The sequence below is a fragment of the Pseudophryne corroboree genome, chromosome 12, assembly GCF_028390025.1.
Source record: "Pseudophryne corroboree isolate aPseCor3 chromosome 12, aPseCor3.hap2, whole genome shotgun sequence".
NCBI classification, from domain to species: Eukaryota; Metazoa; Chordata; class Amphibia; order Anura; family Myobatrachidae; genus Pseudophryne; species Pseudophryne corroboree.
This window is the reverse complement of record NC_086455.1, coordinates 171,719,534-171,791,622: the sequence shown is the minus strand read 5'-3', so window position 1 is coordinate 171,791,622 and position 72,089 is coordinate 171,719,534. Positions and strand designations below refer to the sequence as shown.

The 72,089-nt window shown below is 49.0% G+C and overlaps 1 protein-coding gene across 2 annotated transcripts; it reads left to right on the top strand.

Moving 5' to 3' along the window:
- Positions 1-25,966: 25,966 nt before the first annotated feature.
- On the top strand, positions 25,967-62,615 carry SPATA7 (spermatogenesis associated 7). Of its 2 annotated transcripts, XM_063948554.1 has the most exons (11): positions 25,968-26,496; positions 29,982-30,056; positions 39,275-39,367; positions 41,953-42,000; positions 44,596-44,726; positions 56,828-57,255; positions 57,521-57,608; positions 59,006-59,097; positions 59,997-60,074; positions 60,169-60,226; positions 61,715-62,615. In XM_063948554.1, exons 1-11 carry the CDS (start codon positions 26,439-26,441, stop codon positions 62,534-62,536), a joined length of 1,971 nt encoding a protein of 656 aa, XP_063804624.1. In that variant the 5' UTR covers positions 25,968-26,438; the 3' UTR covers positions 62,537-62,615. The 2 variants fall into 2 exon arrangements, with proteins under 2 accessions (XP_063804625.1, XP_063804624.1); XM_063948555.1 differs by lacking the exon at positions 29,982-30,056 and having other exon boundaries at positions 25,967-26,496.
- The last annotated feature ends 9,474 nt before the right edge of the window (positions 62,616-72,089 follow it).

Genomic DNA, 72,089 nt, shown 5'->3' with positions numbered 1-72,089 from the left:
CACTGACGGGAGCATGCAGTAGATGACAGTATTAGTAGGGATGCCAAAGCACGTGAAGAAAGAAGTCCTACATTATTGGAGCTTGCACGTGTATCCCTGACGGGGATTGAATGCATATTTTGAACCCATTATAGGGTACGTATTCCATCTGGAGTGAAAGTTGGGTGTTAGGCACTTTTCCCTTTATGAGAATTGATCTTTTCCACTGGGAGAAGGGTACCAGCACCATCTAGTGGCTCAAGTGTGAAACACACGGTGGATAAATTACTGCTGAACATGCCTTCTCATTTTTCCCCGTTTTCTCTAGCGTCCTAAGTGGATGCTGGGAACTCCGTAAGGACCATGGGGAATAGCGGCTCCGCAGGAGACTGGGCACAACTAAAGAAAGCTTTAGGACTACCTGGTGTGCACTGGCTCCTCCCTCTATGACCCTCCTCCAGACCTCAGTTAGAATTTTGTGCCCGGCCGAGCTGGATGCACACTAGGGGCTCTCCTGAGCTCTTAGAAAGAAAGTAATATTTAGGTTTTTTATTTTCAGTGAGATCTGCTGGCAACAGACTCACTGCTACGAGGGACCTAGGGGAGAGAAGCGAACCTACCTGCTTGCAGCTAGCTTGGGCTTCTAGGCTACTGGACACCATTAGCTCCAGAGGGATCGAACACAGGCCCAGCCTCGGTCGTCCGGTCCCGGAGCCGCGCCGCCGTCCCCCTAGCAGAGCCAGAAGCAAGAAGACGTTCCTGGAAATCGGCGGCAGAAGACTTCGGTCTTCATTAAGGTAGCACACAGCACTGCAGCTGTGCGCCATTGCTCCCCAGGCACACCACATACTCCGGTCACTGATGGGGGCAGGGCGCTGGGGAGGGGGGCGCCCTGGTCTGCAATATAAGTACCTTACTTGGCAAATTAACACATAATATAGCCTTTAAGACTATATATGTGTAAAATCCCCTGCCATAACTGTATAAAAAAAGCAGGAGAAGCCTGCCGGAAAAGGGGCGGGGCTATCTCCCTCAGCACACTGGCGCCATTTTCCCTCACAGCTCCGCTGGAAGGATCGCTCCCCAGGCTCTCCCCTGCAGTTCCAGACTACATAGGGTAAAAAAGAGAGGGGGGGCACTAAATTTAGGCGCAATCTGTGATATATAAGCAGCTATAAGGGGTAAAATCACTGTGTAGTGTGTATCCCTGTTTTATATAGCGCTCTGGTGTGTGCTGGCATACTCTCTCTCTGTCTCCCCAAAGGGCTTTGTGGGGTCCTGTCCTCAGTCAGAGCATTCCCTGTGTGTGTGCGGTGTGTCGGTACGGCTGTGTCGACATGTTTGATGAGGAGGCTTATGTTGAGGCGGAGCAGGTGCCGATAAATGTGATGTCACCCCCTGCGGGGTCGACACCTGAGTGGATGGATATGTGGAAGGAATTACGCGACAGTGTCAACTCCTTACATAAAAGGTTTGACGACATATCAGATGTGGGACAGCCGGCTTCTCAGCCCGTGCCTGCCCAGACGTCTCAAAAGCCATCAGGGGCTCTAAAACGCCCGCTACCTCAGATGGCAGACACAGATGTCGACACAGATACTGACTCCAGTGTCGAAGATGATGAGACTAGTGTACATTCCAATAGAGCCACACGTTACATGATTACGGCAATGAAAAATGTGTTGCACATTTCTGATATTACCCCAGGTACCACAAAAAAGGGTATTATGTTTGGGGAGAAAAAACTACCAGTGGTTTTTCCCCCTTCTGATGAATTAAATGAAGTGTGTGAAGAAGCGTGGGCTTCCCCCGATAAGAAACTAGTAATTTCTAAAAAGTTACTAATGGCGTACCCTTTCCCGCCAGAGGATAGGTCACGTTGGGAGACATCCCCTAGGGTAGATAAAGCGCTCACACGCCTGTCAAAGAAGGTGGCACTACCGTCTCCGGACACGGCCGCCCTAAAGGAGCCTGCTGATAGGAAGCAGGAGGCTATCCTGAAGTCTGTTTATACACACTCAGGTATTATACTGAGACCAGCTATTGCTTCAGCATGGATGTGCAGTGCTGCAGCTGCGTGGTCAGATTCCCTGTCAGAAAATATTGATACCTTAGACAGGGACACTATATTGCTAACCAAGACGCAGTCTTATACATGAGAGATGCACAGAGGGATATTTGCCGGCTGGCATCTAAAATAAGTGCAATGTCCATTTCTGCCAGGAGGGGTTTATGGACTCGGCAGTGGACAGGGGATGCAGATTCTAAAAGGCACATGGAAGTTTTGCCTTACAAGGGTGAGGAGTTGTTTGGGGATGGTCTCTCGGACCTCGTTTCCACAGCGACAGCTGGGAAGTCAGCATTTTTACCCCATGTTCCCTCACAGCCAAAGAAAGCACCGTATTATCAGGTACAGTCCTTTCGGCCCCAGAAAGGCAAGCGGGTAAAAGGCGCGTCCTTTCTGCCCAGAGGCAGAGGTAGAGGAAAAAAGCTGCAGCATACGGCCAGTTCACAGGAACAAAAGCCCTCCCCCGCTTCCTCTAAGTCCACCGCATGACGCTGGGGCTCCACAGGCGGAGCCAGGTACGGTGGGGGCCCGTCTCAAGAACTTCAGCGACCAGTGGGCTCGCTCACGGGTGGATCCCTGGATTCTACAAGTAGTATCTCAGGGGTACAAGCTGGAATTCGAGACGTCTCCCCCTCGCCGTTTCCTCAAATCTGCCTTGCCAACAGCTCCCCCGGACAGGGAGGCAGTGCTGGAGGCGATTCACAAGCTGTATTCGCAGCAGGTGATAGTCAAGGTACCCCTCCTTCAACAAGGAAGGGGTTACTATTCCACAATGTTTGTGGTACCGAAACCGGACGGTTCGGTGAGACCCATTTTAAATTTGAAATCCATGAACACCTATATAAAAAGGTTCAAGTTCAAGATGGAATCGCTCAGGGCGGTTATTTCAAACCTGGAGGAAGGGGATTACATGGTATCACTGGACATCAAGGATGCTTACCTACATGTCCCCACTTACCTTCCTCACCAGGAGTACCTCAGATTTGTGGTACAGGACTGTCATTACCAATTCCAGACGTTGCCGTTTGGTCTGTCCACGGCACCGAGGGTATTTACCAAGGTAATGGCCGAAATGATGATACTCCTTCGAAAAAAGGGAGTTTTTAATTATCCCATACTTGGACGATCTCCTTATAAAGGCGAGGTCCAGGGAGCAGTTGTTGGTCGGGGTAGCACTATCTCGGGAGGTGCTACAACAGTACGGTTGGATTCTGAATATTCCAAAGTCACAGCTGGTTCCTACGACACGTCTACTGTTTCTGGGGATGGCTCTGGACACAGACCAGAAAAGGGTGTTTCTCCCGGAGGAGAAAGCCAAGGAGTTGTCGTCTCTAGTCAGAGATCTCCTGAAACCAAAACAGGTCTCGGTGCATCACTGCACACGAGTCCTGGGAAAAATGGTAGCTTCCTACGAAGCAATTCCATTCAGCAGGTTCCATGCAAGAATCTTTCAGTGGGATCTGTTGGACAAGTGGTCCGGATCCCATCTTCAGATGCATCGGCTGATAACCCTGTCTCCAAGGACCAGGGTGTCTCTGCTGTGGTGGCTGCAGAGTGCTCATCTTTTGGAGGGCCGCAGATTCGGCATACAGGACTGGGTCCTGGTGACCACGGATGCCAGCCTTCGAGGCTGGGGGGCAGTCACACAGGGAAGAAACTTCCAAGGACAATGGTCAAGCCAGGAGATTTCCCTACACATAAATATTCTGGAACTAAGGGCCATCTACAATGCCCTAAGTCAGGCAAGACCCCTGCTTCAAAACCAGCCGGTACTGATCCAGTCAGACAACATCACGGCGGTCACCCATGTAAACTGACAGGGCGGCACGAGAAGCAGGACGGCGATGGCAGAAGCCACAAGGATTCTCCGATGGGCGGAAAATCACGTGTTAGCACTGTCAGCAGTGTTCATTCCGGGAGTGGACAACTGGGAAGCAGACTTCCTCAGCAGGCACGACCTCCACCCGGGAGAGTGGGGACTTCATCCAGAAGTCTTTCAGCTGATTGTAAATCGCTGGGAACGGCCACAGGTGGACATGATGGCGTCCCGCCTCAACAAAAAGCTAGAAAGATATTGCGCCAGGTCGAGAGACCCTCAGGCAAAAGTCGGTTTATGTGTTCCCTCCTCTTCCTCTCATACCCAAGGTACTAAGGATAATAAGGCGAAGAGGAGTAAGAACTATACTCATTGTTCCGGATTGGCCAAGAAGAGCTTGGTACCCAGAACTTCAAGAAATGATCTCAGAGGACCCATGGCCTCTGCCGCTCAGACAGGACCTGCTGCAGCAGGGGCCCTGTCTGTTCCAAGACTTACCGCGGCTGCGTTTGACGGCATGGCGGTTGAACGCCGGATCCTGAAGGAAAAGGGCATTCCGGAGGAAGTCATCCCTACGCTGATTAAAGCTAGGAAAGAAGTGACCACAAACCATTATCACCGCATATGGCGAAAATATGTTGCGTGGTGTGAGGCCAGGAAGGCCCCAACGGAGGAATTTCAGCTGGGCCGTTTTCTGCACTTCCTACAGTCAGGGGTGACTATGGGCCTAAAATTGGGTTCCATTAAGGTCCAGATTTCGGCTCTATCGATTTTCTTCCAGAAAGAACTGGCTTCACTACCTGAAGTTCAGACATTTGTTAAGGGAGTGCTGCATATTCAGCCCCCTTTTGTGCCCCCAGTGGCACCTTGGGATCTCAACGTGGTGTTGAATTTCCTAAAGTCACATTGGTTTGAACCACTTAAAACCGTGGATTTAAAATATCTCACGTGGAAAGTGGTCATGCTGTTGGCCTCGGCTTCGGCCAGGCGTGTGTCAGAATTGGCAGCTTTATCATGTAAAAGCCCTTATCTGATTTTCCATATGGATAGGGCGGAATTGAGGACTCGTCCCCAATTTCTCCCAAAGGTGGTTTCAGCTTTTCATTTGAATCAGCCTATTGTGGTGCCTGCGGCTACTCGTGACTTGGAGGATTCCAAGTTGCTGGACGTAGTCAGGGCCCTAAAAATCTATGTTTCCAGGACAGCTGAAGTCAGAAAGACTGACTCGCTATTTATCCTGCATGCACCCAACAAGTTGTGTGCGCCTGCTTCAAAGCAGACTATTGCTCGCTGGATCTGTAGCACGATTCAACTTGCACATTCTGCGGCTGGACTGCCGCATCCTAAATCTGTAAAAGCCCATTCCACGAGGAAGGTGGGCTCTTCTTGGGCGGCTGCCCGAGGGGTCTCGGCTTTACAACTTTGCCGAGCAGCTACTTGGTCGGGGTCAAACACATTTGCTAAATTCTACAAGTTTGATACCCTGGCTGAGGAGGACCTAGAGTTCGCTCATTCGGTGCTGCAGAGTCATCCGCACTCTCCCGCCCGTTTGGGAGCTTTGGTATAATCCCCATGGTCCTTACGGAGTTCCCAGCATCCACTTAGGACATTAGAGAAAATAAGATTTTACTCACCGGTAAATCTATTTCTCGTAGTCCGTAGTGGATGCTGGGCGCCCGTCCCAAGTGCGGATTGTCTGCAATACTTGTATATAGTTATTGGTTAACTAAAGGGTAATTGTTGAGCCATCTGTTGAGAGGCTCAGTTATATTTCATACTGTTAACTGGGTATAGTGTCACGAGTTATACGGTGTGATTGGTGTGGCTGGTATGAGTCTTACCCGGGATTCCAAATCCTTTCCTTATTGTGTCAGCTCTTCCGGGCACAGTATCCTAACTGAGGTCTGGAGGAGGGTCATAGAGGGAGGAGCCAGTGCACACCAGGTAGTCCTAAAGCTTTCTTTAGTTGTGCCCAGTCTCCTGCGGAGCCGCTATTCCCCATGGTCCTTACGGAGTTCCCAGGATCCACTACGGACTACGAGAAATAGATTTACCGGTGAGTAAAATCTTATTTTCGTGTGCCATGTTATTGAATATCAACATCATATACAAGAGGGATCGCCTGGTCAGGAATCACTTTCCAACTTTAGAAATTCTCTTACAGAAGGATGTTGAAAGGTACTTGATTTCCTGAGGCTTGAACTATCTTATTGTTTGTGCTTATTGATCTTACGCTAATATTTATTGTACTACATGTCCCAGCAAGCTGCCAGGGAATGATGGCATTTGGCGAACTAACCAATCACGTATGAAGCCAGGGTTTTCATTTGCCCAGCCATCCCTACTTTCTTAACGTTCCATTACTCTGCAGTGCTTGAGTTTAGGTGCAGGGTAAAGTGTATAGAATAGTGTTAGAGGTGGAGGTGTTGCCCATAGCAACCAGCGTCTAGTTACGTTATAGAATGTACTAGATAAATGATGATTGGTTGCTATAGACAACGCCTTCACATCTCCTGTTTAGGTTTCATAAACCTCCCCCCAGTGTTTTTGTGGACCTATCCCGGCAAAAACTGGACAAAATAACACCCACCCATTTTCAAATCCGCCGCGATGTACATTGGATTTGAAGCCCATCATTCGCGGCACATCAGCTGTCAATCTTCGCTGCGTACTCGGTGTAAAAATAGGTTAAAACAAAAACAAAGTGGCTCCCATAATAATAGCCAGCACCAGGCCTCTAAGCCTAGTCTGGTATTGAACAATAGGGGGACAAACGGCACGAGGCCCCCCATAATTTTCAGTAACTAGCACTAGGCTAAACCAGCCTGCCTGATGGACACTAGGGGGGATTTATCATAACATTTTCAGTGCGATCTGGGCACGATATTAGCATCCAGAATCACACTAATTATGTAACGATGTACCCCTGCGGGGACGGGCTCTGAAAGGAGCAAATCCCTGCAGTGTGTTCAGTGTAGTTGCGGGACTCCAGTGCATGCACTGTCCACTGACCACGCATGCACGGCATCACTACCTGAGAGGGTTCCAGAGGACTGGCTAAGTTTGCGAAGTGTAGCCCATAGGCTACCACAGGCAGCTTCAGATGGCAGAAGCTGCGGGGTCCAAGTTTGGGAATGCTTTGCATTCCGGAGCTTGGCAAATCAGACATCATCACATCACCCACAGACACCTATAGGGGCTACGGCTTCTGTTCTGTTTGGATTAGATGGGACTATTCATGTAGAAATCGAAATCAGGATTTTGGTACTTACCGATAAATGCCTTTCTCCGATTCCACAGGGGACACTGGAGAGCAGTTACAATGGGGATATAGTAGGCAGTAACTGGGAGCTGGCACTTTAAAACTTTAACAATGTGGCTAGCTCCTTCCCTACTATGTCCACCCTCCAAGCCAGTCTTCCTAAAACTGTGCCCGAGGAAAGCTGTAAGAGAACAACGTTAAAATAGAGAAGGTTAACGAAGCCATGGAAAACAGGATAACACCAAGTAAACCCGGAAACCTATAACTGTAGAGAAAGGTTAACCTGAACAAAACAAGCAGTCACTCAGTGACATGCAAACCGTGAAGTGAAGAAGGAGGAAACAGCGCTGGGTGGGCGTCCAGTGTCCCCTGTGGAATCGGAGAAAGGGATTTATCGGTAAGTACCAAAATCCTGATTTCTCCTTCATCCACTAGGGGACACTGGAGAGCAGTTACAACGGGGACGTCCCAGAGCTTCCAAGACGGGAGGGAGAGCGCTGAGAGTCCTGTAAAACCGCCCGGCCAAACTGACGCAGAGGCCGCAAAAGTGTCAAACCTGTAAAACTTGACAAACGTATGTTGGCCCGCCCAAGTGGCAGCGCGACATAAAGTAGTCATGGAAACCCCGCGGGCGGCCGCCCACGAGGAACCCACAGAGCGCATAGACTGCGCTGAAATGGAAGACGGAGGCTCTAGAGAAGCCACCAAATAAGCTTGTCTGATGGTCAGCCGAATCCATCGGGATAACGTCTGCTTAGAAGCCGGCCATCCACGCCAGGCAGCATCGTACAGAACAAATAAGGAGTCAGACTTCCGAATAGCCGAAGTCCTATCCACATAGATTCTGAGCGCCCTGACAACATCCAAAGATCTCGAATCTGGTGAATCCGCTGAGAGGGCCGGAACCACAAGTGGCTGATTGATGTGAAAATTGGACACCACCTTCGGGAGAAAAGACATGCGAGTACGAAGCTCAGCCCTATCCTCATGAAATACCAGGTAAGGAGGTCGACAAGAGAGCTCCAAGTTCCGACACCCGTCTGGCCAGAGCCAGGAGAAGGACCACCTTCCAGGTGAGAAATTTCATCTCCACCGACTGCCGAGGCTCAAATAACGGAGACTGCAGAAAAGAGAGGACCAGGTTGAGGTCCCATGGTGCTGTCGGAGGGCGAAAGGGAAGTTGTATTCGGAGAACCCCCTGAAAGAAGGTTCGAACTTCCGGCAGCAAGGCTAATTTCCTTTGGAAGAAAACCGAAAGAGCGAGACCTGTACCTTTAGTGAACCTAGTCTTAGCCCTGACGATAAACCTGCCTGCAGAAAACGGAGAGTGAAAAACTCTCAACGTTCACACCAGGCCACATAAGCCTTCCAAATGCGGTAGTAGTGAGACAATGTGACTGACTTCCGAGCCTGGAGCATAGTAGGTATAACCGTACGAGGAATCCCCTTCCTTCTCAAGATGGCCTTCTCAACAGCCATGCCGTCAAACGAAGCCTGCGTAAGTCTGGATAAAGAAAAGGACCCTGGTGTATTAGATCGTCCCGTAGTGGCAGGGGCCAAGGCTCCGCTACCGACAGCAGCTGTGGGGCGGAGTACCAAGTCCTGCGCAGCCAATCTGGAGCCACCAGGACGATCAGCACATCTTCTCTCTTGATGCGTTGCAGAACCCGAGGCAGCAACGGGAAAGGAGGAAAGAGGTAAACGAATCTGAAGTTCCAAGGAGCCGTGAGGGCATCCACGGCCGCCGCCGGGTCCCGCGTGCGAGAGTAGTAAAGAGGCAGTTGATGGTTCAGGCAGGATGCCATGAGGTCGATCTGTGGTCTTCCCCACCGGCGGACCAGCTGACAAAACACCTGGTGAATAAGTGACCACTCACCCGGGTGCATGTACTGGTGGCTGAGATAATCGGCTTCCCAATTGTCACTCCTGGAATGAATATTGCCTACAAGGACAGAGCATTTTCCTCTGCCCAGAGGAGGATGTTGGTGACCTCCCTCATCGCCGCAAGGGCTGCGAGTGCCGCCCTGACGGTTGATGTACGCTATCGTCGTGGCGTTGTCGTACTGAACTCTGACTGCCCGACCGCGAATCAGGTGATGTGCCTGAAGTAGGGCGTTGTACACTGCCCGCAGCTCGAGAATGTTTATGGGGAGAGCGGACTTGTGCATCGACCAGCGTCCCTGAAACCGACGTTCCAGGGTCAATGCCTCGCAGACTTGCGTCTGTGGTGAGGAGAGTCCAATCCCAAACGCCGAACCGCCTTCCTTCCAACAGATGAGTTGAATTGAGCCACCAGAGGAGAGACGACCGTGCTTTTGGAGACAGCATCACCCGCTGATGAAGAAATAGATAAGACCCTGACCACTGATGTAGAAGGCACATTTGGAAGGGTCGAGAGTGGAACCGTCCGTATGGAAGAGCTTTCGAACGCCGCTACCATCTTCCCCAGAAGGCGAATACACAGATAATAAGAATTTACTTACCGATAATTCTATTTCTCATAGTCCGTAGTGGATGCTGGGGACTCCGTAAGGACCATGGGGAATAGCGGCTCCGCAGGAGACTGGGCACATCTAAAGAAAGCTTTAGGACTAACTGGTGTGCACTGGTTCCTCCCCCTATGACCCTCCTCCAAGCCTCAGTTAGGATACTGTGCCCGGACGAGCGTACACAATAAGGAAGGATTTTGAATCCCGGGTAAGACTCATACCAGCCACACCAATCACACCGTATAACCTGTGATCTGAACCCAGTTAACAGCATGATAACAGAGGAGCCTCTGAAAGATGGCTCACAACAATAATAACCCGATTTTTGTAACAATAACTATGTACAAGTATTGCAGACAATCCGCACTTGGGATGGGCGCCCAGCATCCACTACGGACTATGAGAAATAGAATTATCGGTAAGTAAATTCTTATTTTCTCTAACGTCCTAAGTGGATGCTGGGGACTCCGTAAGGACCATGGGGATTATACCAAAGCTCCCAAACGGGCGGGAGAGTGCGGATGACTCTGCAGCACCAAATGAGAGAACTCCAGGTCCTCCTCAGCCAGGATATCAATTTTGTAGAATTTTACAAACGTATTTGCTCCTGACCAAGTAGCTGCTCGGCAAAGTTGTAAAGCCGAGACCCCTCGGGCAGCCGCCCAAGATGAGCCCACCTTCCTTGTGGAGTGGGCATTTACAGATTTTTGGCTGTGGCAGGCCTGCCACAGAATGTGCAAGCTGAATTGTACTACAAATCCAACGAGCAATAGTCTGCTTAGAAGCAGGAGCACCCAGCTTGTTGGGTGCACACAGGATAAACAGCGAGTCAGATTTCCTGACTCCAGCCGTCCTGGAAACATATTTTCAGGGCACTGACAACGTCTAGCAACTTGGAGGCCTCCAAGTCCCTAGTAGCCGCAGGCACCACCAATAGGTTGGTTCAGGTGAGACGCTGAAACCACCTTGGGGAGAAACTGAGGACGAGTCCTCAATTCCGCCCTGTCCGAATGGAACATCAGATAAGGGCTTTTTTAGGATAAAGCCGCCAATTCTGACACGCGCCTGGCCCAGGCCAGGGCCAACAGCATGACCACTTTCCATGTGAGATATTTTAACTCCACAGATTTAAGTGGTTCAAACCAATGTGACTTTTGGAACCCAAAACTACATTGAGATCCCAAAGTGCCACTGGAGGCACAAAAGGAGGCTGTATATGCAGTACCCCTTTTACAAACGTCTGAACTTCAGGGACTGAAGCTAGTTCTTTTTGGAAGAAAATTGACAGGGCCGAAATTTGAACCTTAATGGACCCCAATTTCAGGCCCATAGACACTCCTGTTTGCAGGAAATGTAGGAATCGACCCAGTTGAATTTCCTCCGTCGGGCCTTACTGGCCTCGCACCACGCAACATATTTTCTCCAATTGCGGTGATTTGCGGTTACATCCTTCCTGGCTTTGATCAGGATAGGGATGACTTCATCCGGAATGCCTTTTTTCCTTCAGGATCCGGCGTTCAACCGCCATGCCGTCAAACGCAGCCGCGGTAAGTCTTGGAACAGACAGGGTCCTTGCTGGAGCAGGTCCCTTCTTAGAGGTAGAGGCCACGGATCCTCCGTGAGCATCTCTTGAAGTTCCGGTTACCAAGTCCTTCTTGGCCAATCCGGAGCCACGAATATAGTGCTTTCTCCTCTCCATCTTATCAATCTCAGTACCTTGGGTATGAGAGGCAGAGGAGGGAACACATACACTGACTGGTACACCCACGGTGTTACCAGAGCGTCTACAACTATTGCCTGAGGGTCTCTTGACCTGGCGCAATACCTGTCGAGTTTTTTAATCATGTGGACGACTTCTGGGTGAAGTCCCCACTCTCCCGGGTGGAGGACGTGCTGAGGAAGTCTGCTTCCCAGTTGTCCACTCCCGGAATGAATACTGTTGACAGTGCTATCACATGATTTTCCGCCCAGCGAAGAATCCCTGCAGCTTCTGCCATTGCCCTCCTGCTTCTTGTGCCACCCTGTCTGTTTACGTGGGTGACTGCCATGATGTTGTCCGACTGGATCAACACCGGCTGACCTTGAAGCAGAGGTCTTGCTAAGCTTAGAGCATTGTAAATGGCCCTTAGCTTCAGGATATTTATGTGAAGTGATGTATCCAGGCTTGACCCTAAGCCCTGGATATTCCTTCCCTGTGTGACTGCTCCCCAGCCTCGCAGGCTGGCATCCGTGGTCACCAGGCCCCAGTCCTGAATGCCGAATCTGCGGCCCTCTAGAAGATGAGCACTCTGCAACCACCACATGATGGATACCCTTGTCCTTGGTGACAGGGTTATCCGCTGATGCATCTGAAAATGCGACCCGGACCATTTGTCCAGTAGGTTCCACTGGAAAGTTCTTGCGTGGAATCTAACGAATGGGATTGCTTCGTAGGAAGCCACCATTTTTACCCAGAACCCTTGTGCATTGATGCACTGAGACTTGGTTCGGTTTTAGGAGGTTCCTGACTAGCTCGGATAACTCCCTGGCTTTCTCTTCCGGGAGAAACACCTTTTTTTTGGACTGTGTCCAGGAACATCCCTAGGAAACAGAAGACAAGTCGTCGGAACCAGCTGCGATTTTGGAATATTGAGAATCCAATCGTGCTGCCGCAACACTACCTGAGATAGTGCTACACCGACTTCCAACCGTTCCCTGGATCTTACCCTTATCAGGGAATCGTCCAAGTAAGGGATAACTAAAATTCCCTTCCTTCGAAGGGATATCATTTCGGCCATTACCTTGGTAAAGACCCGGGGTGCCGTGGACCATCCCTACGGCAGCGTCTGAACTGATAGTGACAGTTCTGTACCATAACCTGAGGTACCCTTGGTGAGAAGGGTAAATTTTGACATGAAGGTAAGCATCCTTGATGTCCCGAGACATCATGTAGTCCCCTTCTTCCAGGTTCGCAATCACTGCTCTGAGTGACTCAATCTTGAATTTTAACCTCTGTATGTAAGTGTTCAAAGATTTTAGATTTAGAATCGGTCTCACCGAGCCGTCTGGCTTCGGTACCACAATAGTGTGGAATAATACCCCGTTCCCTGTTGCAGGAGGGGTACCTTGATTATCACCTGCTGGGAATACAGCTTGTGAATGGCTTCCAAAACTGCCTCCCTGTCAGAGGGAGACGTCGGTAAAGCCGACTTTTGGAAACGGCGAGGGGGAGACGTCTCGAATTTCAATATGTACCCTTGAGATATTACCTGAAGGATCCAGGGGTCTACTTGCGAGTGAGCCCACTGCGCACTGAAATTCATTGAGAACGGGCCCCCACCGTGCCTGAGCTTGTAAGGCCCTAGCGTCATACTGAGGGCTTTGCAGAGGCGGGAAAGGATTTCTGTTCCTGGGAACTGGGTAATCTCTTCAGCCTTTTTCCTTTCCCTCTGTCACGAGCAGAAAAGAGGAACCTTTTGTCCGCTTGCCAACAAAGGACTGCGCCTGATAATACGGCGTCTTATTTTGAGAGGCGACCTGGGGTACAAACGTGGATTTCCCAGTTGTTGCCGTGGCCACCAGGTCTAAAAGACCGACCCCAAATGTCCCCTTTTCAAAGGCAATACTTCCAAATGGCGTTTGGAATCCGCATCACCTGACCATTTTACTGGTAGAATTGGACAACGCACTTATACTTGATGCCAGTCGGCAAATATTCCGCTGTGCATCATGCATATATAGAAATGCATCTTTTAAATGCTCTATAGGCAATAATATACTATCCTTATCTAGGATATCAATATTTCCAGTCAGGGAATCCGACCATGCCAACCCAGCACTGCACCTCCAGGCTGAGGCGATTGCTGGTTGCAGTATAACACCAGTATGTGTGTGAATACATTTTTGGATACCCTCCTGCTTTCTATCAGCAGGATCCTTAAGGGCGGCCATCTCATGAGAGGGTAGAGCCCTTGTTCTTACAAGCGTGTGAGCGCCTTATCCCCCCTAGGGGGTGTTTCCCAACGCACCCTAACCTCTGGCGGGAAAGGGTATACAGCCAATACTTTTTAAGAAATTATCAATTGTTATCGGGGGGAAACCCACGCATCATCACACACCTCATTTTATTTCTCAGATTCAGGAAAACTACAGGTAGTTTTTCCCTCACCGAACATAATACCCCTTTTTGGTGGTACTCGTATTATCAGAAATGTATAAAACATTTTCCATTGTCTCAATCATGTAACGTGTGGCCCTACTGGAAATCACGGTTGTCTCTTCACCGTCGACACAGGAGTCAGTATCCGTGTCGGCGTCTGTATCTGCCATCTGAGGTAACGGGCGCTTTAGAGCCCCTGACGGCCTATGAGACGTCTGGACAGGCACAAGCTGAGTAGCCGGCTGTCTCATGTCAACCACTGTTTTTTTATACAGAGCTGACACTGTCACGTAATTTTCAACAGTACATCCACTCAGGTGTCGACCCCCTAGGTGGTGACATCACTGTTACAGACACTCTGCTCCGTCTCCACATCATTTTTCTCCTCATACATGTCGACACAAACGTACCGACACACAACACACACACAGGGAATGCTCTGATAGAGGACAGGACCCCACTAGCCCTTTGGGGAGACAGAGGGAGAGTATGCCAGCACACACCAGAGCGCTATATATATATACAGGGATAACCTTATATAAGTGTTTTTCCCCTTATAGCTGCTGTATGTTTTAATACTGCGCCTAATTAGTGCCCCCCTCTCTTTTTTTAACCCTTTCTGTAGTGTAGTGACTGCAGGGAAGAGCCAGGGAGCTTCCCTCCAACTGAGCTGTGAGGGAAAATGGCGCCAGTGTGCTGAGGAGATAGGCTCCGCCCCCTTTTCGTCGGCCTTATCTCCCGTTTTTCTGTATATTCTGGCAGGGGTTAAATGCATCCATATAGCCCAGGAGCTATATGTGATGCATTTTTTGCCATGTAAGGTATTTTTATCGTGTTTTATTGCGTCTCAGGGCGCCCCCCCCAGCGCCCTGCACCCTCAGTGACCGGAGTATGAAGTGTGCTGAGAGCAATGGCGCACAGCTGCAGTGCTGTGCGCTACCTTATTGAAGACAGGAACGTCTTCTGCCGCCGATTTTTCCGGACCTCTTCGCTCTTCTGGCTCTGTAAGGGGGCCGGCGGCGCGGCTCCGGGACCCATCCAAGCTGAGCCTGTGATCGTCCCTCTGGAGCTAATGTCCAGTAGCCAAGAAGCCCAATCCACTCTGCACTCAGGTGAGTTCGCTTCTTCTCCCCTTAGTCCCTCGATGCAGTGAGCCTGTTGCCATTAGGTCTCACTGAAAATAACAAACCTAAACTAAAACTTTCACTAAGAAGCTCAGGAGAGCCCCTAGTGTGCACCCTTCTCGTCGGGCACAGAAATTTAACTGAGGCTTGGAGGAGGGTCATAGGGGGAGGAGACAGTGCACACCAGTTAGTCCTAAAGCTTTCTTTAGATGTGCCCAGTCTCCTGCGGAGCCGCTATTCCCCATGGTCCTTACGGAGTCCCCAGCATCCACTTAGGACGTTAGAGAAATACTGATACCCGATGGTGTGGAAGTACCGACCTCACCAACGTCTGAAGAGAGAGGCGCTTATTACAGCTATTCGCTCAGGAAGAAAAACCTTCTGACCGACCGTGTCGAGAATCATCCCCAAGAACAGGAACCGTTGTGAGGGGCATAATTGAAACTTCGGGAAGTTCAGGATCCACCCGTGCCGAATTAGAAGGTCCTGGGTTATCCGGATATTCTGAAGCAACAGGTCTGCAGAGTGCGCCTTCAGCAGCAGATCATCCAGATTGGGGACAATCATCACTCTCTGCTTCTGAAGTAGGGCCATCATGACTGCCATGACCTTTGTGAACACTCTGGGAGCAGAAGAGAGACCGAACGGAAGGGCCTGGAACTGGAAATGAGTGGCCTGTATCGCAAACCGGAGAAAAGCCTGATGAGGAGGCCAAATGGGAACATGTAAGTATGCATCTTTGATGTCCAAGGACGCCATAAACTCATTTTGCTCCAACCCAGCAATAACAGACTGAAGGGACTCCATCTTGAACTTGAATATCCTCAAAAACGGATTGAGACCCTTTAAGTTCAAAGTGGCCTGACCGAGACGTAAAGCTTTGGTACAAGAAACAGGCTTGAGTAATAGCCCTGTTTCCAATGATGATAGGGAACAGGGATCATTACCTTCGCGGACAGAAGCTTATGGAACGCCGCCTGCATGGCAACTCTTCTGTCGTCAGAAACTGGCAAACCCGTGGTGAAGAAACGCTGAGGCGGTCGGGTTAAAAAATCAAGCTTGTAACCACAAGTGATGAGATCCCTGACCCAAGCATCTGGACAGGAGTGAACCCAGGCTTCCCTGAAATCCCACAGACGAGCTCCCACCCTGTGATCTCCCAGGTGGGAGTGAAGCCCGTCATGCGGTGGGAGTGGTGGAGGACTTAACCTCTGGCTGGGTTGAGGCTGTGGAACCTCTGCCTCTGCCCCTACCTCTATGGCCACGTGAGACGGAAGCTCCGCCACTGGCCTTGAAACCTGGAATGGGCACGAAAGTACCGAAAGGAAGGACCCGTATAGGACCTCCGCGAGGCTGGAGCAGCAGAGGGAAGATAAGTTGACTTACCTCCAGTGGCCTGAGAAATCCAGGCATCCAGATCCTTTCCAAATATGACCTCTCCCGTAAAAGGCAACGCTTCTGCTGCCCTCTTGGATTCAGCATCCGCCTGCCACTGTCATAGCCAGAGAGCTCTGCGGGCCGAAATTGCCAAAGCGTAAATCCTGGCTCAGAGGATACAGACGTCCTTGGAAGCCTCACAAAGATAAAGGGCTGATTCTCGAATGTGCTCTGCCAATGGTATCAGCTGATCCGAAGGTAAATCGTCACGTCATGAGGACAATTGTTCCGCCCAAGCTTCCATAGCCTTGTTGACCCAACAACCTACCTGCGCCTGGCGATGTAAAAGCCTCACCACCGAGTAAATCGTCTTCAAGATGGTTTCCAACTTTCAGACGCTTCCTTCAGCGAAGTAGCTCCAGGAACCAGCAGAACCGTCTTCTTGGACAGACAAGACACCGAAGGTATCCACAATCGGAGAGGTCTCATAACGCTTCCTGCTTTCTGCGGGAAAAGGATAGGAAGACAAAAATTTTATTTGATACCTGAAATTTTGCATCCGGATGTTTCCAAGCTGCCGTCATGAGCGCATCCAGCTCCTCCGAAACTGGAAAGTTCACTGGCAGTTTTTGGGTGGTGCCAAACCTTGAAGGACGTAAGGTATCCTGTTCCGTCTCCTCCACCTGTAAAAATGAGCGAATAGCTGTAATAAGCGCCTCAATACCCTCAGCCACTGGTTCAGAGTCCTCATAAACCTGATCGTCATCAGTATCCTGTACATCTACCACCGCCTCATCCAATAGAGGCATTTCATCGTCAGAGTCGTGTAACACTGAGGATAGCAACCTCTTTTTTGAAACCTGGGGAGGGGAGGTTAAGGACGGTGCCTGGGAAGGGAGCACTGCCTTAGAGAGCCCTTCAACTGATTTTGCCAGGGACCGAGCCCATGCTGGTTCCGGCTCAGGCATCGGGACAAGCTGTTGGAACCAGGCCGCCTCTCTATCTTCCCGAGAAGCCTTCAGTTCCCTAGTTAACAGTGACATAACTTCCTTAAGCTGTGTTGTCCAAACAGGAGTGCTTTGCGGCTGTGAAGAGGACTGAGCAGATGGCTCCGACCCACAATCCTCACATAACAGGGAATTCTCAGACTATCCCTGAGTGAACTTTGCAGAACATTACTGACAGAAAAACTTTTTGTGCAGCCTTGGAACCTTTTTGAGCCCTTGCAGCCCCTGACACACACACACAAAACACCCCACTGCAACTGCTCACTGTGTCCAGGTAAAGCTGCTGAACCTCCGTGCAGCGGTATGAAAATGGCCGCCAGCGCGCGCTGAGCCGCCGGGGCTGTTGGGAGCTGAGAGCCCATAGCGGGATTAAGCTCCGCCCCCCATTATGGCGCCCAATTCAAACTGCAAAGGCGCCAGCGGTAATCGTAGCGGGGGGGGGGGAGCCCTGCATCCTCTGCCGGCAATGTGCTTACCTCTGCCGGTCCTGTGTGCTGACGGAGTGGCCCCGACACGCACCGCACGCAGCGGTGTTCGGCCAGCTCCAGAGAGCCAGCGCCTCTTCAGCCGTTGAACCAGCCCAAGCCGTACGCAGCTGCGATGGGACCCCGCCGGCAGCTCCCGCGGTGCAGACTGGCAGAGGCAGAGCTGCCAGTCTGTGAAGAAAAAAAAATTATTAAAATAAAAAAATCTTCAGGAGTAATCCCAAGAGTGACAAGCTTCCTTGGGCACAAAATATAGACTGGCTTGGGGGGGGGGGACATAGTAGGGGAGGAGCTAGCCGCATTGTTGAAGTTTTAAAGTGCCAGCTGCCTACTATATCCCCATTGTAACTGCTCTCCAGTGTCTCCTAGTGGATGAAGGAGAAAAGTGAGTTGTTACTTAGCACTCTACATCACGTCAATTCAATGCGATATACACTTACCCTTCCGGGGATGCAATCCTGTATCCGGGGCTCCAGCGGTGCCCCTCTGCACATACACCATTGGCTGAGGTTCCGGGAGGCTGCTGGGTGGTCAGGGGGCGGAGCTAGCTGCGGGTGCATGGCAGAGGGCAGGGAAGCATTGAGCGAGATGGCAAGTTGGAACTCCCTGCAGAAGCGGAGCTTTTCGTCCTTTCACGAATCAGGCACGGAGCGGGGGAACTGGTCACAGTCTCCCTGGTGCCGATCTCCCTGCCGTGACCTGTTCCCGGTCACCAAGCCATAACATGGTCCAGAGGTGTCTTGAGAGAGGAGGGGGCCGTATGCAGACTCCAGGTGGGCCCCCTTCTCTCCACAGAGCCGTAGGCTCCGGCATTTTGCTGGAGTCTACTGCGCATGCACAGGTCTCCAGAAAGAGGTCGCCCGCCATGTTGCAGAGACAAAATTTGTACTGCGCATGCGTTGCGGCCATTTTCCGACGCTGGACTCCGGAGTGGTATTAAAAAATGGGTGCAATTGTGCGTCCCTTTCTGCACCCAGGGGCCTGTGTGCACTGCACACATTGCACCTATGATAGAAATGCCAATGTCTCCTTGGTTCCCATTTCCCTGCCGTGACCTGGTCCTGGTCTCCGTGCCGTGACCTGTTGCTGGTCACCTTGCCATGATCTGGTGCCAGTTTAGTCTCCCTGCCGTGATCTGATACCAGCCTCCCTGGTGCCGGTCCCTCTGGCGTGATCTGGTGCCGGTCTCCCTGGTGCCGGTCCCCCTGCCGTGATCTGGTGCTGGTCTCCCTGGTGCCGGTCCCCCTGCCCTGATCTGGTGCTGGTCTCCCTGGTGCCGGTCCCCCTGCCGTGATCTGGTGCTGGTCTCCCTGGTGCCGGACCCCCTGGCGTGATCTGGTGCTGGTCTCCCTGGTGCCGGTCCCCCTGCCGTGATCTGGTGCTGGTCTCCCTGGTGCCGGTCCCCCTGCCGTGATCTGGTGCTGGTCTCCCTGGTGCCGGACCCCCTGGCGTGATCTGGTGCTGGTCTCCCTGGTGCCGGTCCCCCTGCCGTGATCTGGTGCTGGGTTAACTCTTCTGTGCTTTGTTAACTGTTAACTCTTTGTTAACAGTTAACTTTGTTAACTGTTAACTCTTCTGTGCTTTGTAAATATTACTTTTTATATGATCAATTTCCTTATAATAGTTACAGTGTAAAAGTGAATATTTCTATTTCCCTAGTGAAGGGTTAAAACATGCTATATGAACTCTTATGTGTTTGCATGGATGCGTGCTGCCCTGTGCTAGGTGCCTTTGTCTCTCATACAGATACCAGGCCTGTGTGGGTCTGGCATCCAAGGTCAGATGAAACTTGTTCTTTCTACCCAAATATACTGTGTTACAAAAACCTTGTTAAATGTTTGAGAAACTTGTAGAAAACCCATATATGGACATCCGCCTTTTCTGTTCTGCCTGGTAACTATTAACGAGCCAATGGGAGTGTAACGACATGTCAGTTACACCCATATGCATTGCCTTATATACTTTTGTTAACCTCATAATAAAACAGTGTGAATTTCTACTGCTTGTGTTGTGCATGTACCTTGTGGCTAAAAGTTCACACTCCAGACGTCTAAGAGGCCATCACATCGAGGGTTAAGAATATAAGGTCATATCCTTTCAGCTGGGGGCTATGTCCGGAATTCAGTGATCGTCCCTGAATGGTAAAAATAGAGAATTTATTGTCTGTCTTTGCCATACAGGATTGCGGTCATACACTGAAGCTGAATCCGTGTCAGTGTTCCGGGAACACGTGACAAGGTAATATTTAAGTCCGGGACTTAATATTACGAAGTTTTATGTAAAAGCATAAAACAGGTATCAGGGATACCATAGAATCTTTAATGTCTGGGACTTAAAGAATACGTCTGAGAAAGGACCCGGGGTCCAAGCGCAATTCTCCAAAGACGTCAGTATCTGGGATACTTAAAAAAACATAGACCTGGGGTCTATACGTAACGTAGAGAATACCCCGATTTGATCGCCTATATATTCTTGTATGTTTGTAGTGAGATAAGTTCTTATATTTGGTCCAGACGGCTGGTAAGTTTTCGTCTGCCAGATATCTTTACTCAAACACTTTTCTTGCTTCCTGTTTAAAACGCTGTATTTTTCTGACATCTTGTACGAAGGTAAGCGTACCCGTCAAAAGATTTCATGTTCTCATTATACAGATAATATTGTGATATTGTCAATGACTAATTAACTGGTTAAGCTGATGCATGTACAAGTAAGTAGAGTGTTGTATATTTTAGATAATTTTCTTTTAAAAGTTGTATTGTTGATTTATATTACTGTCTGACAATGGGCTCTAGTCAGAGTAAAAAACTGCATATCCCCCGCCCCTCCCTGGTGAGACATGCAAGATGTATGTTGCCCGTAACTCTACCTCAGAGTATTACTTAGTTAACCCATGGGTGGATAATTTAGCGGGATGGACAGAGAAAGCAGGACAGGACCCATTCCTACGGGAAGGCAGTAATTACCTTTTCTATATGGAGATTTAAGAAAAAATGTCAGTTTAGCACAGAAGCGAAACTGCAGAGAACTGTAAATCTTTAAAAACCCTCTCCCTCCCCCCTTTGCATTCCAATGTATCCTGCGCTCAGAGACACAAATCTCTTGGCAGCAGTAACCCTTTCACACTAGATGGGATTGCCTCCAGCTCCACTGCTGGAGGGTGCGTCCACTAGCTCTATCCCTAGCACCAATAACCCAGAGTTTAGATAATAGTAAAACACTGTCCCAAGCCCACTATTACCCTCGATGGCTGTATATCTTATTTGCGCAAAGCTTGCAAAGGACGCAGCTATACACATATGAAGGAAGTCTTTAAAGCCTGTGCTTTTTGCCTGTCGCTGTAGCTTGTAAACAGAAACCTTCATAGTCTGTTACTGCGTTTTGGAAAAGGTTTAAGGACTGCTGGACAGATGACGCTGGCTTACCTTTGCTTAACTCAGAAAGCTTACTCACTTCCCCACTCACTCATAACTATCAGAACTCCAGACGCTTTGACAGACAGAACCAACCCCGCAGTCAGGGAAGATTCCAAAGACCCCGCGCACTGACGGGGCCCGGAGGAGGGCATCCCAGCCTTTATTCAACTCTCCCGTCATAGTAAAGATTCACCTCTGCTGCCACTTATTATAAATGGAAGTAAAATTCCCTTTTTAGTGGACAGCGGTGCAACAACCAGTGTTTTGTGTTCTGACCTATGCAGTGTCCCCTCTCACCAGAAAAGATAGAAGGTCTCCGCCCCATGATACAGCAATTCTTACAACAGGGTATTCTCAGACATATTGTATCACCATACTGTACTCCTGTGAACCCTGTTGCCAAAGCTGATGGCAGTATAAGATTTGTACAGAATCTCAGAGCGATCAATCAGTTAATTGTCCCAATTGCACCAATTGTTCCAGATGTAAACTCACTCATTTCTGCAATCCCTGCAGATGCTGCGTTCTTCTCTGTATTTGATTTGAAGAATGCCTTTTTTTTCAGCATGCCTGTAGATTCACAGACACAATTACTTTTGCCTTTTCTTTTGAGGGTAAACAACTTACCTGGTGCAGATTATTGACGCACCTGTTGTCTCCAGGCCACATTGGGGCCCTGGCAACCTCACCATGGTTCAGTCCTGCTACAGTATGCAGATGATCTGCTGCTCTGTAGTAAAACTGAGGAGGCCTGCCGAGAGGATGGTGTTTCATTACTAAACTGGCTTTGTGAATGTGGACACAAGGTGTCCAAAATAAAAATGCAATGGTGTAAAAAGCATGTTGATTACTTAGGTTTTGTGCTCACTCAGGGAGAGAGGAAAGTCAGTCCACAACGCATACAGTCTGTATTGGGCCTGGTCACCCCAACTACCCAGAAGGAACTATTGTCCTTCCTGGGTATGGTAAATTACTGCAGACAGTGGATATCTGATTGCTCTTATTATGATAACATTTTGAGACAAGCCACACTGAAGGACAAACCTAAAACTGTACAATGGTCACAAGAAATGTTAACTGCATATGAAAGTTTAAAATGTATGTTGATGAAAAGTCCGGCACTTGGCCTCCCCAATTATGTGCTACCTTTCCATCTATATGCAAGGGACAATTGTAAAACCATGGCGGGGGTGCTCACACAGTTTCATGGAGGGAAGTTGCGCCCCGTGGCATTTTTTTCCAAAGTCATGCCAGTGTCTGTGCAAGGTATGCCTGCCTGCCTCAGGGCTTTGGCAGCCTGTGCAATGGTTGCAGAAATGGCCACTACCCTCACTTTAGGCCACATCACAGTACTCCACACCACACATGATGTCCTGGCAATACTTAAAGGCTTACACACAGCACATGTCAGCACAACGCCTTAGTGGATATGAAGTACTCCTTTTGAGTAACCCTACCCTTACCATCAAGTACACTGCTAGTTCTTCTGGCCCTGCACCCATTCTCAATGCCCTTTTAGGCTTGAAAGGTCCCGAGGATGAATCACCCGACCTACATGACTGTGCTGCTTCCATTGAAGCTGAAACTTCTCCCAGACTTGCCATGTCTCCCGTTCCCATACCAGGCGCAGACATAGTTTTTGTTGACAGCTCCTGTAGTAGGCTCAATGACAATACATACCAGGCTGGCTATGCCATTGTCACCCTCCCTGATACTGTGTTGGAAACCCTACCAATACCTTATCAGTCCGCGCAAGCTGCAGAACTCATTGCACTCATTAGAGCATGTCCCTCCCTTGACAACGTCCATCTGCTCACTCAACTTCAAGCTGCTGCGACTAATACTGATCTCTCCGACTGGACTTACCCAATTCTGCAGAAAAAATCCTAAATCAGGATTAATCTGCAAAGAGGGGAAACCCTGTATACCCCAGTCCAGTGCCCCTTTGCTCGTTGCCCAGTGCCGTGGTGTTGGTCACCGTGGTGAAGCCACAACACTCCTCCTACTAACCAATGATTTTTATGTTACTAATGCCAAATCACTTGTGGACCAGTATGTTAGCAGATGCATCACTTGCCTCAGGAACAACCCTAATAAAGCTAAACACCAGCATCTTGAATACCCCACAGAAAACTCTAGGATACTCACCCTTTGAAATACTAATGGGTAGACCCTTTTCCTACACCCTGGGCTAAGAAACCACTAGTAATACAGGAAGGAGATCTAGAACTCATCAGAAAAGAGTATGTCAGGTCCCTGATAACAAAACTGAATGAAATTGAACATGAGGTTGTTTGTAAAAACCCTTTTGAATCCACAGGAACCTACACACCCCTTTAAAGTCAGAGACAGAGTCGTGGTGAAGGTGCTCCCCAGGAACAAGAGCCCAGGAGACTTCACCTATGGTCCAGAGACAGAGGTCGTAGCAGTTACCCGAACAGCAGTCCTGACAGAGGAAAGTCCTACCTGGATCCATGCATCCCGAGTAAAAAAGGTTCCTAGACCAGACCTAGAGAGGGAAGCAAGTGATTCCAGTGAGGTACGAACCGGGGCAGACAGCCCTGACCTCCCACCTAGCGAAGAAAGAAGAACAGAAGAAGATGAGGAACCTGTCCCCTATCTTTATCCTGGGGACTATCTCGATAGCCCTACTGGCCCTCATTCACCTCACAATATGTGAAGTCGACATCACACAAACAGATGGGGTCCCCACCTTGTGGTACAATTCCTCCAATACACACGTAGCCACATACATCCTTGATTATTTCATGTTCCCTAAACTTGCTGACAACAAACATTTCATACAGCAGAAAAGGAAATCAGGAATGTCTGAGACAGTATATATTTGTGTTACTGACGAATGGTACTATGACATTAGATATTATGGATCTAATTGTAATTCCTGGGAAGCTGTGGGGTGGAATACAGGAGCAGATTGGAAATATGGCCCATCATTTGCAAAAAATAGATATAGCAAATATCCCCAAAACAAACCTTTAAAGCCCCATATTGCCACTTCTAAAGATATGGTGGCTATTACTAACCCTACCTTTGAAGACACCCTAGCTATTGAAACTGGTTTCTCTGACATTAATTTTGGTTGGAATGGATGAAGTATAGTGCTAACAAACACAATAAAAGCAACTGTTATGTCTGTGGCAAATCTAGGCCCCACCTAGGTACAGTGCCCCTTAATATACCCCTAGAACAGGAAAATTGTTTTTTTTTCAGCCTTTTTAATGACACCAAAACAAATGACAGTCAGTGCGAAATGTGGAAAAGGGAATATCCCATATTGTCAAAAAATCCCAACCCAGGAAGCACCATAACCATATATCCTGGAAACTATACCTGTTATACATCTAACACCACCACAGGGAGAAATTTAAAAGGAGCCTCACTCAAGAATCATGTCATATAATAATCATGATTCTAAGAGGGGATTGAAGGGTTAACTCTTCTGTGCTTTGTAAATATTACTTTTTATATGATCAATTTCCTTATAATAGTTACAGTGTAAAAGTGAATATTTCTATTTCCCTAGTGAAGGGTTAAAACATGCTATATGAACTCTTATGTGTTTGCATGGATGCGTGCTGCCCTGTGCTAGGTGCCTTTGTCTCTCATACAGATACCAGGCCTGTGTGGGTCTGGCATCCAAGGTCAGATGAAACTTGTTCTTTCTACCCAAATATACTGTGTTACAAAAACCTTGTTAAATGTTTGAGAAACTTGTAGAAAACCCATATATGGACATCCGCCTTTTCTGTTCTGCCTGGTAACTATTAACGAGCCAATGGGAGTGTAACGACATGTCAGTTACACCCATATGCATTGCCTTATATACTTTTGTTAACCTCATAATAAAACAGTGTGAATTTCTACTGCTTGTGTTGTGCATGTACCTTGTGGCTAAAAGTTCACACTCCAGACGTCTAAGAGGCCATCACATCGAGGGTTAAGAATATAAGGTCATATCCTTTCAGTCTCCCTGGTGCCGGTCCCCCTGCCGTGATCTGGTGCTGGTCTCCCTGGTGCCGGTCCCCCTGGCGTGATCTGGTGCTGGTCTCCCTGCCCTGTCCTGGTGGCGGTCCAGTCTCCCAGCTGTGATCTAGTGCAGGGTCCGGTCTCCCCGCTGTGACCAGGTGCAGGGTCCCGTCTCCCCGCTGGGACCAGGTGCAGGGTCCCGTCTCCCCGCTGGGACCAGGTGCAGGGTCCCGTCTCCCCGCTGGGACCAGGTGCAGGGTCCCGTCTCCCCGCTAGGACCAGGTGCAGGGTCCCGTCTCCCCGCTAGGACCAGGTGCAGGGTCCCGTCTCCCCGCTGTGTCCTGGTGCAGGGGGCGGTCTCCCCGCTAGGACCAGGTGCAGGGTCCGGTCTCCCCGCTAGGACCAGGTGCAGGGTCCCGTCTCCCCGCTAGGACCAGGTGCAGGGTCCCGTCTCCCCGCTAGGACCAGGTGCAGGGTCCCGTCTCCCCGCTGTGTCCTGGTGCAGGGGCCGGTCTCCCCGCTAGGATCAGGTGCAGGGTCCGGTCTCCCCGCTGTGTCCTGGTGCAGGGTCCGGTCTCCCCACTAGGACCAGGTGCAGGGTCCGGTCTCCCCGCTAGGACCAGGTGCAGGGTCCGGTCTATACACACATATATACACAGTACACACACACAGTATACACAATATGACACACACACACATACAGTATATACACAGTACACACACACATATACACAGTACACACAGGTGCAGGGTCCGGTCTCCCCGCTGTGTCCTGGTGCAGGGTCCGGTCTCCCCGCTAGGACCAGGTGCAGGGTCCGGTCTCCCCGCTAGGACCAGGTGCAGGGTCCGGTCTATACACACATATATACACAGTACACACAGTATACACACACACAGTATATACACAGTACACACACATATACACAGTACACACAGGTGCAGGGTCCGGTCTCCCCGCTAGGACCAGGTGCAGGGTCCGGTCTATACACACATATATACACAGTACACACAGTATACACACACACAGTATATACACAGTACACACACATATACACAGTACACACAGGTGCAGGGTCCGGTCTCCCCGCTGTGTCCTGGGTCCGGTCTCCTGGGTCCGGTCACCCCGCTGTGTCCTCGGTCCGGTGTTCCCGCCTCGTATGACGGGGGAGCAGCAGCTGGGAGCACGGAGACGATCCCGGGCCCGGCCGCCGGGGGGACTCCTCCTCAGCAGCCTCCGGTCCCCGCACGCAGGAAGCGCTCAGTAGTGGCCGGTATCCAGGAGACGCTGCCGGCATGCGGCCCCCACCGGCCTGCCCCGACCCCCGCAGCCCGAGCGCCGGAGAGCGTACCGGTGAGTGCCGCCCGGTGTACGGTGTGTGTGTACTGTGTATGTACTGTGTATGTACGTGCTGTGCCCCGGCCTCCCCCGGTATACGGTTTGTGTGTGTCATATTGTGTGTACTGTGTATATGTGTGTGTACGGTGTGTGTGTATATGTGTGTGTGTGTGTACTGTGTATACTGTGTGTACTGTGTATATGTGTGTGTATACGTGTGTGTGTGTGTGTGTGTGTGTGTATACTGTGTGTATGTACGGTGTGTGTACTGTGTATATGTGTGTGTACTACTGTGTATATGTGTGTATACTGTGTGTGTACAGTGTATATGTGTGTACTGTGTATATGTGTGTGTATACTGTGTATATGTGTGTGTATACTGTGTGTACTGTGTATATGTGTGTGTGTGTGTGTGTACTGTGTATATGTGTGTGTGTACTGTGTATATGTGTGTGTGTGCTGTGTATATGTGTGTGTGTACTGTGTATATGTGTGTGTATAATATGTGTGTGTACTGTGTATATGTGTGTGTGCTGTGGGTACTGTGTATACGTGTGTGTATACTGTGTGTACGGTGTGTGTACTGTGTATATGTGTGTGTGCTGTGTATATACTGTATGTGTGTGTCATATTGTGTATACTGTGTGTGTATATATGTGTGTGTGTACTGTGTCTATATATGTGTGTACTGTGTATATGTGTGTATATATGTGTGTGTACTGTGTATGTGTGTGTGAGTGCTGTGTATATACTGTATGTGTGTGTGTCATATTGTGTATACTGTGTGTGTATACTGTGTGTACTGTCTATATATGTGTGTATGTGTGTACTGTGTATATATGTGTGTGTATACTGTGTGTGTACTGTGTATATACTGTATGTGTGTGTGTCATATTGTGTATACTGTGTGTGTACTGTGTATATATGTGTGTGTGTGTACTGTGTGTATATGTGTGTGTGTATACTGTGTGTACGGTGTGTGTACTATGTATATGTGTGTGTGTGTGTACTGTGTATATACTGTATGTGTGTATCATATTGTGTATACTGTGTGTATATGTATGTGTGTGTGTATACTGTGTGTACGGTGTGTGTACTGTGTATATGTGTGTGTACTGTGTATATAATGTATGTGTCATATTGTGTATACTGTGTGTGTATATATGTGCGTACATGCCCCGGCCTCCCCGGTGTATGTGTCATATTGTGTATACTGTATGTATATATGTGTGTATATGGCCCCCGCTGGAGACTGTGTGTATTATTTTGTGTATGTGTGTGTTCTGTGTGTGTGTGTGTGTATGTATGTATGTATGTATATATATATATATATATATATACTGTATGTGTATATATATGTGTGTCATATATTCGACCTATTCAATGCCTGTGCCGATTTTTCGACTGGTGGAAAAATTAGTCACTGGCAGAAACCACATGTTTTGGCGAATTGCCCATTCTGATTCAACAAAAATAAAATGTGAAAAGGCGTGGGCGAAAAAGGGATTCACAAACGTACAAAACGCCCGCAATTTCATACCCAAGGTTGAATTAATGCCGATTTTTTGGGGGGTATCCGAAAAACGGATGTGTGTGTATATATGTGCCAGTCAGAAGGTGTGGCAAAAGCGTGTCGACGCATACACAGCAACAAGTGTTACACGTGCCGGTAGTAGGAGCCTGTGCAGCGCTTGGTTCCAGGTGTCACGTATTTGGAGCCTGGTGGTGGCAGCGACATACCCGCCCACTACACAGTGGGTGGAGTCAGTAACAGGTGGTTATTGATGCCAAGAGGAAGTTCCCTATTGGCCAGGTCCCATGTGACCCAATCCCAATCTGTAATCATTGGGCGCAGGCAGTGAGTGCCGGTGTCCAGTCAAATAGAGCAGGCTGCAAACTCGTCCGCCGAGCATGTGTGGTCAGCGGGAACGTCCATGAGCAGGAGTCCCGCTTCCACCCCGTGCACTTCGCAGGGAGGGCCCCTGTCCAAGCGGTTGTTCCTTATTACTTCCTGATGGTATAATTCCAAATTGCATTGCGTCCCTGGGTGCCAGTACGCGCCTACGCTGTGATGCAAATGCGGCTATCGATAAGTGGGACCCTAAAACACCCCCCAATTTTAGGATACTCAGATAACGTTCTTTGTGCGCCCCCGCTTTCTGTAATAACGGCGTGCGATGGATCCGTGCGGGGTAATTTTCTGTGCTCTGTGTGCCTGCATTTATCAAAGCGCGGGGAGAGATAAAGTACCAACCAATCCGCATCTAACAGGAGCTGATTAGTTGGTGCTTAATCTCTCTACACACTTTGATAAATCTCCCCCAGTGTTCCCCAGTATAAGAGTCTGGTCCAGGTTCTTCCATTGCGGAACATATAGACGGGACACGTTAGTGTCGCAGGGCTCTGCACTGCAGGGTAATCTGACGTGTGCAGTATATAATCTGTACAGGGCTGCGGGCGGAGGTGTCGTGGTGAGGACAGATGGGGATTTCATGGTGAATCAGGGCCGTGTTTGGGAGATTAGCTGCTTACTCATTGTGTGCTCTCTGTAATAAAGGAGACAGGTTGTGTCTGACACCATCAGCTCTGTGCCACACACACGGCTGCTGTATTATTTATCCCGGCAATCCGAGCCTCTGTCCGCTCGCCGCGTGCTACAGTACAGCAGGATAACGGAATTGCTTGAGGTCTTGTATATTTGGTATCCGAGAATTTATGGGGAGAAGTAAAGTTGTGGCAGCGGACATTGGGCCTAATTCAGACCTGATCGTAGATGTAGCTAAATTTAGCACACTGACATGCGGCGGGGGGCGGGGGGCGGGGGGGGGGGGGTGCGAAGACGCACAGCACCGATCAGGTCTGAATTAGGCCCCTTAGCGCAGTGTCCGGCTGCACACATTATGGCGTAGGGCTGGAAACGTGTGAAGGAAGATCTTGTCGCCTCCACCCATCCATTGCGGTGCTAAACTGCGCTCATTGCACTGAGTCCTAATTGTAGAAGAGTTATTCACCAGCTGCCCCCGCCTGCGGCCCCCTCTCTCTTGTGGGTCTCTCCATAGTCAGGTGAGACAGACGCACACGTGACATAGTGCATACAGTGTGTGTCACAGTGCAGGCCGGGCAGGGGGCTCAGCCCAGCTGTGGCAGGTCATTCTGGGGCTAGTAGTTCACAACAGCTGGAGAGCCACAGATTGGCTAGGCTAGGAAATATAGACTGTAAGCGCCTCTCTATAATAACCTCTGTGCAACGCTGTGTTATGTAAAGATGAATAAAACATTAGCCTATGGTTCTGCTAGTTCTTGCAGTGCACCGGTCTCCTGACACGGTGGAAGTGACCTGTTCCTAGGTATATATTTTGTATAATGTCTTTTTTATTAAGGTTTCTCCAGGCAGGAATGCCGCTGGCTGAGTGTGCTGTACAATTGTATCACATCCATAATCACATGAATCTTATCTAGTGGTTGTGCTCATGTTATATTACATTTTACTCTTGTTCCAGGGTCCCAGGCTCTGTCCATCCCCCGGTGTGGCGTCTCAAGCCCATTTAAAGGACATTTAAGTGTTAAGAGTAATGGTAAGTACCCACTGAGCTGTATAATTCAGGCTGCAAATGACTCCTGTCTGGGGCACTGCGGGAGGTATTTAAACAATTGAATACTGCCCTCTGTGTCTTTTCTGGAGTGTAATTACTGTACATGGACTGTAGATGGAGCTAGGGTACCTCTGCTTTAACACGCTTCTGTGCCGTAGCTAGCACTTTAGGGTGTATGCAGTTAAGAAGGGGGTCCCTGCTCGTGCAGGAGCTAGATCTGTCTGCAGCGACAGTTCATGATGGGATAAATAGGGCGCCATACCAGCCAGTACAAATGTACTTTATTATTTACACCCCTGCTTCTCATCCGCATCTCCCCTGTCTCCTCGCCTCCATTTTCCTGTGCCAGATCCATCTGCAACCAACTGCCCACTACCCACCACCTCCTCACTTCTTACTCTCTTAACCTTCTTGCCATCACCAAAACCTGACCCTCTCCCATCTCCCCATCTGCCCTATGGGGGCCTCTCCATCACCCACTGTCAGACCTGATGACCGCCAAGGCGGCGGAGTGGGCGTCTTTTTATCCCTTTGTCATTGTCTCATCCCACTTGAGCTCTCCCTTTCTTTCTCCAGCTTTTCAGGTCCATTGTATCCGTTTCTTCTGCTCCATTCATCCTCGTGTAGCAGACATATACCGTCCCCCCAGCCCCCCTCCCAATTCTTCAACAACTTTGCTGCCTGGCTCTCCCATTATCTCTCCACTAACCTCCCCTCTATCATCCTCAGGGACTTTAACATTCCTACTGACACCTATCTTCTTGCCCTTTCTCCCTCTTTTGGCCTTTCTCAATGGACCGCCGCCCCTGACCCATTGTCTTGGCCACTCCCTTGTCCTTGTCTTCACCCATCTTTGAACTCTCTCTGACTTCTCCAACTCTCCCATTCCTCTCTCTGACCTCCATCTACTTTCCTTCACTTTCTCATCTCCTCCTTCCCATGCCCAAATTTACCGCCACCAGATGCAATCCCGAGACTCTCGTCCCCACTGTCCTGTCTCCTCACTCGATCCTCTCCTCTCCCCACTATGGCCTGCCACAACCAGACGGCTTCCTTCTACAACCTCACCCCACCTCTGTGCTCTACTCTGCTGCCACCATCTTTCTGTCCCCTTCCGCTGTTCGTGGCCCTCCAGACTGACCCGGTTCCTGCAAAAATGCTTATCTACCACAGAACGCTCTCTGTCAGATAGATATCGCCTGATTTGTCTGCTCCCATTTGCCCCAAATTACTTCAACAACTTGTCTACAACCATCTCTCCAGCTACCTCTCTGACAACTCCATCCTTGGTCCTCTACAATCTGTCTTTCGCCCACTTCACTCTACTGGAACTGTTCTGCTCAAAGTCACCAGTGACGTGCTCTCGGCCAAATCCAGGGGCCTTTTCTCTCTGCTTATCCTCCTGGACCTCTCTGCAGCCTGCAGCACCGTGGATCACCTTCTCCTCCTCTGCACCTTTCAGACCATTGGCCGCTCTAGCACTGTCCATGCCTGGTTCACCTCGTGCCTCACCAACCACTCCTTCTCTGTCTCTGCCTCCAGCTCCACCTCCCCCCACCATCCGTTCTTCCCGTTGGCGTCTTGCAGGGCTCTGTCCTTGGCCCCCTGTTCTTCTCTTTGTACACCTCTGCCATGGGAGAACTCATCAGTTCCTTCAGCCTCCAATACCACCTCTATGCCGATGACCCACAACTAAACTTCTCCTCTCCCCTTTCGTCCTCTCTTGGGTATTCAGCTGCATCGCTACCATCTCCTCCTGGATATCTGAGCACTCTTTGAAGCTCAACATGGAGAAAACTAAACTCATTTTCTTCCCCTAATCCAAAGTCGTCGTCCCCCACTCTGATCTCACTATCGCTGTTGACAACACCATCATCTCATCCATTCCCCAACTTCGATGCCTAGGTGTCTGTCTTGACTCCACCATCTTCTTCACCCCCACATTTAATCTCTGGCTCAATCCTGTCAGTTCTGGCCTCCCATGCTCCCCTATGACCTGTTCTCAACTCCACAGCTCGACTTATCTTCCTCTCCTGCCGCTCAACATCTGCCACTCCCCTTCGACAAAACCTGCACTGTCTCATTCCCTATGGAGTACTCTTCAAACTCCTCACCCTCACGTATGGTTGCTACGGTTCCACTCTTTCTCCTTGACGGGAGAGTGCCAGAGCTCCATTCTGGCTCCACAGTCCTAATCCCTTACTCCCAGCTGTCACTGACTGGCCATACTGGTACTAACTGTTTCTAACACTTGCAGCTAGACCACGCCCCCGGCGATTCAGTCTCCCAGGTCACCAATGGGTACGACCAAACACTTTCATCCACTAGGGGACACTGGAACAGCATAATACAGTAGGGGTGTGAAGCTTGCAACCGGAGGTGTGGCACAATCTAAAATTAAACATTGTCTGCACAGCCGGCTCCTCCCCCTTCACATCCCTCATCCCTCAGTTTGAAAAATTGTGCTAGGAGGAAAGAAGCACATGGGAGCTCTGCTCCATAAAGAATTATCTTTTTTTTTTTTTTTTAGTGTTTTGTTATTAAGACTGGCCCAATCCCTCCTATCTAAAAGGAGGTTGCAGGCTTTATCAAAAGAAAAAGGTGCCCAATCCCTCCTAAATGAAAGGAGGGTGCAGGCTTTACTAACAGAAGTTCGGACTTCGTCAACCTACTAAAAGGGGGACAAGTGTCTTCAGAATTGAGAGACAAGGATCCCAGCTAAAGGGATCTACATCTCTCAACTGGAAAATCCGATGCAACATCAGGATTACAAGTACAGTGAGTACTGGTAGTGACAAGACCTAGTTATTATAGTCCCAAGGAGCTCCTATACCCTAATGGTTAGGGCTCCCGTCCTGCAGCTCAGCTTACGGTTTAATTACCCTGTTTAACTAAAGCACAGAGCGCGCTGCTGCCTTCTCGCTAGCACTGACAGTCTAGCAGCGCAGCTTCCCCCGCTCCCCCCCCCCTCCTCCCTCCACTGGCTCTGTCAGTGTCTCCCACGGCTGGCAGCCGCTGCATCGATCTCCCTATGCCGCTCTTAGCGTACCCTGTCCCACGCACCCTTCCTCCGGCTCTGTGTCTCCCGCGGCTGGTAGCCGCGGCATCCAGCTCTCCCTTTGCCGCTCTTGGCGTACACTGTCCCACTCGCCCTTCCTCCATCAGCACATAAAGCGGAGGTTCGGCGGGGACGGCAGGGGGATAGTGATATGCGCGGCAAGGGACCCGGTTTTATCCGCGCTGGGCGTTACGGTACCCGGGAGGGCAGTAAGGACCCAGAGCGCGGGAGGAGGCAAGAGAGGAGCAGTGACTCCAGCATACAGTGGTACCTGGGCTCCAGCCACCGATATGAAGTATCCACAGTGTTGTGGTTTAACACAGCGATGCTCAGGTAAAAGCCCTGAGTTAGAGGCCACAGAGTATGTAATTTTATAAACACTGGGTTTAGATGAGGTGTACTTTAATTTTCAGTGGTGACCATTTTTAAATAAGTTCAAGGCGCCAGAATGCTGAACAGTACACATCAGTGGTGCCATATTTCCTGGCCAGTCAGATCAGGGGGAGGGGTTTTATTATAGAATACTCCCTCTGCTGGCTGCGTGTAGATAGACTGATGCAGTGGATTTTCCATGTGTTTCAATCAGACATGCTAGACATGTTATACTTAATAATTTTCAATGGACTTCTAACAAAGATCCTGTGAAAATAATGGGAACGACTGGATATCAACCGCGACCTCAGAACTGAATCACAGTTGGGTGTACGTGGTTTGCAACGAGGCTGTTGTTTAAAATCATTTTTATTTCTTTCTTTTCTCAATGAAGCCAGCCAGGTGAATCCAGTGTACATTTGTTCCCGTCATCCGCTACGGTATTCCGTTTCCTATTGTAAAGATAAAATACACTGCAATGTATTCTGTGGGGGTGCATTTTCAACATCAATGCACAAACCAAGCACGCTAAGCCATATTACCAGCATGTTAAGTCCAGTTACCTTTGGCGTACATCTAATATAGATGTATATACATAATGTCTCCAACGGACGCTGCTGACAGGTCCGACGGAGGTGGGAGCTTCAGATACTGACACCCAATTCAGCGCTACCTGTATCAGCAGTTGGTGGTTTTGTAGGTGATAGTTGGAGTATTTATATTAATAAAGTGTTTATTCTTCAGCGGTTTTGAAAATACTCTTCAGAGCCCCCAATATTCCTACAGCTTTTCTCCTCCTATTCTCACAGGTGCAAATCCGGCTGAGTGGTATGTATATGTTTATCTAAGTAAAAAGGAAGGAGTTGCTCAAATCAATGAGCAATACGTTAAACAGCCCGGAGGTGCGCAACAGTTGACAACGGGCAGACAACTTTTAAGTATGGGCTGAGGACCCATCCGAAACAGGGAGGAATTCAGAGTTAGAATTACTCCGTCCACACAGGTATAATACGATGGGCGAAAATGGTAATCCCCTTCCTACCCTAGCGTAAGATTGGGGAGAGACGGTGGCTTCGTAACGGAGGGCGAACCGTTAGAGGCGAAAAAGAATTGAGGTAAAGAGTGGGCGGCCAGTAAAGGCTTCCAAGTTACCCAAACACAATTTTTGACTAGCAGAGCATATCTGAGAGTTAGCCATGTATACTTATCAGGCTACTAAGGAGGTTAGCATCCCGATCTCAGATATATTGCCTAATGGTTCGGTGACTAACAGAATTTCGGATTCCACAGATGGGCTTACCTCTGCCTAGTCTGTAAAGGGGACATTCTTATTTTTTATAGTCCCTCTGAAGAACAGGCATATGTAGTTTCTAATGGACATAGCGATCCAACCTCTAAGTGCAAGACCATCTCAAACGGACCTAGGATGTTCGTGTTTCGGTAAAGAGGCTAGAGTTACTGGTTTGGAAGACTTTTCCCTGGGAAGGGAAGCTTTCCTGGGTCCAAAAGAGAGTCAGACGGAATTTCTGCCTACCGGGTATCATACAACTGGGCCAATGGGCAGTAGAAGTGACTCTGGTCCTTTATTCAACTAGTTTGGTTCCCAGTCTGGTTCTGGTGGAGTCTCGGATAACAAAGACTGTTCCAAATAGCCAGTAATCAGGTCTCTACAAATTCTCACCTTAGACCTCCTATGGGGGGTAGGGGTTGGAAGGCGGAGACCTGGTCCGAGACTTGAAGAGGGTTTGTCTCCTTACATTAACAATAGACCTCTACAACGCCCAAGCTGTCAGTCCGTTCAAAAGCGATAGGAATTACAAAAATTCAGAACTTACTTCCAAATACCAGACGGTCAGACTGATACTCAATTTAAAAGTTTTTAACCAGTTCTAACGGCCTATAGACTCAAGATGGAATCAATCCAATCTGTCATTACTGGCCTAGAATAAGGGGAGTTCATGGTGTCTGGGGGCATTGAGAATGCATACCTTCAATATCCCGATTTGGACTCCTCACCAGACATACTTACGAGTCATACTTGTGAAGGATCATTACCTGCTCTGAGCCTTGCCTTTTGGTGTATCTTTGGACCCGAGAATTTTTAGAAAGATCGGGGTGATATGGGTCGCAAGATTGAGAAGGTTAGGGGTCACGATCATATCTTATCTAGACGATCTGCTGATCAGGGCCTCCTCTCAGAACAGCTGGCAAAGATGCTCAGACGACCCATCATTTTCTCACTCAACATGGGTGGATTCTGGATTTCCAGAAATCCAACCTACTGCCAACTCAAGGGACTCAATTTCTAGGTCTCACAGAGAACAAGATCCATGACATACAGAGGCTGGTGGCTCAAGTATTACAGGCACAGATGGTTTCCCTACACCTGGGTGTGCATCTGCTAAGGAAGATGGTGGCTCTACAGTATGACAGATTACAGGAACCTCATTGCTCAGGGAGCAGGTTCGCACTCGTTTCTATAGCGCAAATTGCGGATTTTACACGGGTCCAACCTTCCCTAATTTGGTGGTCGTTACATAGAAATCTCGCAAAGCAGCCAGAGATTCGGCATTTGGGATTGGAGGATCCTCGCAACGGATGCCAGTCTCAGAGGTTGGAGTGCCGTCCCTGAGGAACATCGGTTTCAGAACAGAGGGACGTCACGAAAGAGCAGTCTATTCCATGGAGATTCTCGGGCTGGGTGCAATTACAATGTAACTTCTCTTAGCTGGAGGCTTAGTGATGACTCACCACCTGCAGATGCAGTCGCACAATGTCACAACGATGGCATACATAAACCGTCCAGGAAGACCAAGGCACAAGATGGCATTTTGATCTGGTTTTTGGGCAGAGAGGCGCAACAGCGTTCTTTAGGCATAGTTCTTTCCAGGAGTGGAGATCTGGGAACCAGGGTGTCTCAGTCGCCAGGACGTGCATCCAAGAGAGTGGTGTCTACACCCAATAGTTTTCGAGATAGTTGTAGGAGGATGGGGCCTACCTCGAGTAGACCTCTTGGCATCACGACACAACCATAAACTGCCCAGGTATGTGACCAGAACTAGGAATCCTGCAGCGGAAGCAGTGGACGCATTGACACTTCCTTGGTTTTACAGAACCTTTTCTTCTCAGACCCAGGGTAATAATGGAGGCCAAAACGGATAAGAGTGTGGGCAATTCTCATTGCTCAAACTGGCCCTGCAGAGGTTGGTACTCTGATTTGCAGAGGCTACTAGCGGAAGATCCCTGGAGGCTACCTCAGCGGGATGACCTGCTATCACAGGGGCAGTTCCTCCACCCAGACTTGATCAGGTTGCGTTTAACGGAGTGGTTATTGAGTCCCGGATATAGTGAAAGACAGAAATACCAAATGTGGCTTTCCCTACAACGATAGCAGCTAGGAAGCCGGTCACTATTACAGTATATGGATGACAGCATAGACTGGTGTCAACGAGGGTTGGTTTCCAGGACTTTCTTTCGGGAGGTGCTGAGTATACAACCTCCTTTCCGTCCTCGCACGACGCCGTGGGACCTAACCTGGGGGTTGGCCTATATCAGATCGGCTTTAGAACCTTTAGAAAGAGCAGGATTGAGATGTCTCTCCTGGACAGTCAAGCTGTTACTTGCCTCAGCTTCGGCCAGACGGGTCTCTGTTTTGGGGGCTTTATTGCGTAAGAGTCCTTTTTCTAAATTTCGATTCAGACAGGGCGGAACTCAGTACGACAGAGTTCTTCCGAAGATAGTACAAAGTTTCAGGTAAACCAGCAAATTGTGGTTCCATCTTTTCACGGAGTTGCAGATGGGGACGTGTCTTTGAACGTTGTCAGAGATTTACGGATTTAGGTACAGGTTATGTTGTACATCAGACAATAGGAACATTTTGTTTGTTTTATTATGATAGTACAAAGACAGGTTTGCCAGCATCTAAACAAATTTTAGCCAGATGGATTAGGCTTACTATTCTGAAATAGTTATCCTGTGGGAACCGGGTTCAGGCTGGTACCCATACCACCGGATCCGTGGGTGCCTCCCGGGTGGCCGCAAGAGGTGCCTCTACTACTCAGCTTGGCAGCGTGGCAACGTGGTCATCAGCACATACGTTCACGAGATTCTACAAGTTTGATACGTTGCGTCCGGAGATTCTAAGTTCGGAAGTTTAGTTTTGCAGGACTCTGACAGCACTCCCACCCTTGGGAGTAACTTTGGGACGTCCCCTACTGTATAATGCTGTTCCAGTGTCCCCTAGTGGATCAAAGAGAAAAGAGGATTTTGGTACTTACCGATAAATCCATTTCTCTGAATCCTCTAGGGGATACTGGACGCCCGCCTCGGTGCTGTCAGCCTGCTGTGTTCCATAACCAGTTCATGCAAGCAGCGTTAGTTTTCTGTTAACAGAATTCTTGGATGCTGTTTGAATTGTTGTACGGTGGGATCCTCGCCATTGGCTGTAAGTCTCATGTCCTATTCTCTCGGTCAAATTTTCCAAACTGAGGGATGAGGGATGTGAAGGGGTAGGAGCCGGCTGTGCAGACAATGTTTAATTTTAGATTGTGCCACACCTCCGGTTGCAAGCTTCACACCCCTACTGTATAATGCTGTTCCAGTGTCCCCTAGAGGATTCAGATAAATGGATTTATCGGTAAGTACCAAAATCCTCTTTTTTTTTACCTCATCTTGTATGGGATGTGGGGGCACAGGGTGGTATTATATTGTGCATATAATCAGAGAAGATTCAGGAGAGGATCTGATATTTATTACGCTGCCATGTGATGTCATGGTGATGTGATGCAGTGGTGATTTGATGTCATGGTGATGCAGTGGTGATGAGATGTCATGGTGATAAGATGTCATGGTGATGTGATGCAGTGGTGATGAGATGTCATGGTGATGTGATGCAGTGGTGATGAGATGTCATGGTGATGTGATGCAGTGGTGATGTGATGTCATGGTGATGCAGTGGTGATGAGATGTCATGGTGAGGTGATGCAGTGGTGATGAGATGTCATGGTGATGTGATGCAGTGGTGATGAGATGTCATGGTGAGGTGATGCAGTGGTGATGTGATGTCATGGTAATGTCATGGTGATGTGATGCAGTGGTGATGAGATGTCATGGTGAGGTGATGCAGTGGTGATGTGATGCAGTGGTGATGTGATGTCATGGTGATGCAGTGGTGATGAGATGTCATGGTGAGGTGATGCAGTGGTGATGAGATGTCATGGTGATGTGATGCAGTGGTGATGAGATGTCATGGTGAGGTGATGCAGTGGTGATGTGATGTCATGGTGATGTCATGGTGATGTGATGCAGTGGTGATGTCATGGTGATGTGATGTAGTGGTGATGTCATGGTGATGTGATGCAGTGGTGATGTGATGTCATGGTGATGCAGTGGTGATGTGATGTCATGGTGATGCAGTGGTGATGTGATGTCATGGTGATGCAGTGGTGATGAGATGTCATGGTGATGTGATGCAGTGGTGATGAGATGTCATGGTGATGTGATGCAGTGGTGATGAGATGTCATGGTGAGGTGATGCAGTGGTGATGTGATGTCATGGTGATGTAGTGGTGATGTCATGGTGATGTGATGCAGTGGTGATGTGATGTCATGGTGATGTCATGGTGATGTGATGTAGTGGTGATGTCATGGTAATGTCATGGTGATGTGATGCAGTGGTGATGTGATGTCATGGTGATGCAGTGATGATGTGATTAGTATGTTGTGTGATTACGCATGTTATCACTAAGCGGCCTGTGTTTTTATCTTGTAGCCTTTTACATCGGAAACAACACCCGGCTAAGCGATCAGTACCGGATCCGAGACCACATGCTGGTACACTATGATAAGATCCTCACCGCTAAAGGTACAGACTGACTTGCAGGAGAAGCTGGTGGCGGGAGGCGAGGACCTGGAGTGGGATGAGTGACATGGCAGGCGTAGGGAGGGTCATGTAGTGTTCTCTCCAAGCCTCTCGCTTGTCCCTTAGATTGCCCTGGTCACGGAGGAATGCCCAGCTGGCTGCCTGTAGCTATCTGCATGTCCAGATGTGGGTGATACACTGTAACTTACAGTCAGGGGAGAGGTTACAGGCGCAGTCCTTACAGAACGTTCTCAGGAACCCCGTATGGTCACTGGAAGATCAGATCGTCACTTTTCTCTTAAGGTGTGTACACACGGTGAGATATTTTCTTTCGATTTTGACTATATAGTCAATATCGCAAGAAAAGTTAGTGCAGGTCGCAAGGTGAAAGTCACCTTGCGATCCCGATTCGATCCCGATGCGCGGTCCCGCCAGGTCGGCATCGCACGAAAAGGTAGGCTGTGCAGGCAAGTCAATCCTTGCTAGATCGGTGTACTATCTAGTTCATCTCACATGTCAATGACATCTCACATAAGCCAAAACCGTAAGCACACATAGGGGGTAATTCTGAGTTGATCGCAGCAGGACATTTTTTAGCAGTTGGGCAAAACCACTGCAGGGGGGGGGGGCAGATGTAACATGTGCAGAGAGAGTTAGATTTGGGTGTGGTGTGTTCAATCTGCAATCTAAATTGCAGTGTAAAAGTAAAGCAGCCAGTATTTACCCTGCACAGAAACAAAATAACCCACCCAAATCTAACTCTCTCTGCAAATGTTATATCTGCCCCCCCCCCCCCCCCCCCCCCTGCAGTGCACATAGTTTTTCCCAACTGCTAAAAAATTTCCTGCTGCGATCAACTTGGAATTACCCCCATAGTCCATATCTCAAGAAAAGTTGCACAAAATCGGTGGTGCTGGGCTTCGGGGAGTTCAAGGGAAATCGCTAGTGAAAATCGGGCATAGCTAGGATCTCACCGTGTGTACACACCTGTCTCTCTGAGGAACAGAACCAGAGTTGCCCACAAATGATTCTTCCAATTATCTTTTTCCCACACTGGGACTCCCATAATGCAGTGGAGTATTATACTAACATCGGAGCGAACTCCCATAATGCAGTGGGGTATTATACGAACATCGGAGCGTACTCCCATAATGCAATGGGGTATTATACTAACATCGGAGCAAACTCCCATAATACAGTGGGGTATTATACTAACATCGGAGCAAACTCCTATAATGCAGTGGGGTATTATACTAACATCGGAGTGACCTCCCATAATGTAGTGGGGTATTATACTAACATCGGAGTGTACGCCCACAATTTATTGGGGTATTATACTAACATAGGAGCGTACTCCCATAATGCAGTGGGTTATAATACTAACATCGGAGCAAACTCCCATAATGCAGTGGGGTATTATACTAACATCAGAGCTGACTCCCATAATGCAGTGTGGTATTATACTAACATTGGAGCGTACTCCCATAATGCAGTGGGGTATTATACTAACATTGGAGCGTACTCCCATAATGCAGTGGGGTATTATACTAACATTGGAGCGTACTCCCATAATGCAGTGGGGTATTATACTAACATCGGAGCGAACTCCCATAATGCAGTGGGGTATTATACTAACATCGGAGCGTACTCCCATAATGCAGTGGGGTATTATAGTAACATTTGGTGAATGCAGGAAGATATTGTGGGTTCTGATGCACTGACATAGTCCATGTTTCCGTAATACCGCATTCACGTGTGTCCAGTGTCGTTACACGTGAACAGCGGGCTACAGGATCCTTACCTGGCATGATGAAGGGTGCAGACCCTGTGTATTGCTGGTCCATAGTATAACCCCCATCCCCAATATTGGTACTGCAATTCTAACTGGGCAACATGCCAAACGGGCGCTGTTGGGTGGTGTCTCCGGGCATTTCCTGAGGCACACAAGCATGCGGACACTGGGGGTCATTCCGAGTTGATCGCTCGCTAGCAATTTTTAGCAGCAGTGCAAACTAATTGTCGCCGCCCACTGGGGAGTGTATTTTTGCTTTGCAGAAGTGTGAACGCCTGTGCAGCAGAGCGCCTGCAAAATCGTTTTGTGCAAAACAAGACCAGCCCTGTAGGTACTCTTCGTGTGCGTTGATTCTAACGACGGAGGGACGGCTTTTGACGTCACACACCCGCCCAGCGAACGCCCAGCCACACCTGCGTTTTTCTGCCACGCCTGCCTTTTTCTAAGCACTCCCTGAAAACGGTCAGTTGACACCCAGAAATGCCCTCTTTCTGTCAGTCTCCTTGCGGTCGGCTGTGCGATTGGAATCGTCGCTAGAACCAGTGCAAAACCACAATGGACTTTGTACCCGTACGACGCGCGTGCGCATTGCGGAGCATACGCAGGCGCAGATTAGCCGTTTTTTTCACTGATCGCTACGCAGCGAACAACGGCAGCTAGCGATCAACTCGGAATGACCCCCACTGACCGGAAGCGTGACTGTACCGTGTCAGCACAGCATACGCGTAGGTCAGTACTAGAGTTATATGATGTATAAAGCTCCACACTCACCAACTATTATCTCTGTCTGTTCTAGCTGCTGTCGACTGTTCTGTTCCGAAGAGTATGATCAAAAGTATTAAATGTAGGTATATCTCACATGCACCATGACGTACAGCACATAACGATGTATGGAGATCTGCGCGGTAACGCGGGTCTGTAACCACGGGCGCTGAGAGACTGTGCAGCGAGTCCGCATACTGTACTATCAGGCCTGGTTAGCCGGATCTATATAAGGAGGGAGGAAACCACATTTGCTGACTGGGAGCCGTCATTGTGTGTCTTAGATTGTGCAACGATAACGCTATAATAGAAATAATCTGCTGTAAATATCAAATCACATCATAAACCAGAATCTACGAGGAAAGTACAGAAATACAGACAGAATTTTATGGTGCTTGGACAATGTGAGGTCCATGGTTTGTCTTCAGTATTCGTTACCAAGCCCCTGTATTCCACACTTCTCATCCAGTGACCGCACTGTACCCACTGCGGATTCATTTAATACTCAGAATATTGGGATAACGCTGAGTATTCGCACTGCACTCAAATATAAATTATATTAATACAGCCACCATAATCATACACAATAATGGACGTTCTTGTTATTCTGTGAGTTTATTTGTATGTTATAATATTAAACACTTTCCAAACTGCCTGTGATGTCACTAGTTCCTAGTGACCAGATTGGCCGCATTCTCAGTGATGTCACTGGTTCCTAATGACTGGATAGGCTGCACTCTCAGTGATGTCACTGGCTCCTAGTGACTGGATAGGCTGCATTCTCAGTGATGTCACTGGTTCCTAGTGACTGGATAGGCTGCACTCTCAGTGATGTCACTGGCTCCTAGTGACTGGATAGGCTGCACTCTCAGTGATGTCACTGGTTCCTAGTGACTGGATAGGCTGCACTCTCAGTGATGTCACTGGCTCCTAGTGACTGGATAGGCTGCGCTCTCAGTGATGTCACTGGCTCCTAGTGATTGGATAGGCTGCGCTCTCAGTGATGTCACTGGCTCCTAGTGACTGGATAGGCTGCACTCTCAGTGATGTCACTGGTTCCTAGTGACTGGATAGGCTGCACTCTCAGTGATGTCACTGGCTCCTAGTGACTGGATAGGCTGCGCTCTCAGTGATGTCACTGGCTCCTAGTGATTGGATAGGCCGCGCTCTCAGTGATGTCACTGGCTCCTAGTGACTGGATAGGCTGCACTCTCAGCGATGTCACTGGTTCCTAATGACTGGATAGGCTGCACTCTCAGCGATGTCACTGGTTCCTAATGACTGGATAGGCTGCACTCTCAGCGATGTCACTGGCTCCTAGTGACTGGATAGGCTGCACTCTCAGTGATGTCACTGGCTCCTAGTGACTGGATAGGCTGCACTCTCAGTGATGTCACTGGCTCCTAGTGACTGGATAGGCTGCACTCTCAGTGATGTCACTGGTTCCTAGTGACTGAACAGCTGCATTCTTGGGAAGTGGAAGACAAAGTTACTTGTCCAAGGTCAGGAGTAGTCAATGGTAGGGTTCTGAATGGGGTCGCCATCACATTTCTCATGTCCGATATGCAATGAGAACTGTAATGTCTTCTTTTCATGGAAAGGCGAAAATGGAATACCTGGACAAAATATAATTTAATTTGGGCAATCTTTTTACAAACATTGTTTCATGGCCTCGGCACTGATGCCAGGTAGCCCACGTGTCTACTTACTAGCAGATAATATGTAGCTGGCAGAACCGCTGTGGCTCTCCTGCATCTGGTGGTGGAATGCGTGCATAGGTCCAACCCTTATAGATTTACACTGATTTCTCCGTAGTGTGAAATGCTCTCATAGCCCACCCCTCCCAGTACTGCAACTTCCCAAGCCGTGGCATGACTGGCGGTTTTACTCTGACCGCGCTGCACATGGCTATTACCATCCGGCCCTGCTTTTCAGTCTGAATGCACCCGCAGGGTCTACTTTATTAGTAAGCAAAAAGCTGGTGTGCTCTAATTGTTACGTTATACCAGGTTCCCACAAGTCACCTGCTTGGTAATATCAGTGGCCCATCCCAATCCACCCTTTGCTTATCTGAATTATATGCGCAAAGCCCCCATTCTGACATAAACAGCATACAGTCGATGACCTAGAAGCATCCATTTTGTTTCCTGCCCATCGTAGGTGACCCCAGCTGTTGTTATATGGGATGTCCTCTAAATATCTCAGTATACCAGCTACAACTTAGCGCTGGTGATTACTATATTTTATTTGTCTATACCATTTTGGGGAATTACCACCCCCTGCACCAGCAGCTCTTTGACAGCGCACTGCTTCTATTTTCTTTTACATACTTGTTTGGTTTGTGAAGGATATTTTGTGTGTCCGTCTGTATTCAACACTTCAGGAAATCTTGGTTCATCTCAGACGCTGTTTTGTTACTGGGGCTGTGTAATAAATGTGTCATTATAATGGCTGAAGCCTATTATTGGGATGTGTCTTGTGGTAGACATTCCGCCATTTTTCTCTATCCTACATCTCTGTCTCTTGTATGAATTCCCATAGTCCCTGTCCGTGTCCCTCTCGCCTTCCCCTAAATGTCTATATATCCAGTTTCTTAAGGACTGGTTATTACGAAGTTGTGTAATAACAAAGCATCAAGTCCCCTGTGTTCTGCTAACGTCTCCTGTGTTTCCTCCAGACAGCGACCAGCAGAGAAGGGAGAAAATGAACAGAGAGGTGGCCCGGTTGGAGAAGGAGTCTTTACGTTATGGGTCCTTCTCCCGCCTTAATTCTAGAGCAAGTGGAAAGGATGCCATAGTACGTGGAAAGGTGAGAATCTGCCAGTATAACAACCGTTGGCGTTACTCCGGTATATAGCGATGGTTTCAGCAGCCATGACTGGTCACTCCAGGTTCTGTAGTAATAAGTACCATCGTAATCCATCCGAGAACCAGTGCAGAGGATTACAATGAGCCCTTCGTAATTTGGACCATGGCACTTTCCCTTACGGAACGAGAGCTGAGGCTGTGCCCACCTGAATATGTGGAAGGGTCTTGTACTGCTGCCAGCGCACAGAGCCCGGAACACAGTGACAGAGGCCTGTGCTCTCACCCACAGGGTGCAAGGATGACCGGTGGTTTCTGTTTGGTGTCTATCGCCCCACATACAGTATGAAGTGTTATTACAGGCACAGACACCCCCCTGTATAAGCGCTAGTTAGCGTCCATGGATAATGAAAACTACGATCTGTCACTGACCCTTTATACTATAAATTGCTTCCGCAGGGTACGACTGACATTCTCCTCTGCACCCTACAGGGTTTGGTGTTGAACAAATGATTCAGACACATTCATCACATTTATTATCAATTAACATAAATGTTTGTTTGTTTTTCTTTTGGAGGGGGGGAGTAGTAATTGTGATTGGAAATGAGATGTGCAGCCCAACAGCAGCAATTGTATAAACAGCGAGTTTTGTTATTCCTTTACCATAAAGTCACTTACCCCTTTTATTTCTGTGTTCCCTTTGTATACTTTCTCTGTAGGGAAGAGTTATATGGCTACTGCTTTTTAATACCCCTTTCACACCGCACAAATAACTCGGTATCGACCCGGCATATTGCGGTGTGAAAGGGGCATAGCCGAAATCGCGGGTCGCCTGACCCAGCAATTCAACCCGGGAATAAAGCAGTGTTATACCCGGGTTGAATACCGGGTCAGTGGCTGCGTAAACTACAGTTTACTACAGCAGGGGGAGGCGGCGTAAAGATGATCTCATCTCCAAGCGCTGCCTCCACCTCCGCTGCAGGCTCCGCTCCCCGCCGCTGTGGCAACCCACCCGGCATATTGCCGGGTCGGGGAGCCAGCGGCAGCGTCCAATGCCGGATCCCACCCAGGAAGGACTCGTTTTCAATTCCCGGGTGGGAGCCGGCATTGGCAGTGTGAAAGGGGTATTATAAAGAACACAGAACCTATATTGACGTGTAATCTGAGGGATTTATGCCTAGGGCAGTGTTTCCCAAACTTGTGGCCTAATTCAGACCTGATCGCAGCAGCAAATTTGTTAGCTAATGGGTAAAACCATGTGCACTGCAGGGGGGGCAGATGTAACATGTGCAGAGAGACTTAGATTTGGGTGTGGTGAGTTCAATCTGCAATCTAAATTGCAGTGTAAAAATAAAGCAGCCAGTATTTACCCTGCACAGAAACAATATAACCCACCCAAATCTAACTCTCTCTGCACATGTTATATCTGCCCCACCTGCAGTGCACATGGTTTTGCCCATTAGCTAACAAATTTGCTGCTGCGATCAACTCTGAATTAGGCCCCTGGTCTTCAAGGCACTGGAGCAGTCCAGATGTACAGGATATCCATAGCTGAGCACAGATGGTTAAATCAGATTGATTGAAGCACTAATTAAGCCACTTGTGCCCACGCCTGGCTATCCGTACAACCTGGACAGTTAGGGTGCCTTGAGTATAGAGTTTGGGAACCCCTGGCTTAAAGAATAAAAAAGCCTAATTTCTAGACAGAGCTGCACCTGTCAGCCCGTTACTCATTGTAGCATCATGTTAGTAACTGTAGCGCTTATAAAGATGAACACGTGAGTTTTTTCCCTTTAATCTGACTGTTATCTACACTGCAGGAATGAGTTTCCTGACACCTCATTGCATAGACTGCCACTGGTGCCAACGGGGGTCACCAATAAGACAGAGACAGATAGTAACGGCTGCACATTGCATAAGATAAATGACTTGGTAACACTAAGCACAGAGTGTGGCCACTGACACTGATTACTAGAGGACCATCCTCACATTATTTGCTAGCCAATGTTTAATGTCAATCATTAAAGTGTTTTAGAGTGTGGGCTGTTGGGTACACATCAATCAGCAAAGTATCTAACTGGTATCCGGACTATACAGTAGGTTGATAATGAAAAACTCAACAGTCATTAAGTCGACCACTAATGGTCAACATACGTTAATAGGTTGACACTGCTTATGGTCAATAGGGACAAAGTGGTCAACACAGTTTTGGGGGGTTTTCAGCATTTTAGTCAACTTTTTCATACTTTTCCATCCACGTGGACTATGATTGGGAATAGTAACCTGTGCCGAGCGCAGTGGTAGGGGAGCGAAGCACCTTTGCCCGCAGCATGGCGAGAGGACGCAGATCACTAATTGGGGTTCCACGTGCTGTGATGGCGAAAATGACACCAAACAACATTAAAAATGTGTTGACTTTTTTGGTGTCAACCTTTTGTCATGTCAACCTTTTTTACTGTCTATCTTTTGCATATCGACCTAATGACCCTATCGACTGTTTAACCTTATCGACCTTTTCCGTTTCGACCTTGTGGGGTCGGCATTTTGACTGTAGACCTTTTGCTTGTAGATCTAATGAGCCACGCCCCACTGACCTTTTCAGCAGCACTTGACTCAGTCAGGCTATAGTCTCTACAGATGTGTCTGTTAGCGTTAAGTACGTGGCGCCTCTCTGTGATTCAGTACAACTTTGTGTAAACCACGGTTTAGTTGCAGATTCAAACTCCCATCGGCCCTGGGCTGGGTTCAAACCAAAACCCACCGGTCCTGCCCCCACAACATTGACACCTGCTGAACAAATCCTCATTCTCCTTTATCCGCTGCTTGACCAAGCGTGCCTCTGTATTTTACTGTATTACAAGATGACGTCTGAGGTTTTGCATTTGAGGCCAGGAACTGAGAAGGCCAGCGAATGGCTGTGCATGTCTTACGGGGGAGAATGTGTATGAACACATCTGGTATCCATCTTCCTGGACCGCTTCAGCTCTGGGGTACAGGAGCCGACAGCTCACATTGCTGACCCAAATGCACATCACCTGGGCTTGTGAACCCCGCCACTAGGTGCAAGATGACGGGAAACACGTAGCAAGCTTTGATGAGTTTAGGTTCCAATTCTATCTGACAGATGAACGATTTTGCGTGTGGAGAACATTGAACAAAACAAGGGGCAGTTAAAGTCAGGAGCGGGCGCCTTCAGCAGGACATTGTGCCAGGGGATAGGTCCGTAGCCACCGGATAATGGCTGGAGGTGCGTTCCTCTCTGTTTGGCATCAAGAGTTGGCCCCTTGTTCCTCACATGTGAACACAGTAGAACAGTTCAGTATGCCACCAATGGCAAGGTTCCACCGCTAACAAATATTAGGGAATTGTGTACCATTATCCAGAAGGCATGGGGTACACTATCTACACAGTACTACATTATGTGTGTGTGTATATGTGTGTATATATATATATATATATACATATACACATATCGGCGCCAGAATACCGACCGCAAGAAACGCCGACAGTCGGCATGGCAACTTACAGGAGCTATTCCCGTCGGTAAGCTGACCGTCTGCATCACATACCCAACCCATATGTATATAGTATGTTGTAGCCCGATAATAGCAGAGGTGCCAAGTTACGTAATGGATTCCAATGTCAAAGGAAAAGGTCTGTAAAGCAGAAGTGAATCCCTCTTCTGAAATGCCCCCTGAACTTCAGGTGGCCGCCGTTTAGCAGAATCCTATGTTTCACATAGGGCAGGCATGTCCAAACTGCGGCCCTCCAGCTGTTGAGAAACTACACATCCCAGCATGCCCTGACACAGCTTTAGCATTCTCTGAAGGCAAAACTGTATCAGGGCATGCTGGGATATGTAGTTTCACAACAGCTGGAGGGCCGCAGTTTGGACATGCCTGACATAGGGGCTAATTCAGACCTGATCGGTGCTGTGTGTGTGTTCACACAGCAGCGATCAGGCGTGAACTGTGCATGCGCTGGTGCCGAAGTGCGCCGGCGCATGCCAGACAGCCGACGGCTGTCTCAGCCCTGCGATCGCCTCTGCCTGAGGTGTTCGCTGGGCAGGAGGGTGCGGGCCGGCGGCGTTTAGGGGGCGCAGTCCGGGCAACGCAGGCGACCTGGGCTGCGACGGGTATCTCCCTGCCAGCGCGCAGGAGCTGTGCTGACTGGGAGCTACGCATCCAGTACAAAAGCATCACCGCTGTGCAATGCTTACTGTATGTACTCGTGCGCGGGGGCGGGGCCTGATGTGCGGGGCAGACTACCCTGGGCGTCCACCCACATGTCAGGGAAGCTGATCGTAGGTATGCTAAATTTAGCGCATCTACGATCAGGTCTGAATCACCCCCATAGTGTAGAGGATATTTCTGAAACAAATGAGAGCAACAGCGCCTCCTAGTGTAATAAATTACTGACACTGGGAAATACACCCAGTATCTGAGATTTGCTCCACCTGAAAGATCACAGATAACAAATAAGTTATACCCACTAGGAGGCGCCTGTTGCTCTCTATTGTTCCATATGTATGTACATACATCTTTACGTGTGTATATATATATATATATATATATATATATATATATATATTTCTCTAACGTCCTAGTGGATGCTGGGGACTCCGTCAGGACCATGGGGAATAGCGGGCTCCGCAGGAGACAGGGCACATCTAAAAAAGCTTTTAGGTCACATGGTGCGTACTGGCTCCTCCCCCTATGACCCTCCTCCAAGCCTCAGTTAGGTTTTTGTGCCCGTCCGAGAGGGTGCAATCTAGGTGGCTCTCTTAAAGAGCTGTTTAGAAAAGTTTTTTTTTAGGTTTCAATCTCAGTGATTCCTGCTGGCAACAGGATCACTGCATCGAGGGACTTAGGGGAGAGATTTCCAACTCACCTGCGTGCAGGATGGATTGGAGTCTTAGGCTACTGGACACTTAGCTCCAGAGGGAGTCGGAACACAGGTCAGCCTGGGGTTCGTCCCGGAGCCGCGCCGCCGATCCCCCTTACAGACGCTGAAGAGACGGCAGAACGGAGGTCCGGAAAACAGGCGGCAGAAGACTCCACAGTCTTCATGAAGGTAGCGCACAGCACTGCAGCTGTGCGCCATTGTTGTCACACGGCTCACTGACTCAGTCACGGAGGGTGCAGGGCGCTGCTGGGGGCGCCCTGGGCAGCAATATAATTACCTTTAGTGGCAAAAGAAATACATCACATATACCCATTAAGGCTATATGTATGTATTTTGACCCAGGCCAGTTTCTTAAAAACCGGGAGAAAAATCCCGCCGAAAAAGGGGCGGAGCTTATTCTCCTCAGCACTCAGCGCCATTTTCCTGCTCAGCTCCGCTGGTCAGGACGGCTCCCAGGACTCTCCCCTGCACTGCACTACAGAAACAGGGTAACAAAGAGAAGGGGGGCATAAATTGGCGATATTTATATATTAAGAGCGCATATATAGTAAACAACACCTTCTAGGGTTGTTTTTATACATTTATAGCGCTTTTGGTGTGTGCTGGCAAACTCTCCCTCTGTCTCCCCAAAGGGCTAAGGGGTCCTGTCTTCGATTAGAGCATTCCCTGTGTGGCTGCTGTGTGTCGGTACGTGTGTGTCGACATGTATGAGGACGATGTTGGTGTGGAGGCAGAGCAATTGCCGATGATGGTAATGTCACCCCCTAGGGAGTCGACACCGGAATGGATGGCTTTAGTTATGGAATTACGTGATAATGTCAGCACACTGCAAAAGTCAGTTGACGAAATAAGACGCCCGGCAAACCAGTTAGTACCGGTTCAGGCGTCTCAGACACCGTCAGGGGCTGTAAAACGTCCTTTACCTCAGTCAGTCGACACGGGTACCGACACAGATGAATCTAGTGTCGACGGTGAAGAAACAAACGTATTTTCCAATAGGGCCACACGTTATATGATCACGGCAATGAAGGAGGCTTTGCAGATCTCTGATACTGCTGGTACCTCAAAAAGGGGTATTATGTGGGGGGTGAAAAAACTACCTGTATTTTTCCCAGAATCAGAGGAATTGAATGATGTGTGTGATGAAGCGTGGGTTACCCCCGATAGAAAAATGCTAATTTCAAAGAAGTTGTTGGCATTATACCCTTTCCCACCAGAGGTTAGGGCGCGCTGGGAAACACCCCCTAAGGTGGATAAGGCGCTCACACGTTTATCAAAGCAAGTGGCGTTGCCGTCTCCTGATACGGCCGCCCTCAAGGATCCAGCAGATAGGAGGCTGGAAACTACACTGAAGAGTATATACACACATACGGGTGTTATACTGCGACCGGCAATAGCCTCAGCCTGGATGTGCAGTGCTGGGGTAGTGTGGTTGGATTCTCTGACTGAAAATATTGAGACCCTGGATAGGGACAGTATTTTATTGACTCTAGAGCAATTAAAGGATGCTTTTCTTTATATGCGAGATGCTCAGAGGGATGTTTGTACTCTAGCATCAAGAGTAAACGCGATGTCCATATCTGCTAGAAGAAGTTTATGGACGCGACAGTGGTCAGGTGATGCGGATTCCAAGAGGCATATGGAAGTATTGCCATATAAAGGAGAAGAATTGTTTGGGGTCGGTCTTTCGGACCTGGTGACCACGGCAACTGCCGGCAAATCCACCTTTTTACCTCAGACCCCTTCACAACAGAAAAAGACACCGTCTTTTCAGCCGCAGTCCTTTCGCTCCTATAAAAAGCGACCAAAAGGACAGTCTTATCTGCCGAGAGGCAGAGGAAAGGGTAAGAAAGGGCAGCACGCAGCCCCTGCCCAGGAACAGAAGCCCGCCCCGGCTTCTACAAAGCCATCAGCATGACGCTGGGGCTTTACAAGCGGACCCAGGAACGGTGGGGGGTCGACTCAAGATTTTCAGCAATCAATGGGCTCACTCACAAGTGGACCCGTGGGTCCTGCAGATAATATCTCAGGGTTACATGCTGGAGTTCGAAAGGTTTCCCCCTCGCCGGTTCCTAAAGTCTGCTTTACCAACGTCTCCCTCAGAAAGGACGTCGGTTTTGGAAGCCATTCACAAGCTGTATTCTCAGCAGGTGATAGTCAAGGTACCCCTCCTACAACAGGGAAAGGGGTATTATTCCACACTATTTGTGGTACCGAAGCCGGACGGTTCGGTAAGACCTATTCTAAATCTGAAATCCTTGAACCTGTACATACAGAAATTCAAGTTCAAGATGGAGTCACTCAGAGCAGTGATAGCGAATCTGGAAGAAGGGGACTTCATGGTGTCCCTGGACATAAAGGATGCTTATCTGCATGTCCCAATTTACCCCTCACACCAAGGGTATCTCAGGTTCGTGATACAAGACTGTCATTATCAGTTTCAAACGATGCCGTTTGGTTTGTCCACGGCCCCTCGGGTCTTTACCAAGGTAATGACCGAAATGATGGTTCTTCTACGAAGAAAAGGCGTATTAATTATCCCTTACTTGGACGATCTCCTGATAAGGGCAAAGTCCAGAGAACAGCTGGAAGTCGGTGTAGCACTAACCCAGGTAGTGCTTCAGCAACACGGGTGGATTCTGAATCTTCCAAAATCTCAATTGACCCCGACAACTCGTCTGCTGTTCCTGGGAATGATTCTGGACACGGTTCAGAAAAAGGTGTTTCTCCCGGAGGAGAAAGCAAGGGAGTTATCCGAACTTGTCAGGAACCTCCTAAAACCAGGAACGGTGTCAGTACATCAATGCACAAGAGTCCTGGGAAAGATGGTGGCTTCGTACGAAGCGATTCCATTCGGCAGATTCCATGCACGGACATTTCAGTGGGATCTGCTGGACAAATGGTCCGGATCGCATCTGCACATGCATCAGCGGATAGCACTGTCACCAAGAACAAGGTTGTCTCTCCTGTGGTGGCTGCAGACTGCCCATCTGTTAGTGGGCCGCAGATTCGGCATACAGGACTGGGTCCTGGTGACTACGGATGCCAGCCTACGAGGTTGGGGAGCAGTCACAAAGGGAAGAAACTTCCAGGGCGTGTGGTCAAACCTGGAGACGTCTCTTCACATAAATATACTGGAGCTAAGAGCGATCTACAATGCTCTAAGTCTGGCAAAACCGCTGCTTCAGGGTCAGCCGGTGTTGATCCAGTCCGACAACATCACGGCAGTCGCCCACGTGAACCGACAAGGCGGCACGAGAAGCAGGAGTGCAATGGCAGAAGCGGCAAGGATTCTGCGCTGGGCGGAGAATCATGTCATAGCACTGTCAGCAGTGTTCATCCCGGGAGTGGACAACTGGGAAGCAGATTTCCTCAGCAGACACGACCTTCACCCGGGAGAGTGGGGACTTCATCCAGAAGTTTTCCACATGATTGTGAACCGTTGGGAAAAACCAAAGGTAGACATGATGGCGTCTCGCCTCAACAAAAAATTGGACAGGTATTGCGCCAGGTCAAGAGACCCTCAGGCAATAGCTGTGGACGCTCTGGTAACACCGTGGGTGTACCAATCAGTGTATGTGTTCCCTCCTCTGCCGCTCATACCAAAGGTACTGAGAATTATACGGAAAAGAGGAGTAAGAACGATACTGGTGGCTCCGGACTGGCCAAGGAGAACTTGGTATCCGGAACTTCAAGAGATGCTCACGGAGGATCCGTGGCCTCTACCTCTAAGAAGGGATCTGCTTCAGCAGGGACCTTGTATTTTCCAAGACTTACCGCGTCTGCGTTTGACGGCATGGCGGTTGAACGCCGGATTCTAAAAGAAAAGGGCATTCCAGAGGAAGTTATTCCTACCTTGATTAAGGCTAGGAAGGAAGTGACCGCACAACATTATCACCGCATTTGGAGAAAATATGTTGCGTGGTGTGAAGCCAAGAAGGCTCCAACGGAAGAATTTCAATTGGGTCGATTCTTACATTTCCTGCAAGCAGGATTGTCTATGGGCCTCAAATTGGGGTCCATTAAAGTTCAAATTTCGGCCTTATCAATTTTCTTCCAGAAGGAATTGGCGTCAGTGCCTGAAGTACAAACTTTTGTCAAAGGTGTACTACATATACAACCCCCAATAGTGCCTCCAGTGGCACCGTGGGATTTGAACGTGGTTCTAAATTTTCTCAAATCTCATTGGTTTGAGCCGTTAAAATCGGTAGAATTAAAATACCTTACATGGAAGGTAACCATGCTGTTGGCCCTGGCTTCTGCCAGGAGAGTTTCAGAGTTGGCAGCTTTGTCATACAAGAGCCCATATCTGATATTCCATTCGGACAGGGCAGAATTGAGGACACGTCCTCAATTTCTCCCTAAGGTGGTTTCGGCATTTCACTTAAACCAGCCTATTGTGGTGCCTGCGGCTACTAGCGACTTGGAGGACTCCAAGTTACTGGACGTTGTCAGAGCATTAAAAATATATATTTCAAGGACAGCTGGAGTCAGAAAAACTGACTCGTTGTTTACATTGTATGCACCCAACAAGATGGGTGCTCCTGCGTCTAAACAGACGATTGCACGTTGGATCTGTAGCACAATCCAACTTGCACATTCTGTGGCAGGCGTGCCACAGCCTAAATCTGTAAAGGCCCACTCCACAAGGAAGGTGGGCTCATCTTGGGCGGCTGCCCGAGGAGTCTCGGCATTACAACTTTGCCGAGCAGCTACGTGGTCAGGGGAGAACACGTTTGTAAAATTTTACAAATTTGATACTCTGGCTAAAGAGGACCTGGAGTTCTCTCATTCGGTGCTGCAGAGTCATCCGCACTCTCCCGCCCGTTTGGGAGCTTTGGTATAATCCCCATGGTCCTGACGGAGTCCCCAGCATCCACTAGGACGTTAGAGAAAATAAGAATTTACTTACCGATAATTCTATTTCTCATAGTCCGTAGTGGATGCTGGGCGCCCATCCCAAGTGCGGATTGTCTGCAATGCTTGTACATAGTTATTGTTACAAAATCGGGTTATTACTGTTGTTGTGAGCCATCTTTTCAGAGGCTACTTCGTTTTGTTATCATACTGTTAACTGGGTTCAGATCACCAGTTGTACGGTGTGATTAGTGTGGCTGGTATGAGTCTTACCCGGGATTCAAGATCCTTCCTTATTGTGTACGCTCGTCCGGGCACAGTACCTAACTGAGGCTTGGAGGAGGGTCATAGGGGGAGGAGCCAGTACGCACCATGTGACCTAAAAGCTTTTTTAGATGTGCCCTGTCTCCTGCGGAGCCCGCTATTCCCCATGGTCCTGACGGAGTCCCCAGCATCCACTACGGACTATGAGAAATAGAATTATCGGTAAGTAAATTCTTATTATATAATCATATTTATGTATTAGAACTAAGGTGCTCTCAGGGCAGGAAGCATCACAGTAGCTATATATAAACTGGCGCTAGTAATTAATGTAACTGAAACGACATAAAACAATAGGACGCAGATGGCTGATAAAGAGCAGTTTTTCTGTGTTACTCAAGTTGGCAACTTATTTATTTATTTTTTCCCCCCCTTTTGAAGAAATCCCGCTGAGCTGTGAGATCTGGGACCAGTTTACTAACATGTAAGATAATGCGTCGTTCCCAGCGCAGCCGGTGGAGCGAGCACATCGTGAGCCGGTAACGCTCAAGCAGCGGGGTCCCTAATATTCAGTCTGTCAGAATAATTCATGTTTCCGTGGCAACCTGTTACAAGGGCGTCTATTTTTGAGACGATCACAGTCTTTCCATTGTGTAGGAATTGCAAAAAAGAGACTTTTTTATGGCTTTAAGATCTGTGCAATTATCCAATCGGGGTTCTCCCGAGTTTTTTCAGTTTTTGCTAGATGTGAATTAGAATTTTCTACTGATTCTCAGAGTCCTAAATATTTTCCAGAACCAGAACTCGGAGATCGATGTTTTGATTTGGCATTGATGAACGTATGGGTTGCATCCTGCCAGCTGCCAAGACACGGACAGTGTCACTGCGCCATCCATCCAATACATTTCATTGCTTGCTGCAGCGGGCCAGCAGTCACCAATGGGGGGCTGCTTTTGGGGGTCATTAGGGTATCCCAGGACTCGGCTGCATGGACCCAGAGCTGTTACTCTCTCGGCCGGAGGAGGCTGCATAGCACGATGACAAAGCAGTCTCTGTGCCCTTACCAAACATGGCATTTTCCTTCACTGTGCCAGGCATGTGTTGTTTGCCCACTGCACCATACCACAAATACCACTGCTTTTTCACAATACTCAGTCCTTTAGAAAGTTAGTCCGCAAAAATGTAGCCCTCCGTACCCAAGAAGTTGGTTGTTCACTGATCATTGCCATATTTCTTCGCAGTCACTGATTCGGTATTTAAATTGTTCTAATTAGTAGTGATTTACAGTACAACTTTTTTTCCTTCACCTAAATGCTATTTAAAAAATAAAAAAAAATGTGAAATTTCCTTCATTTGGGTACTAGTTCATAGCGGGGACACATACTGTAGTTTCTGGGTACTTTTATAAAGAGCGAGCTTGATAAATAGGCTTTTTAGTCTCCATCCATATTACCAGGCATGGATTTGCCACATTGCACTGCAGTAAACAGACCCCTGTCTCTTACATGGGGCGTTAAAGCAAAGGTTTTTATTAGTATGATCCAGGTTGTGTCCCCTGGACATGTACAGTGTAACGTATACGCCAGCTTAGAGCTATATAACCTGTAATGTCTGTAATTCCCGCACTGCCTGGCAATTTCCCAGCAGCCGGCTTCTGCTACAGACGTCCGCTTAAAATGTTTTGCGTCCCCATTCTTGCAGCTCGATCCTTCGGTAATTTCTGCTAAGTGTTTTGTGTAGAAAGAAATCTGAGCAGCCAAATTCTTCTCCTGTTTATTAGAAAAACCCGGTAAGTAGAAGCGCTTTGTTGGTAGGCGGAGGACAGAGTGTACATGTTGTTCATGTGCAGAGAAATTGCAGCAATTGCACAAAATAGCGTGCTCCTACTAATCGCTTTCCTCCGTCTTGGTGTCATCTGGTGGAATTGGAAGATTTACTGAAAAACTGTACTGCCGGAAATCACAGGTTGTACAAATGACCAATTGTATCTAGCAAAAGTTGACGTAAACCGTGTACTAGACAAGGTTAAAGTTACCTGAAGGTGACCCGCATCTCATGCTGCCTGCAATGTTTTTATTGCAGGATACGTATGATGGATATACTAATATGGCGCGCCAATCCCTGTATTCAGACCGCAGAGCCGTATCCTCTGCAGGCTCCTACATCTCCTCTCCGAGTCCCTTGCGATCACCAGAGGGAACCGCCGAGCCGCACAGCAGGAAATTAACGTTCTCCAGAATGTCTGCTAGAACGCGTTGCGGCTTCTCGGACTCCCCTGGGTGGAGCAGCAGCGCCTCCTGCCAGTTCCGGGACAGCCTGAAGAAGACCTACAGCGGGGACCTGTTAGAGAAACACTCGCATTACTTCTCCAACAAGCAGCAACCCCACACGCCGCGCACCCTGAGGACGCCGGCCAAGTCGGTCATTGCTCAGTGCCGCTACTACACACCACCCAGGAGGAAGAGGAGGGAGAGCGGGGCTGAGGACGAGGCCTGGGCTGATATGAGCCGGTAACAAATGTTTGTGGCTAAAATAGGTTTAATATTGTGCACAATTTCACAGTCTTACACGTTTCCTCCACTCTCTTCATTCTGTAACTTCCTACAGCTTCAGTATGTTATGTATTAGGCTTCATGCACATGTTACATCTTCCCCACCTGCAGTGCAGCATGGTTTTGCCCAGTTGCTTGCTGTTTTGCTTTACTTACAAACATGAATCGGGCTCTATATTCAGTGTATTATACCACCCAGCTGACATGCGCATTTCACCCACAGCTCTCGGCAGAGGGATCAAGCACAAGAGGAACAGCCCCTATCAGACAGAGGACATGTAACAGAAAGCGAAGCTTTACCTGCAGATCCAGTAGGTGGCGCCATTCAGTAGTTATTTAATGCTCTCGAATAACTTTCTTACTGTCACTAATTATACTCTGCAAATTTCACAACAAAACTGAAAATAGATTACGGATACTTTTGCTAATATCTGTTATACTTCCCGGTATCTAAGAGGAAATTGTGTTCCTTTGCACAGCTGACAAAGTTCTAAAATTAATGTCCGGTTTCCATGAACTTTTGTTTACACTTTTGATCTTCCAAACTGTTTGTTTTTTTAGAAGAAAAAATGGGTTCTTGCTACTTTAAATACACAGTATATATACAATATGAGGAGAACTTAAAGAGATTGTCTAGAACAGTGGTTCCAAAACTCGGGCCCCAAGGAGCACTAACAGGTCATGTTTTGCAGATCTCCCGGCAGGTGCACTGTATGTCACCAACTGTCACATTTTAAAGTTCGGCAGGTGACCTGGAAACATGACCCGTTACTGCTCCTTAAGGACCGAGTATCAGAAACACTGCTATAGTCAATTTGTATGCTTAACTCATAACCATAGTTATTTAATAGGCTGGGTTTTCAGTGATGTCACTGGCTCCTAGTGACTGGATTGGCTGCACTCTCAGTGATGTCACTGGCTCCTAGTGACTGGATAGGCTGCGCTCTCAGTGATGTCACTGGCTCCTAGTGACTGGATAGAATGTGCTCTCATTGATGTCACTGGCTCCTAGTGACTGGATAGGCTGCGCTCTCAGTGATGTCACTGGCTCCTAGTGACTGGGTAGGCTGCGCTCTCAGTGATGTCACTGGTTCCTAGTGACTGGGTAGGCCACACTCTCAGTGATGTCAGTGGTTCCCAGTGACTGGATAGGCTGCGCTCTCAGTGATGTCACTGGCTCCTAGTGACTGGATAGGCTGTGCTCTCATTGATGTCACTGGCTCCCAGTGACTGGATAGGCTGCGCTCTCAGTGATGTCACTGGCTCCTAGTGACTGGGTAGGGCACACTCTCAGTGATGTCAGTGGCTCCCAGTGACTGGATAGGCCGCACTCTCAGTGATGTCACTGCTTCCAAGTGCTTTATCACAGTATCTGTGACTTTATACTAGCTTGCAACAAGAAAATTTGATGGGGGCGGTGGAGAGATCACTGAATGTTTGTTTTTTATATAAGTAGTTTACATTAAATGTAGTTGTTACTGTAACTTCAGTGAGTTGTTGCAGGATGTTGGAAACGGATTATCATATTGCCATCAATGGCAGAAAGTACAAATATAAATCCAGTTATGTGAATAAAATCATTGTTCTTGTTTAGTTATGGCCGTTCTCCGTCCTGTCATGGCTGTTGTATTGTTCTGTTAGCTCAGTAAGTGTTCACCGCGAATTGCTGCCCTCCCCTCGCTAACCCGTTTACCATCCCACAATGTAGGATGAACACTCTGAGAATCTGAGTGAAGAAGAGAAAATCCATCACCAGGTCTCTGAGAAGCCAAATGACCGCCAGCGCCGCCGGCTTTCCAGGTACACTATACGGCGATGGATGCAGGGTGCCATGTAACCGCTATTACAGTCGGAAGGGAAGAAAGGGGGAGCAATGTGTACATTATCCTAGGCTAGCAGGTTCTTTGTAGAGTGTTTAGCGGAGTCGGTTTTTCTAGGTTAGGTGTACAGTATGATCCCCAGTGTCCGTGTTATGCCTGGTGATTACAGGGACTTGTGATGAGATGTTAATAGAATACGCTGGCAGGTGGGGTGCTGGTGGTGTTACTGTTTCTCTTACGGCCTAGGAAATTACACACACACACGTTCCTCGTGTTCATTCTAGCACCCTGCACCTTTCAAAACACGTGCAGTTCCTCTTTCCTGCCTGGGGTGTCGCTCTCTGCTCTGCTGCTTCTCAGAACACTCTGCTCTGTATCTCAGCACTAAAATACAGACCAGAATGTGGTGATAAGCACCAGAGCAGAGAGCGACACCCCAGGCAGGAAAGAGGAACTGCACGTGTTTTGAAAGGTGCAGGGTGCTAGAATGAACAGTACGTTCCCCATCAGTTAGAAGTGCTTGTAGAACCAATATCACTCACTGCAAAAGCGCCTACGCCCTAATAGGGCTACAGACTATAGCAGCCACATGTGCACCATGAGCCCTGCGATCTGTAAGAGCTATAGCCAGTTTCCAAGGGCTATTCACAAACCTAACGAGCAGGAAGTGCCACCCACCAAGAATAAGGAATTCCCTACAAGGACCAATCGCTACAACTTCTCATGTCCCTGAGCTGACAGTGGCGCAGAGACTCGCCGTCCCTGGCACAGGTAAGGCCGCTGCTCTCTATCCCTTCCATCCAGAAGCCACACCGGCGTAAACCCCTCTAGCTGATGTAATACTGACCTGACAGATGACACCACTTGTCTATATTGCAGAGAGGAGGAGCTGGCCTACTTGAATTTTGTGGCTGCTGTGACTAATGAGATTCTGTCCCTCGGACTATTCTCCGACAGGTGAGTTGCGGCTGGATGATGTGGGGGGGGGGGGGGGGGGGGGGACGAACAAAGTCTTTACTGTACTCTGTAATCACTGTACTATGCGTTTTAGAGTTCTGGAGCGCGTCTTTGAGCGGCATCTCCAAGAAAATAAGCATCATTTAGATGTGGTAAGAAATCCACCCTTTATATCCTTTGTATCCTAAATGACTAAGGTGACATTTATATCAGTGTTCCTCAGACACCCCTAACAGAGCGTGTTTTCCAGATCTCCTCTGCATCATAGCACCTGTGGATTATGTTTCCAGAGAATGTGTCAGACAGTAATGACCACACCTGTGCGCTAGGTAGGAGATCAGGAAAACATGCACTGTAAGTGTGTCCCTAAGGACCGAGTGCCTGATTCAGAGATGGACAGTAATTCAAAGCTTCTTGTAAACGGCTTTCAATTACTGTCTGATTTGAAGAAGGGACATGCAGGAGGCGTCTCCGTAGAATAGACGCCTCCTGCGTGTAGCTGCGATCCTAGCTCTGCGACGGCCAGCTGAGTAAGCTGACCAATGGAAGGGGGGGCGCAGACCCTTGACTTTCCCCTCCCAGAAAACGAGGGCGATACACCCCGTTTCCAGGAATGCAGGCCTCCCCACTTCCTCAAATACACCACCTGTCAGTCATGCAGCGCAGAGGGGAGCTACGTGCGACATTGCGCAGAATGGGCCCTGCGCGGCTGCAGATTACCAGTATTCGGGAATCTGTGAGCGTCGGGTCCCCTTGAATTCATCTCTGAATTAGGCCTTGAGTTTGGAACATCATGATTTGCATCCTATAAATGTAGAGTTTGGGATCCCCCTTGTGCTGTATTACAAGCCGCTCTAATTAAACACTGGCATTTACCAAAAAATCCCCCAAATATACATTGTTATACCATTAGAAGCGCACATCGCTGGTCGCCACATTGTAAATGGTTCTTGGCGTGTACGATTTGGTGACTCTTGTATTCCTCTCACATGTCATCAATATAGAGGAAACACCGCCCATAGGGTAATATTGTGTGATCACCAATATTCCCTCCATGTCACCCGCACTCTGGAGCGTACAGCAGCGCCCTGTTACCCCCATAGTATTACGTCCGTGGACATGCGTACACCAAGATAAGATACATACACTATGGGCCTAATTCAGAGTTGATCGCAGCAGCAAATTTGTTAGCAGTTGGTCAAAACCATGTGCACTGCAGGGAAGGGGGGGGGAGAGCAGATGTAACATGTGCAGAGAGAGTTAGATTTGGGTGGGGTGTGTTCAAACTGAAATCTAAATTGCAGTGTAAAAATAAAGCAGCCAGTTTACCATGCAACCCACTCAAATCTAACTCTCTCTGCACATGTTACATCTGCCCCACCTGCAGTGCACATGGTTTTGACCAACTGCTAACAAATTTGCTGCTGCGATCAACTCTGAATTACCCCCTATGTCAGCTGTTAGAATGTCAAATGCGTTATGTCAACAGTACATGTCAACAGTACATGTCAACATGTCTATAGTGTCGACATGTAACATGTTGATATCTAACCCTAACCTATAATGCGAATGTCGATATTGTGACTATGCTAACACGTCATACGCTGAAATGATGTGCGTTTCATTCTGTTTCTGTATAGGGTAAAATGCGCTGCCTACTGGACACTCTCAAGGCGGACTTAAACCGCAAAGACGAAAACAATCTTCAGTCTTTTATAGACCATCTCTCAGACGCCAACGAACATTTCACCAGCCCAATTGCTCATCAGGATGGCGCTAGAAATGAAGTTTCTAGGTCACAGGGCAACCTTTCCCAACATAATATAGAGTACGCCCAACGGCTGAGTGGTGACTTACTAATATACCTAGATGATAAGGACGCTGAATCCCACCTCATTGATGACCTCATTAGCTTGGCCAAAATTGACCCTGACCATGAGAAAGGAAATAAACAAGACTCCGAGCCAGTAAATGATCTCCCGGTGTTCATTGAAGGACATATTCAACAGAATGAGGTCTTAATTGGCCAAGATGAAAGAGAAGTTCAGTCACCAGTTGGTGCCCTGTCTTGTCTGGATGAACGAGAATCTGGCCTTCTCCACGAGAGCAACCATGGATTTCAGGATGACCAAGGAGGTAGCGGCCATGGATATCAGGATGACCAAGGAGGTAGTGGCCATGGATTGCAGGATGATCATGGAGAGAGCAACCATGTATTACCGAGTGATGGTCTCCAGGTGTCAGAGATAACTCCTGATGAAGATCAAATCGGTAGTCGCTCAGACAGGACCCATGATTCAGATAATTTCGAGGAGAGCAGCCACCACTCAAACACTGATCAATTGAAGAATCTTGAAGACCTGGAACAAAGCTTCTATGAGATTGTCCATGTGTCCAACGGAAAAGACTGCTCTGATCCTGGAGACGTGTCAGAGGGTGAAAGGGATTATGCGAAAGAGTGATTTATAGGGCAGTTGTGAAATAAAATAGCCAGGTGACCTGCTGCTTACATGCACTGTATGTGTGTGATACGGGTGATGACATAGGGCTTCCATGACTATACTTTAGATTATTGATCTACAAGTGGTACTCACCATATCTCCCCTTTCCTCTTACTTCAGTATCCTGTGTTATAGGATCTATAGCCATCAGAATACTTTAAGCCCTAGAGCATTGATCAGGGCTGTATAATGCAGCTGTTGTCATCGTTCGTCTCTGTATAAATAGGTGGAAGACACCTGCTGGCTAATCTCATCACTACAACCTGCGTTACATGTCCCCTACCCCCTGCTTCCGGTTAAAACAGTGTCTTTACTGGCATAAGACCCCATGCACAGCACACACAGGCTTAGGCCTGGTCACACAGGTATATAACTGAAAATAAGCAAACAAACATAAAAAATCTTAGCACTCCTTGTGCCGAATAGTTTGTCCGCTGCAGTGGCTTTTGCCGCACATGCCCTGCTTTCCTGGCACGGCCAGTGTCCACAGTCCCTGGCGCTACAAACTGTTCCCTGCTCTCTGTCCTCTAACAGGCATCAGCGCAACCTGCAGTGGGTGCATGGGAGTTTTAAACTCCTCCTCAGTGATGAGTTCCTGCTGGATCTGGGCAATCCACAAAATCCGGAGTTATAAATCTCTACTGCAGCTGCAGAATGTGCAGGTGTTTTCTTCTCCCTTGGAGGGAGCTGATCCCACCTGAATGTGAGCAATTGTGGTGAGATACAAACCCTCTTACCACTATACATATATATTTATGCATACAATAATAGATGGCTGAATGGGATGTTATAAACCAAGCAATGTCAGATGTCAGAATGTAATAACGTCTCATGGACATAGATGGGAAAATCCTTAATGATAATACATAACCCTCGGAGGAATCCGTGTAGATATATATATCTCATAGTAAACAATGCATCCAGCAATATCCACCCACAGAATACAGATAAGAACCTTGAATACTACGGTTGTTATAATTATAATGGTGTATGGGGCACCTGCACCCTTTTTCCTATATTAAAACACATTTACTAACATTTAAAAATTAATATAAAAAATGTGTGTTTTAACCCTGGAAGCTCAACATCGATTAAAATTGATTTATCATTGCTGTAAAATTGAACAAAAACATACAAAATCGATCTTTAGTAAATATACCCAAAGATGCATTAAATCTCCCTGCAGCTTATCTCTATGGGCTAAGCGCAGCAGCAACCTGTGGACAGCAGAGGGCGCAGTAGATTCCATAGAACAATGGCATACAGTCCCTCCAGCTGTCAGGTGATATACAGTAGACTGGTGCACACGTACAGAACTCATTGCATACCATATGCGATTTATATAATGCGCTGACACAGAACGTTTCAGTACACATTTTATTTTTATTCTAACATGTTTATTCTGGTTTTAATATTGTTTATCATATGTCTGCGCATCACTGCTAAATTTGTGGTATACTGTATATATTATATCAGGGGTGGAATTTAATTTAGCATAGTATACACAAGTCGGCTTTCCGTATGCTGAGAAATGGGCGTGCACATGTGTGCCTATGCAGATTTTCCCAAATACGATGCTTGCGCCCACTTGTTACTATAGAGGTGGAATATATGGGGGCGGAGTACTGTAAGGGAATGTTCTCGTACAGGCGCCATCCTGTACAGAGACGCATATACGCCTGTCACTCGTGGATGGATGAGGACTGGTGCGTGTGCATTCCACTATATAAATGGTCTTAGGCGTCTTTTCTTCCACATTGTCTTTGCGATCACTTCCGCTCGTTCGTTGTGTGCACCCACAGTGGAGGAAAACGCTTTGAGCAGACGTCCAATCACATGCGACATCAGTGGAGCGCAAGGGACTCATTCATTTCACCACTTCTATCGAACTGAGCAGCTACGTTTGCATAAATGTAGGATCCGCCCAAAAATGGCTGCCTCCGCCGTAAGTAGTCTTCCCATACCGTCCCTTTAAACCAGGACACTAATGAATTACACAGGTTCTGTGGCTGGCTGACTTTAAGCCTGGGTTTAATCAGCCACAGAACCTGTGTAATTCATGTGTGTCCCGGTTTAAAGGGACGGTACGGAAAGCCTAGCTGTAAGCAAGAGACAAAAACATTACAGCTTCAATATGGTTACCCCAAAACGGGATACGGTCGTTAGGTCAACACAACTTAGGTCGGCAGTCATTGGGGCGACCACGATAGGTCGACAGGTGTTAGGTCGACAGTTTAACTAGGTCGATATGGTCATTAGGTCAACCTGTACTAGGGCGACAGGTCACATTTATTTATTTTTACTTTTTGGGACTTTTTCATCCTTTACGATCCCCGTGGACTACGACTGGGAACGGTAACCTGTGCCAAGCGCAGCGAGGCACCTTGTCCGAAGTACGCGAGCCATGCGAGAGGACACGGTGCACTGAGGTTCCCCGTCACTTTATGAAGAAAATGGTGGTTGGTGTGCACCGTATAAATATAGAGCTGGCCAGTCAGTATGGATTGCAGTGTTTGCCCCATACAAAAAGAAATTCAAATTTGTTCCAGACAACTTTGGCAACGAGCCGTAGATCTGCCCCGTGTGTAAACGGTATCCGGATGGTAGATAATCTATGTCGACGGTGAATAGGTTCGACTCCATACGGTCGACATGCACTGGTACAAAAGTTCGACACTGCTTAAGGTCGGCAGTTACAAAAGATCGCCAGGTTCAAAAGGTGGACATGACTGGTCGATAGCTGGGAATAGTAGCCTGCGGCGAGTGACGCGGGACCGCGAGGATGCACAGTTCTACTGATGGCGGCCACATATGATGAGTTCTCTCAAAAAACGGGGGGGGGGGGAGGGGGGAATGGGGCGACCACGTCTGTGTTGACCATTGTCATATCAACCTTTTTACCGTGTCGACCTTTTATCTGTTGACCCTTTGTACCTAATGCATCGCCCTAAACACTGCAGATGTTCTATATACCACACGGTGTAATCTGTTATGTAACAATCACTTCTCACCTTATGGTATTAGCGATCTGTTCAGCAGACAATGTGTCAGGGCGTTAGATGTTTTACACTCTTCATTATCCACTAATGATCCCGAGGTTTCTGCTGAGTATCGTGTTTCACAGCCAGCGCTCCATTCTGTGACTGACAGATGAATTCACTGCATTATACTGTCACTTACACCGGGCTAACTGCGCAGTTCTACTGTCCGCTTTCTATATATTATTATATATATATTATTATATCTATTTATTGACACCTACAGAGGAGTGGTGTATCTACAGTGTATCCGGAAAGTATTCACAGCGCTTCACTTTTTCCACATTTTGTTATGTTACAGCCTTTTCCCAAACTGGAATAAATTATTTTTTCCTGGTGAATTTTGGAATAAGGTTGTAACATAACAAAAAGTGAAGCGCTGTGAATACTTTCCGGTTGCACTGTATAATGCGAGCAGGGTTTGTGGTGCACATAGGCCCCTGGGGGGGGGATCACCCATTTCTTTAATACTTACCTCTCCGGAATCCACAATTTCCCCGGAGTTTACTAGCGCTCATTAAGAGACTGCACAAGTTGCCCCCTCCTCCCTCAATATGCACGTGCCACGGAGCAATACATTTCTTCTTTTGTATAACCTCTTTCCCACTGCCGCAATTACCCAGGTTATTTCTGGGTCTATCCAGGTCGCGGCCCAGTGGAAAAGGGTCCTTGAAAAATTTCCCGTTAGGAGAAAACACCTGACCTGCTGGTGTGACATACAATGCACTACAATGACCAGAATTACCTCCTGCACTCGTCACATCACATGCATCAATAGAAACTGTGACCGCTGTCCACGGTGCTGAATGTCCCTGTGATCGCTGCTGACAGTGTCCACGGTGCTGAATGTCCCTGTGATCGCTGCTGACAGTGTCCCCGGTGCTGAATCTCCCTGTGATCGCTGCTGACAGTGTCCACGGTGCTGAATCTCCCTGTGATCACTACTGACAGTGTCCACGGTGCTGAATCTCCCTGTGATCACTGCTGACAGTGTCCCCGGTGCTGAATCTCCCTGTGATCGCTGCTGACAGTGTCCACGGTGCTGAATCTCCCTGTGATCACTACTGACAGTGTCCACGGTGCTGAATCTCCCTGTGATCACTACTGACAGTGTCCACGGTGCTGAATCTCCCTGTGATCGCTGCTGACAGTGTCCACGGTGCTGAATCTCCCTGTGATCACTACTGACAGTGTCCACGGTGCTAAATCTCCCTGTGATCGCTGCTGACAGTGTCCACGGTGCTGAATCTCCCTGTGATCACTACTGACAGTGTCCACGGTGCTAAATCTCCCTGTGATCGCTGTTGACCGTGTCCCCGGTGCTGAATCTCCCTGTGATCGCTGCTGACAGTGTCCACGGTGCTGAATCTCCCTGTGATCGCTGCTGACAGTGTCCCCGGTGCTGAATCTCCCTGTGATCGCTGCTGACAGTGTCCACGGTGCTGAATCTTCCTGTGATCGCTGCTGACAGTGTCCCCGGTGCTGAATCTCCCTGTGATCGCTGCTGACAGTGTCCCCGGTGCTGAATCTCCCTGTGATCACTACTGACAGTGTCCACGGTGCTGAATCTCCCTGTGATCGCTGTTGACAGTGTCCCCGGTGCTGAATCTCCCTGTGATCGCTGCTGACAGTGTCCCTGGTACTGAATCTCCCTGTGATCGCTGCTGACAGTGTCCACGGTGCTGAATCTCCCTGTGATCACTACTGACAGTGTCCACGGTGCTGAATCTCCCTGTGATCACTGCTGACAGTGTCCCCGGTGCTGAATCTCCCTGTGATCACTACTGACAGTGTCCACGGTGCTGAATCTCCCTGTGATCGCTGCTGACAGTATCCACGGTGCTGAATCTCCCTGTGATCGCTGCTGACAGTGTCCCCGGTGCTGAATCTCCCTGTGATCACTACTGACAGTGTCCACGGTGCTGAATCTCCCTGTGATCGCTGTTGACAGTGTCCCCGGTGCTGAATCTCCCTGTGATCGCTGCTGACAGTGTCCCCGGTGCTGAATCTCCCTGTGATCGCTGCTGACAGTGTCCACGGTGCTGAATCTCCCTGTGATCACTACTGACAGTGTCCACGGTGCTGAATCTCCCTGTGATCACTGCTGACAGTGTCCCCGGTGCTGAATCTCCCTGTGATCACTACTGACAGTGTCCACGGTGCTGAATCTCCCTGTGATCGCTGCTGACAGTATCCACGGTGCTGAATCTCCCTGTGATCGCTGCTGACAGTGTCCCCGGTGCTGAATCTCCCTGTGATCACTACTGACAGTGTCCACGGTGCTGAATCTCCCTGTGATCGCTGTTGACAGTGTCCCCGGTGCTGAATCTCTCTGTGATCGCTGCTGACAGTATCCCCGGTGCTGAATCTCCCTGTGATCACTACTGACAGTGTCCACGGTGCTGAATCTCCCTGTGATCGCTGCTGACAGTGTCCACGGTGCTGAATCTCCCTGTGATCACTACTGACAGTGTCCACGGTGCTGAATCTCCCTGTGATCACTACTGACAGTGTCCACGGTGCTGAATCTCCCTGTGATCACTACTGACAGTGTCCACGGTGCTGAATCTCCCTGTGATCGCTGCTGACAGTGTCCCCGGTGCTGAATCTCCCTGTGATCGCTGCTGACAGTGTCCCCGGTGCTGAATCTCCCTGTGATCGCTGCTGACAGTGTCCGCGGTGCTGAATCTCCCTGTGATCGCTGCTGACAGTGTCCCCGGTGCTGAATCTCCCTGTGATCGCTGCTGACAGTGTCCCCGGTGCTGAATCTCCCTGTGATCGCTGCTGACAGTGTCCACGGTGCTGAATCTCCCTGTGATCGCTGCTGACAGTGTCCCCGGTGCTAAATCTCCCTGTGATCGCTGCTGACAGTGTCCCCGGTGCTGAATCTCCCTGTGATCACTACTGACAGTGTCCACGGTGCTGAATCTCCCTGTGATCGCTGTTGACAGTGTCCCCGGTGCTGAATCTCCCTGTGATCGCTGCTGACAGTGTCCCTGGTACTGAATCTCCCTGTGATCGCTGCTGACAGTGTCCACGGTGCTGAGTCTCCCTGTGATCGCTGTTGACCGTGTCCCCGGTGATGAATCTCCCTGTGATCACTGCTGACAGTGTCCCCGGTGCTGAATCTCCCTGTGATCACTACTGACAGTGTCCACGGTGCTGAATCTCCCTGTGATCGCTGCTGACAGTATCCCCGGTGCTGAATCTCCCTGTGATCACTGCTGACAGTGTCCCCGGTGCTGAATCTCCCTGTGATCACTACTGACAGTGTCCACGGTGCTGAATCTCCCTGTGATCGCTGTTGACAGTGTCCCCGATGCTGAATCTCTCTGTGATCGCTGCTGACAGTATCCCTGGTGCTGAATCTCCCTGTGATCACTACTGACAGTGTCCACGGTGCTGAATCTCCCTGTGATCGCTGCTGACAGTGTCCACGGTGCTGAATCTCCCTGTGATCACTACTGACAGTGTCCACGGTGCTGAATCTCCCTGTGATCACTACTGACAGTGTCCACGGTGCTGAATCTCCCTGTGATCACTACTGACAGTGTCCACGGTGCTGAATCTCCCTGTGATCACTACTGACAGTGTCCACGGTGCTGAATCTCCCTGTGATCACTACTGACAGTGTCCACGGTGCTGAATCTCCCTGTGATCACTACTGACAGTGTCCACGGTGCTGAATCTCCCTGTGATCGCTGTTGACAGTGTCCCCGATGCTGAATCTCCCTGTGATCGCTGCTGACAGTGTCCCCGGTGCTGAATCTCCCTGTGATCGCTGCTGACAGTGTCCCCGGTGCTGAATCTCCCTGTGATCGCTGCTGACAGTGTCCCCGGTGCTGAATCTCCCTGTGATCGCTGCTGACAGTGTCCCCGGTGCTGAATCTCCCTGTGATCGCTGCTGACAGTGTCCCCGGTGCTGAATCTCCCTGTGATCGCTGCTGACAGTGTCCCCGGTGCTGAATCTCCCTGTGATCGCTGCTGACAGTGTCCACGGTGCTGAATCTCCATGTGATCCCTGTTGACAGTGTCCCCGATGCTGAATCTCCCTGTGATCGCTGCTGACAGTGTCCCCGGTGCTGAATCTCCCTGTGATCGCTGCTGACAGTGTCCACGGTGCTGAATCTCCCTGTGATCGCTGTTGACAGTGTCCCCGATGCTGAATCTCCCTGTGATCGCTGTCTACCGTGTCCCCGGTGCTGAATCTCCCTGTGATCGCTGCTGACAGTGTCCCCGGTGCTGAATCTCCCTGTAATCGCTACTGACAGTGTCCACGGTGCTGAATCTCCCTGTGATCGCTGTTGACAGTGTCCACGGTGCTGAATCTCCCTGTGATCGCTGCTGAGTGTCCCCGGTGCTGAATCTCCCTGTGATCGCTGCTGACAGTGTCCACGGTGCTGAATCTCCCTGTGATCACTGCTGACAGTGTCCACGGTGCTGAATCTCCCTGTGATCACTGCTGACAGTGTCCCCGGTGCTGAATCTCCCTGTGATCGCTGTTGACAGTGTCCCCGGTGCTGAATCTCCCTGTGATCGCTGTTGACAGTGTCCCCGGTGCTGAATCTCCCTGTGATCGCTGCTGACAGTGTCCACGGTGCTGAATCTCCCTGTGATCGCTGCTGACAGTGTCCCCGGTGCTGAATCTCCCTGTGATCGCTGTTGACAGTGTCCCCGGTGCTGAATCTCCCTGTGATCGCTGTTGACAGTGTCCCCGGTGCTGAATCTCCCTGTGATCGCTGTTGACAGTGTCCCCGGTGCTGAATCTCCCTGTGATCGCTGCTGACAGTGTCCCCGGTGCTGAATCTCCCTGTGATCGCTGCTGACAGTGTCCCCGGTGCTGAATCTCCCTGTGATCGCTGCTGACAGTGTCCACGGTGCTGAATCTCCCTGTGATCGCTGCTGACAGTGTCCACGGTGCTGAATCTCCCTGTGATCGCTGCTGACAGTGTCCCCGGTGCTAAATCTCCCTGTGATCGCTGCTGACAGTATCCCCGGTGCTGAATCTCCCTGTGATCGCTACTGACAGTGTCCACGGTGCTGAATCTCCCTGTGATCGCTGCTGACAGTGTCCACGGTGCTGAATCTCCCTGTGATCGCTGCTGACAGTGTCCCCGGTGCTGAATCTCCCTGTGATCGCTGTTGACAGTGTCCCCGGTGCTGAATCTCCCTGTGATCGCTGTTGACAGTGTCCCCGGTGCTGAATCTCCCTGTGATCGCTGTTGACAGTGTCCCCGGTGCTGAATCTCCCTGTGATCACTGCTGACAGTGTCCACGGTGCTGAATCTCCCTGTGATCACTGCTGACAGTGTCCCCGGTGCTGAATCTCCCTGTGATCGCTGCTGACAGTGTCCACGGTGCTAAATCTCCCTGTGATCGCTGCTGACAGTGTCCACTGCGCTGAATCTCCCTGTGATCGCTGCTGATAGTGTCCTCGGTGCTGAATCTCCCTGTGATCGCTGCTGACAGTGTCCACGGTGCTGAATCTCCCTGTGATCGCTGTTGACAGTGTCCACGGTGCTGAATCTCCCTGTGATCGCTGTTGACCGTGTCCCCGGTGCTGAATCTCCCTGTGATCGCTGTTGACCGTGTCCCCGGTGCTGAATCTCCCTGTGATCGCTGCTGACAGTGTCCCCGGAGCTGAATCTCCCTGTGATCGCTGCTGACAGTGTCCCTGGTACTGAATCTCCCTGTGATCGCTGCTGACAGTGTCCACGGTGCTGAGTCTCCCTGTGATCGCTGTTGACCGTGTCCCCGGTGATGAATCTCCTGTGATCACTACTGACAGTGTCCACGGTGCTGAATCTCCCTGTGATCACTGCTGACAGTGTCCCCGGTGCTGAATCTCCCTGTGATCACTACTGACAGTGTCCACGGTGCTGAATCTCCCTGTGATCGCTGCTGACAGTATCCACGGTGCTGAATCTCCCTGTGATCGCTGCTGACAGTGTCCCCGGTGCTGAATCTCCCTGTGATCACTACTGACAGTGTCCACGGTGCTGAATCTCCCTGTGATCGCTGTTGACAGTGTCCCCGGTGCTGAATCTCTCTGTGATCGCTGCTGACAGTATCCCTGGTGCTGAATCTCCCTGTGATCACTACTGACAGTGTCCACGGTGCTGAATCTCCCTGTGATCGCTGCTGACAGTGTCCACGGTGCTGAATCTCCCTGTGATCACTACTGACAGTGTCCACGGTGCTGAATCTCCCTGTGATCACTACTGACAGTGTCCACGGTGCTGAATCTCCCTGTGATCGCTGCTGACAGTGTCCCCGGTGCTGAATCTCCCTGTGATCACTACTGACAGTGTCCACGGTGCTGAATCTCCCTGTGATCGCTGCTGACAGTGTCCACGGTGCTGAATCTCCCTGTGATCACTACTGACAGTGTCCACGGTGCTGAATCTCCCTGTGATCACTACTGACAGTGTCCACGGTGCTGAATCTCCCTGTGATCACTACTGACAGTGTCCACG

Coding starts and splice junctions, on each gene's coding strand:
- SPATA7 (XM_063948554.1), top strand. CDS start 26,439: ATGCGGCCCCCACCGGCCTGCCCCGACCCCCGCAGCCCGAGCGCCGGA. Junction 59,098..59,996: donor CAGCGCCGCCGGCTTTCCAG/GTACACTATACG, acceptor TCTATATTGCAG/AGAGGAGGAGCTGGCCTACT. Junction 60,075..60,168: donor CTCGGACTATTCTCCGACAG/GTGAGTTGCGGC, acceptor TATGCGTTTTAG/AGTTCTGGAGCGCGTCTTTG.